This window comes from Lithobates pipiens, unplaced genomic scaffold (assembly GCF_037356315.1).
Source record: "Lithobates pipiens isolate NorthernLeopardFrog02 unplaced genomic scaffold, aLitPip1_a1.2 Scaffold_16, whole genome shotgun sequence".
Lineage (NCBI taxonomy): Eukaryota > Metazoa > Chordata > Amphibia > Anura > Ranidae > Lithobates > Lithobates pipiens.
In genome coordinates, this window is record NW_027507748.1 from 30,920,499 (window position 1) to 30,992,587 (window position 72,089).

The window sequence follows — 72,089 nt, forward strand, 5'->3', positions numbered from 1 at the left end:
GGTGCACTACTGCTGACCGCTGCCCTATACTGCAGCAGTCCTTCATTGGTATAGGGACTGACGTACAGTCTGCTAATCAGTCACACACAGCCTACTTGGTCCACAAAGGTCCTTATAAGGACTGGTAACTTGGTGTAGGGTGCTACAGTACATAGGGTTGAGTAAGGAACAGTCTGCTATTCTGTAAGGACTGGTATCGGTCCACAATACATAGGGTTGAGGTGCACTACTGCTGACCGCTGCCCTATACTGCAGCAGTCCTTCATCAGTATAGGGACTGACGTACAGTCTGCTAATCAGTCACACACAACCTACTTGTTCCACAAAGGTCCTTATAAGGACTGGTAACTTGGTGTAGGGTGCTACAGTACATAGGGTTGAGTGAGGTACAGTCTGCTATTCTATAAGGACTGGTATAGGTCCACAATACATAGGGTTGAGGTGCACTACTGCTGACCGCTGCCCTATACTGCAGTAGTCCTTCATCGGTATAGGGACTGACGTACAGTCTGCTAATCAGTCACACACAACCTACTTGGTCCACAAAAGTCCTTATAAGGACTGGTAAGGTATATAGGGTGCTACAGTACATAGGGTTGAGTGAGGTACAGTCTGCTATTCTATAAGGACTGGTATAGGTCCACAATACATAGGGTTGAGGTGCACTACTGCTGACCGCTGCCCTATACTGCAGCAGTCCTTCATCGGTATAGGGACTGACGTACAGTCTGCTAATCAGTCACACACAACCTACTTGGTCCACAACAGTCCTTATAAGGACTGGTAAGGTATATAGGGTGCTACAGTACATAGGGTTGAGTGAGGTACAGTCTGCTATTCTATAAGGACTGGTATCGGTCCACAATACATAGGGTTGAGGTGCACTACTGCTGACCGCTGCCCTATACTGCAGCAGTCCTTCATCAGTATAGGGACTGACGTACAGTCTGCTAATCAGTCACACACAACCTACTTGTTCCACAAAGGTCCTTATAAGGACTGGTAACTTGGTGTAGGGTGCTACAGTACATAGGGTTGAGTGAGGTACAGTCTGCTATTCTATAAGGACTGGTATAGGTCCACAATACATAGGGTTGAGGTGCACTACTGCTGACCGCTGCCCTATACTGCAGCAGTCCTTCATCGGTATAGGGACTGACGTACAGTCTGCTAATCAGTCACACACAACCTACTTGGTCCACAAAAGTCCTTATAAGGACTGGTAAGGTATATAGGGTGCTACAGTACATAGGGTTGAGTGAGGTACAGTCTGCTATTCTATAAGGACTGGTATCGGTCCACAATACATAGGGTTGAGGTGCACTACTGCTGACCGCTGCCCTATACTGCAGCAGTCCTTCATTGGTATAGGGACTGACGTACAGTCTGCTAATCAGTCACACACAGCCTACTTGGTCCACAAATGTCCTTATAAGGACTGGTAACTTGGTGTAAGGTGCTACAGTACATAGGGTTGAGTGAGGAACAGTCTGCTATTCTGTAAGGACTGGTATCGGTGTACAATACATAGGGTTGAGGTGCACTACTGCTGACCGCTGCCCTATACTGCAGCAGTCCTTCATCAGTATAGGGACTGACGTACAGTCTGCTAATCAGTCACACACAACCTACTTGTTCCACAAAGGTCCTTATAAGGACTGGTAACTTGGTGTAGGGTGCTACAGTACATAGGGTTGAGTGAGGTACAGTCTGCTATTCTATAAGGACTGGTATAGGTCCACAATACATAGGGTTGAGGTGCACTACTGCTGACCGCTGCCCTATACTGCAGCAGTCCTTCATCGGTATAGGGACTGACGTACAGTCTGCTAATCAGTCACACACAACCTACTTGGTCCACAACAGTCCTTATAAGGACTGGTAAGGTATATAGGGTGCTACAGTACATAGGGTTGAGTGAGGTACAGTCTGCTATTCTATAAGGACTGGTATCGGTCCACAATACATAGGGTTGAGGTGCACTACTGCTGACCGCTGCCCTATACTGCAGCAGTCCTTCATCAGTATAGGGACTGACGTACAGTCTGCTAATCAGTCACACACAACCTACTTGTTCCACAAAGGTCCTTATAAGGACTGGTAACTTGGTGTAGGGTGCTACAGTACATAGGGTTGAGTGAGGTACAGTCTGCTATTCTATAAGGACTGGTATCGGTCCACAATACATAGGGTTGAGGTGCACTACTGCTGACCGCTGCCCTATACTGCAGCAGTCCTTCATTGGTATAGGGACTGACGTACAGTCTGCTAATCAGTCACACACAGCCTACTTGGTCCACAAAGGTCCTTATAAGGACTGGTAACTTGGTGTAGGGTGCTACAGTACATAGGGTTGAGTGAGGAACAGTCTGCTATTCTGTAAGGACTGGTATCGGTGTACAATACATAGGGTTGAGGTGCACTACTGATGACCGCTGCCCTATACTGCAGCAGTCCTTCATCAGTATAGGGACTGACGTACAGTCTGCTAATCAGTCACACACAACCTACTTGTTCCACAAAGGTGCTTATAAGGACTGGTAACTTGGTGTAGGGTGCTACAGTACATAGGGTTGAGTGAGGTACAGTCTGCTATTCTATAAGGACTGGTATAGGTCCACAATACATAGGGTTGAGGTGCACTACTGCTGACCGCTGCCCTATATTGCAGCAGTCCTTCATCGGTATAGGGACTGACGTACAGTCTGCTAATCAGTCACACACAACCTACTTGGTCCACAAAAGTCCTAATAAGGACTGGTAAGGTATATAGGGTGCTACAGTACATAGGATTGAGTGAGGTACAGTCTGCTATTCTATAAGGACTGGTATCGGTCCACAATACATAGGGTTGAGGTGCACTACTGCTGACCGCTGCCCTATACTGCAGCAGTCCTTCATCGGTATAGGGACTGACGTACAGTCTGCTAATCAGTCACACACAGCCTACTTGGTCCACAAAGGTCCTTATAAGGACTGGTAACTTGGTGTAGGGTGCTACAGTACATAGGGTTGAGTGAGGAACAGTCTGCTATTCTGTAAGGACTGGTATCGGTGTACAATACATAGGGTTGAGGTGCACTACTGCAGACCGCTGCCCTATACTGCAGCAGTCCTTCATCAGTACAGGGACTGACGTACAGTCTGCTAATCAGTCACACACAACCTACTTGTTCCACAAAGGTCCTTATAAGGACTGGTAACTTGGTGTAGGGTGCTACAGTACATAGGGTTGAGTGAGGTACAGTCTGCTATTCTATAAGGACTGGTATAGGTCCACAATACATAGGGTTGAGGTGCACTACTGCTGACCGCTGCCCTATACTGCAGCAGTCCTTCATCGGTATAGGGACTGACGTACAGTCTGCTAATCAGTCACACACAACCTACTTGGTCCACAAAGGTCCTTATAAGGACTGGTAACTTGGTGTAGGGTGCTACAGTACATAGGGTTGAGTGAGGTACAGTCTGCTATTCTGTAAGGACTGGTATCGGTCCACAATACATAGGGTTGAGGTGCACTACTGCTGACCGCTGCCCTATACTGCAGCAGTCCTTTATCAGTATAGGGACTGACGTACAGTCTGCTAATCAGTCACACACAACCTACTTGTTCCACAAAGGTCCTTATAAGGACTGGTAACTTGGTGTAGGGTGCTACAGTACATAGGGTTGAGTGAGGTACAGTCTGCTATTCTATAAGGACTGGTATAGGTCCACAATACATAGGGTTGAGGTGCACTACTGCTGACCGCTGCCCTATACTGCAGCAGTCCTTCATCGGTATAGGGACTGACGTACAGTCTTCTAATCAGTCACACACAACCTACTTGGTCCACAAAAGTCCTTATAAGGACTGGTAAGGTATATAGGGTGCTACAGTACATAGGGTTGAGTGAGGTACAGTCTGCTATTCTATAAGGACTGGTATCGGTCCACAATACATAGGGTTGAGGTGCACTACTGCTGACCGCTGCCCTATACTGCAGCAGTCCTTCATCAGTATAGGGACTGACGTACAGTCTGCTAATCAGTCACACACAACCTACTTGTTCCACAAAGGTCCTTATAAGGACTGGTAACTTGGTGTAGGGTGCTACAGTACATAGGGTTGAGTGAGGTACAGTCTGCTATTCTATAAGGACTGGTATAGGTCCACAATACATAGGGTTGAGGTGCACTACTGCTGACCGCTGCCCTATACTGCAGTAGTCCTTCATCGGTATAGGGACTGACGTACAGTCTGCTAATCAGTCACACACAACCTACTTGGTCCACAAAAGTCCTTATAAGGACTGGTAAGGTATATAGGGTGCTACAGTACATAGGGTTGAGTGAGGTACAGTCTGCTATTCTATAAGGACTGGTATCGGTCCACAATACATAGGGTTGAGGTGCACTACTGCTGACCGCTGCCCTATACTGCAGCAGTCCTTCATTGGTATAGGGACTGACGTACAGTCTGCTAATCAGTCACACACAGCCTACTTGGTCCACAAAGGTCCTTATAAGGACTGGTAACTTGGTGTAGGGTGCTACAGTACATAGGGTTGAGTGAGGAACAGTCTGCTATTCTGTAAGGACTGGTATCGGTGTACAATACATAGGGTTGAGGTGCACTACTGCTGACCGCTGCCCTATACTGCAGCAGTCCTTCATCAGTATAGGGACTGACGAATAAGTCTGCTAATCAGTCACACACAGCCTACTTGTTCCACAAAGGTCCTTATAAGGACTGGTAACTTGGTGTAGGGTGCTACAGTACATAGGGTTGAGTGAGGTACAGTCTGCTATTCTATAAGGACTGGAATAGGTCCACAATACATAGGGTTGAGGTGCACTACTGCTGACCGCTGCCCTATACTGCAGCAGTCCTTCATCGGTATAGGGACTGACGTACAGTCTGCTAATCAGTCACACACAACCTACTTGGTCCACAACAGTCCTTATAAGGACTGGTAAGGTATATAGGGTGCTACAGTACATAGGGTTGAGTGAGGTACAGTCTGCTATTCTATAAGGACTGGTATCGGTCCACAATACATAGGGTTGAGGTGCACTACTGCTGACCGCTGCCCTATACTGCAGCAGTCCTTCATCAGTATAGGGACTGACGTACAGTCTGCTAATCAGTCACACACAGCCTACTTGTTCCACAAAGGTCCTTATAAGGACTGGTAACTTGGTGTAGGGTGCTACAGTACATAGGGTTGAGTGAGGTACAGTCTGCTATTCTATAAGGACTGGTATAGGTCCACAATACATAGGGTTGAGGTGCACTACTGCTGACCGCTGCCCTATACTGCAGCAGTCCTTCATCGGTATAGGGACTGACGTACAGTCTGCTAATCAGTCACACACAACCTACTTGGTCCACAAAAGTCCTTATAAGGACTGGTAAGGTATATAGGGTGCTACAGTACATAGGGTTGAGTGAGGTACAGTCTGCTATTCTATAAGGACTGGTATCGGTCCACAATACATAGGGTTGAGGTGCACTACTGCTGACCGCTGCCCTATACTGCAGCAGTCCTTCATTGGTATAGGGACTGACGTACAGTCTGCTAATCAGTCACACACAGCCTACTTGGTCCACAAATGTCCTTATAAGGACTGGTAACTTGGTGTAAGGTGCTACAGTACATAGGGTTGAGTGAGGAACAGTCTGCTATTCTGTAAGGACTGGTATCGGTGTACAATACATAGGGTTGAGGTGCACTACTGCTGACCGCTGCCCTATACTGCAGCAGTCCTTCATCAGTATAGGGACTGACGTACAGTCTGCTAATCAGTCACACACAACCTACTTGTTCCACAAAGGTCCTTATAAGGACTGGTAACTTGGTGTAGGGTGCTACAGTACATAGGGTTGAGTGAGGTACAGTCTGCTATTCTATAAGGACTGGTATAGGTCCACAATACATAGGGTTGAGGTGCACTACTGCTGACCGCTGCCCTATACTGCAGCAGTCCTTCATCGGTATAGGGACTGACGTACAGTCTGCTAATCAGTCACACACAACCTACTTGGTCCACAACAGTCCTTATAAGGACTGGTAAGGTATATAGGGTGCTACAGTACATAGGGTTGAGTGAGGTACAGTCTGCTATTCTATAAGGACTGGTATCGGTCCACAATACATAGGGTTGAGGTGCACTACTGCTGACCGCTGCCCTATACTGCAGCAGTCCTTCATCAGTATAGGGACTGACGTACAGTCTGCTAATCAGTCACACACAACCTACTTGTTCCACAAAGGTCCTTATAAGGACTGGTAACTTGGTGTAGGGTGCTACAGTACATAGGGTTGAGTAAGGTACAGTCTGCTATTCTATAAGGACTGGTATCGGTCCACAATACATAGGGTTGAGGTGCACTACTGCTGACCGCTGCCCTATACTGCAGCAGTCCTTCATTGGTATAGGGACTGACGTACAGTCTGCTAATCAGTCACACACAGCCTACTTGGTCCACAAAGGTCCTTATAAGGACTGGTAACTTGGTGTAGGGTGCTACAGTACATAGGGTTGAGTGAGGTACAGTCTGCTATTCTGTAAGGACTGGTATCGGTGTACAATACATAGGGTTGAGGTGCACTACTGATGACCGCTGCCCTATACTGCAGCAGTCCTTCATCAGTATAGGGACTGACGTACAGTCTGCTAATCAGTCACACACAACCTACTTGTTCCACAAAGGTGCTTATAAGGACTGGTAACTTGGTGTAGGGTGCTACAGTACATAGGGTTGAGTGAGGTACAGTCTGCTATTCTATAAGGACTGGTATAGGTCCACAATACATAGGGTTGAGGTGCACTACTGCTGACCGCTGCCCTATATTGCAGCAGTCCTTCATCGGTATAGGGACTGACGTACAGTCTGCTAATCAGTCACACACAACCTACTTGGTCCACAAAAGTCCTAATAAGGACTGGTAAGGTATATAGGGTGCTACAGTACATAGGATTGAGTGAGGTACAGTCTGCTATTCTATAAGGACTGGTATCGGTCCACAATACATAGGGTTGAGGTGCACTACTGCTGACCGCTGCCCTATACTGCAGCAGTCCTTCATCGGTATAGGGACTGACGTACAGTCTGCTAATCAGTCACACACAGCCTACTTGGTCCACAAAGGTCCTTATAAGGACTGGTAACTTGGTGTAGGGTGCTACAGTACATAGGGTTGAGTGAGGAACAGTCTGCTATTCTGTAAGGACTGGTATCGGTGTACAATACATAGGGTTGAGGTGCACTACTGCAGACCGCTGCCCTATACTGCAGCAGTCCTTCATCAGTACAGGGACTGACGTACAGTCTGCTAATCAGTCACACACAACCTACTTGTTCCACAAAGGTCCTTATAAGGACTGGTAACTTGGTGTAGGGTGCTACAGTACATAGGGTTGAGTGAGGTACAGTCTGCTATTCTATAAGGACTGGTATAGGTCCACAATACATAGGGTTGAGGTGCACTACTGCTGACCGCTGCCCTATACTGCAGCAGTCCTTCATCGGTATAGGGACTGACGTACAGTCTGCTAATCAGTCACACACAACCTACTTGGTCCACAAAGGTCCTTATAAGGACTGGTAACTTGGTGTAGGGTGCTACAGTACATAGGGTTGAGTGAGGTACAGTCTGCTATTCTGTAAGGACTGGTATCGGTCCACAATACATAGGGTTGAGGTGCACTACTGCTGACCGCTGCCCTATACTGCAGCAGTCCTTCATCAGTATAGGGACTGACGTACAGTCTGCTAATCAGTCAAACACAACCTACTTGTCCCACAAAGGTCCTTATAAGGACTGGTAACTTGGTGTAGGGTGCTACAATACATAGGGTTGAGTGAGGTACAGTCTGCTATTCTATAAGGACTGGTATAGGTCCACAATACATAGGGTTGAGGTGCACTACTGCTGACCGCTGCCCTATACTGCAGCAGTCCTTCATCGGTATAGGGACTGACGTACAGTCTTCTAATCAGTCACACACAACCTACTTGGTCCACAAAAGTCCTTATAAGGACTGGTAAGGTATATAGGGTGCTACAGTACATAGGGTTGAGTGAGGTACAGTCTGCTATTCTATAAGGACTGGTATCGGTCCACAATACATAGGGTTGAGGTGCACTACTGCTGACCGCTGCCCTATACTGCAGCAGTCCTTCATCAGTATAGGGACTGACGTACAGTCTGCTAATCAGTCACACACAACCTACTTGTTCCACAAAGGTCCTTATAAGGACTGGTAACTTGGTGTAGGGCGCTACAGTACATAGGGTTGAGTGAGGTACAGTCTGCTATTCTATAAGGACTGGTATAGGTCCACAATACATAGGGTTGAGGTGCACTACTGCTGACCGCTGCCCTATACTGCAGCAGTCCTTCATCGGTATAGGGACTGACGTACAGTCTTCTAATCAGTCACACACAACCTACTTGGTCCACAAAAGTCCTTATAAGGACTGGTAAGGTATATAGGGTGCTACAGTACATAGGGTTGAGTGAGGTACAGTCTGCTATTCTATAAGGACTGGTATCGGTCCACAATACATAGGGTTGAGGTGCACTACTGTTGACCACTGCCCTATACTGCAGCAGTCCTTCATCAGTATAGGGACTGACGTACAGTCTGCTAATCAGTCACACACAACCTACTTGTTCCACAAAGGTCCTTATAAGGACTGGTAACTTGGTGTAGGGTGCTACAGTACATAGGGTTGAGTGAGGTACAGTCTGCTATTCTATAAGGACTGGTATAGGTCCACAATACATAGGGTTGAGGTGCACTACTGCTGACCGCTGCCCTATACTGCAGTAGTCCTTCATCGGTATAGGGACTGACGTACAGTCTGCTAATCAGTCACACACAACCTACTTGGTCCACAAAAGTCCTTATAAGGACTGGTAAGGTATATAGGGTGCTACAGTACATAGGGTTGAGTGAGGTACAGTCTGCTATTCTATAAGGACTGGTATCGGTCCACAATACATAGGGTTGAGGTGCACTACTGCTGACCGCTGCCCTATACTGCAGCAGTCCTTCATTGGTATAGGGACTGACGTACAGTCTGCTAATCAGTCACACACAGCCTACTTGGTCCACAAAGGTCCTTATAAGGACTGGTAACTTGGTGTAGGGTGCTACAGTACATAGGGTTGAGTGAGGAACAGTCTGCTATTCTGTAAGGACTGGTATCGGTGTACAATACATAGGGTTGAGGTGCACTACTGCTGACCGCTGCCCTATACTGCAGCAGTCCTTCATCAGTATAGGGACTGACGTACAGTCTGCTAATCAGTCACACACAACCTACTTGTTCCACAAAGGTCCTTATAAGGACTGGTAACTTGGTGTAGGGTGCTACAGTACATAGGGTTGAGTGAGGTACAGTCTGCTATTCTATAAGGACTGGTATAGGTCCACAATACATAGGGTTGAGGTGCACTACTGCTGACCGCTGCCCTATACTGCAGCAGTCCTTCATCGGTATAGGGACTGACGTACAGTCTGCTAATCAGTCACACACAACCTACTTGGTCCACAACAGTCCTTATAAGGACTGGTAAGGTATATAGGGTGCTACAGTACATAGGGTTGAGTGAGGTACAGTCTGCTATTCTATAAGGACTGGTATCGGTCCACAATACATAGGGTTGAGGTGCACTACTGCTGACCGCTGCCCTATACTGCAGCAGTCCTTCATCAGTATAGGGACTGACGTACAGTCTGCTAATCAGTCACACACAACCTACTTGTTCCACAAAGGTCCTTATAAGGACTGGTAACTTGGTGTAGGGTGCTACAGTACATAGGGTTGAGTGAGGTACAGTCTGCTATTCTATAAGGACTGGTATAGGTCCACAATACTTAGGGTTGAGGTGCACTACTGCTGACCGCTGCCCTATACTGCAGCAGTCCTTCATCGGTATAGGGACTGACGTACAGTCTGCTAATCAGTCACACACAACCTACTTGGTCCACAAAAGTCCTTATAAGGACTGGTAAGGTATATAGGGTGCTACAGTACATAGGGTTGAGTGAGGTACAGTCTGCTATTCTATAAGGACTGGTATCGGTCCACAATACATAGGGTTGAGGTGCACTACTGCTGACCGCTGCCCTATACTGCAGCAGTCCTTCATTGGTATAGGGACTGACGTACAGTCTGCTAATCAGTCACACACAGCCTACTTGGTCCACAAATGTCCTTATAAGGACTGGTAACTTGGTGTAAGGTGCTACAGTACATAGGGTTGAGTGAGGAACAGTCTGCTATTCTGTAAGGACTGGTATCGGTGTACAATACATAGGGTTGAGGTGCACTACTGCTGACCGCTGCCCTATACTGCAGCAGTCCTTCATCAGTATAGGGACTGACGTACAGTCTGCTAATCAGTCACACACAACCTACTTGTTCCACAAAGGTACTTATAAGGACTGGTAACTTGGTGTAGGGTGCTACAGTACATAGGGTTGAGTGAGGTACAGTCTGCTATTCTATAAGGACTGGTATAGGTCCACAATACATAGGGTTGAGGTGCACTACTGCTGACCGCTGCCCTATACTGCAGCAGTCCTTCATCGGTATAGGGACTGACGTACAGTCTGCTAATCAGTCACACACAACCTACTTGGTTCACAAAAGTCCTTATAAAGACTGGTAAGGTATATAGGGTGCTACAGTACATAGGGTTGAGTGAGGTACAGTCTGCTATTCTATAAGGACTGGTATCGGTCCACAATACATAGGGTTGAGGTGCACTACTGCTGACCGCTGCCCTATACTGTAGCAGTCCTTCATCAGTATAGGGACTGACGTACAGTCTGCTAATCAGTCACACACAACCTACTTGTTCCACAAAGGTCCTTATAAGGACTGGTAACTTGGTGTAGGGTGCTACAGTACATAGGGTTGAGTGAGGTACAGTCTGCTATTCTATAAGGACTGGTATAGGTCCACAATACATAGGGTTGAGGTGCACTACTGCTGACCGCTGCCCTATACTGCAGCAGTCCTTCATCGGTATAGGGACTGACGTACAGTCTGCTAATCAGTCACACACAACCTATTTGGTCCACAACAGTCCTTATAAGGACTGGTAAGGTATATAGGGTGCTACAGTACATAGGGTTGAGTGAGGTACAGTCTGCTATTCTATAAGGACTGGTATCGGTCCACAATACATAGGGTTGAGGTGCACTACTGCTGACCGCTGCCCTATTCTGCAGCAGTCCTTCATCAGTATAGGGACTGACGTGCAGTCTGCTAATCAGTCACACACAACCTACTTGTTCCACAAAGGTCCTTATAAGGACTGGTAATTTGGTGTAGGGTGCTACAGTACATAGGGTTGAGTGAGGTACAGTCTGCTATTCTATAAGGACTGGTATAGGTCCACAATACATAGGGTTGAGGTGCACTACTGCTGACCGCTGCCCTATACTGCAGCAGTCCTTCATCGGTATAGGGACTGACGTACAGTCTGCTAATCAGTCACACACAACCTATTTGGTCCACAACAGTCCTTATAAGGACTGGTAAGGTATATAGGGTGCTACAGTACATAGGGTTGAGTGAGGTACAGTCTGCTATTCTATAAGGACTGGTATTGGTCCACAATACATAGGGTTGAGGTGCACTACTGCTGACCGCTGCCCTATACTGCAGCAGTCCTTCATTGGTATAGGGACTGACGTACAGTCTGCTAATCAGTCACACACAACCTACTTGGTCCACAAAGGTCCTTATAAGGACTGGTAAGGTATATAGGGTGCTACAGTACATAGGGTTGAGTGAGGTACAGTCTGCTATTCTATAAGGACTGGTATCGGTCCACAATACATAGGGTTGAGGTACACTACTGCTGACCGCTGCCCTATACTGCAGCAGTCCTTCATCGGTATAGGGACTGACGTACAGTCTGCTAATCAGTCACACACAACCTACTTGGTTCACAAAAGTCCTTATAAGGATTGGTAAGGTATATAGGGTGCTACAGTACATAGGGTTGAGTGAGGTACAGTCTGCTATTCTATAAGGACTGGTATAGGTGCACAATACATAGGGTTGAGGTCCACTACTGCTGACCGCTGCCCTATACTGCAGCAGTCCTTCATCGGTATAGGGACTGAGAGTTTTGTCACAGGGTCATTTAAAAAATGACAGGCAGAGGAAGAGGCAGGCCCTTCCGCAGGGGTGGTAGGGGTAGGGCAGGAGCAACAGCCTTGAGCCAAAGTGGGAAGTTGCAGAAGGTGCGTTCAATTACTTTAAAGGACGCACCAGACTTGGTTGAGTGGCTCCCTCAGCCTTACTCTTCTGCACCCTCTTCTTCACTCTCTGCTATGTGCACCCCCAAAGACACTACCACCAACAACACCACCACCACCACATACCTTCCGCTTGAGTAACAGGAATTATTTTCCGATCCATATCAAGACATTTCTGATGCGCAGCCACTCTTGGTATTAGATCAGGAAGAGAAGGTAGCAACAACCGCTACTCAGCAGTCTGACGACAGTACCCACATCAGCCCAAGGAGGAGGTTGGTCCCCGGTGTTGCTGCCTACTCCGAGATCTCTACTTATAGCGGTGGGGAAGGTGACGTTGATGATGACGTGTCTAGTGATGTCACGTGGGTGCCCACAAGAGAGGAAGAGGAGGGGAGTTCAGAGGGAGATATGGACCAGCAGATAGGGAGGAGAAGCAGGAATAACTTACATTGCACAGGAGGGACAAAGCAGACTGCAAATGTATCAGGAGCGAGTCATCGACCATGTACGGTCACATCTGGCGCTCCCAGGACACCGGCACATGGCTCCGCAGTGTGGGCTTTTTTTAACGTGTCCGCTGCTGACAATAGCGTTGCCATCTGCAATCTTTGCAGTCAACGCATTAGTCGCGGTAAGCCCAACACTCACCTAGGGACGACCGCCTTAAGAAGGCACATGGGCAGCCATCACCGAGCCGAGTGGGAGCAACGGAACACACAAAGCCACACTGCAGGCTCTCACCGTCCAGCCTCGTCTTCTACTTCTCCTTCTCCTCACAATTGTCCTCTACTCCACCTTCCATCACGCCAAGCTCACGTTTTTCTGCAAAAAGGCAGGCTTCTGTGGGCCTAATGTTCGAGCGTAAAAAAATGATGATGCCGGATAACCCTCTTGCCCAACGGTTGACTTGTCAGAACTCATAGCCCGCCAACTACTGCCATATAAACTGGTGGACTCGGAGGCCTTTCGCAAATTTGTGGACATTGGAACACCACAATGGAAGGTCCCAGGAAGGAAGTATTTCTCAGAGAAGGGCATCCTAGAGCTATATGGCCATGTTCAGCGGCAAGTGAATGTATCTCTGGCACACAGTGTCGGTGCCAAGATACATCTGACCACAGACACGTGGTCTAGCAAACACGGGCAGGGAAGGTATATCACTTTTACTGCCCACTGGGTGAACCTTCTGACGGCCGTCAAGCATGTAACCCGTGGCACCCGTGTAGATTTGGTTTTACCGCCACGGATTGCATGCAGGCCTGACTCTTCTTCTCCTCCTCCTCCTACTCCATCCTCCTCCCTCTCCTCCTCAGCTGACTCCTCCTTTTCCGCTGCTAGCGTCTCTTCCGCTGCGCCGCCCAAGCTCCCCAGAACCTATTCCACATGCCAGGTGAGACGTTGCCATGCCGTGCTGCGTCTGTTGTGCCTGGAAGCCAAGAGCCACACTGGCCCGGCACTCCTTTCAGCTTTGCATTCACAGGCAGATCAGTGGCTAACACTGCTCAATTTGACAGTTGGTAAAGTGGTGTGTGACAACGGTGCCAATCTGCTTAGCGCATTGAAACAGGGCAAAATCACGCACGTGCCATGCGTGGCACACGTCTTAAACTTGGTCGTGCAGTGATTCCTTGTCAAATACCCTGGGGTCCAGGACATCTTGCGGCAGGCAAGGAAAATCTCGGCCCATTTCAGAAGATCTTACACGGCCTTGCTGACATTCAGCGGCGACACAATCTGCCGGTCAGACGTCTTATTTGCGATTGCCCGACGCAATGGAACTCAACCTTCTATATGCTTGATAGGCTGCTCCAGCAGAAACATGCAGTTAACGTCTACCTGTATTAACTCTGCGGCAGAACAGGTTCTGGGGAGCTGGGGTTTTTTTTCACCGCGCCAGTGGCTGCTCATGCGCGACGCATGCAGACTTCTGCGGCCATTTGAGGAGATCACCAAACTGGTCAGTCGCAGCCATGGCGCCATCAGTGACATGGTACCTTATGCCTTCTTTATGGAGCATGCATTGCGTCGTGTCATTGATCAAGCTGTGGAGGAGCAGGAGCGGGAAGATGAGGAAGTCGCAATGCTGGATGAATTCCCATTGGGGGCTACTCTATCTGAGACAAGTCAACAACAGGAGTCTGAAGAGGAGTCAGAGGAGGATGGTGCTGGGGCGGATGAGGAGGAGCAAGAAGAGCATGCTTTAAACCTTTCTGGGATCCCTGTTGTTGTGCGTGGATGGGGAGAGGAGAATGAAGAGGACGACATTATCCTGGATGATGAGCAGGAGCCAGGCCACCACACTGCTTCCACTTTAGTGCAAATGGGGGCCTTCATGCTCCAGTGTTTTAATAGGGACCCCCGTATAAAAAGCATAAGGGTCAAGGACCAGTACTGGGTGGCAACATACTTAGACCCCCAGTACAAACACAAAATGGCGGAAATGTTACCGCCGTCACAGAGGGCTGGCAGAATGGAGCACTTCCAGGCCTTGCTTCGAGAAATGCTGCATTCTGCCTTTGCGTGCGCTGGCAGAGGAGCAATTCCCACTCCCAGAGAAGGAGTTGCGGGTACCAATCCAACAGCGCCTGCAAGAAGAGGCCGGTTTGAAGATGTGTTGGTGACTTCGGATATGAGGTCATTCTTTCAGCCGACCCATCGACAGGTGTCATCCGGATCCAGCATCATGGAACGCCTAGACCGTCAGGTGTCTGACTACATCGGGTTAACGGCCGATGTGGACGCTCTGAGGAGTGATGAACCCCTGGACTATTGGGTGGGCAGGCTTGACCTCTGGCCAGAGCTTGCCCAATTTTCAATCGAACTGTTGGCTTGCCCCTCGTCCAGTGTCCTGTCCGAAAGGACGTTCAGCGCAGCAGGGGGGATCGTGACCGATAAGCGTACTCGCCTAGCTCACGACAGTGTTAACTACCTCACATTTCTAAAAATGAATGAGGCATGGATCTCGGAGGAATTCAACACATGTGACCAGTAGACCATGTATATGTCTATAAACAATTTTTTTAAACAAGCACAGAGACCTTCTTTCTTCATTTGGCTCACTTCCTTGTCCAAAAAAAGCACACCGTACTATATGCCCTTACCCTCCTCTTTGAAGAGGTTGAGCGGTGTCATATTTCTACTGGGGCTGCTTATTATGAGGGGCTCCCACCATCCCTGTGCTGTGCTGACATCCTCCTGGGGCTGTACCTCTGCTGTGCATATTATGAGGGGCTCCCACCATCCCTGTGCTGTGCTGACTTCCTCCTGGGGCTGTACCTCTGCTGTGCATATTTTGAGGTGCTCCCACCATCCCTGTGCTATGCTCATTATGAGGGGCTCCCACCATCCCTGTGCTGTGCTGACTTCCTCCTGGGGCTGCTTATTATGAGGGGCTCCCACCATCCCTGTGCTATGCTGACATCCTCCTGGGGCTGCTTATTATGAGGGGCTCCCACCATCCCTGTGCTATGCTAACATCCTCCTGGGGCTGCTTATTATGAGGGGCTCCCACCATCCCTGTGCTATGCTCATTATGAGGAGCTCCCACCATCCCTGTGCTATGCTCATTATGAGGAGCTCCCACCATCCCTGTGCTATGCTCATTATGAGGGGCTCCCACCATCCCTGTGCTATGCTGACTTCCTCCTGGGGCTGCTTACGGTGCAGGTGTCAGTGCTGTATATCACGGTGCTGATGTCAGTACTCTCTATCACGGTGCTGCTGTCAGTGCTGTATATCACGGTGCTGGTGTTAGTGCTTTATGTCACGCTGCTGATGTCAGTGCTCTCTATCACGGTGCTGTTGTCAGATGACTCTATCACGGTGCAGGTGTCTTTGCTGTATGTTACGCTGCTAATGTGAGTGCTCTCTATTACGATGCTGCTGTCAGATCACTCTATCACGGTGCAGGTGTCATTGCTGTATGTCACGCTGCTGATGTCAGTGCTCTCTATCACGGTGCTGTTGTCAGATGACTCTATCACGGTGCAGGTGTCATTGCTGTATGTCACGCTGCTGGTGATCATCTCCTGCACCCTCTTCTTTGCCTACCCTGGTCCCTGATCTTCCCTCTCCTCCATTGCCTTCATGCGCTCCACAGTCCTGAATTGTCACAACAATTTCCCATATAAAAAAAGAATGCTTGTAGTTGTCGATCCCAGATTCACCTCATACATGTGTTATGTCATTGGCCATGTGGTGGGACTATGTTTGCACAGCTATTAATTATTTTGTGGCTGCAAATTTGACCTGTAGGTTTGCAAAGTTCGCCACCCATTAAAGTCAATGGGGCCCGCCGCGAACGTTCCGATTTGCGAACTATCGGCCGCGTTCGCGGTCCGCGTTCGCGAAACGTCCCATCGGAAGTTCGTCCATCACTAATAGCAACCAAGAACTCTAACTTCCTTGTTAGAAGGACTAAGGGAGTATGCTGTATCAGTTCAAATGGCTGCTTTTGTAACACTGACAAAACTAAGTTCAAGACCCACGGGTTCAAAGGAGGTCGGACTGGTGGATTAAGCCGCATTACCCCTTGCATAAAAAGCTTGACCAAAGAATGTTTCTAATTGTAGAAAGGCAAGAATTCTGCCTAAGTTATACTTACGTGGGTGCCAACCCTTGGACTCACACCAGGAAACATAAACCTTCCAGACTCTATAATATATAGTTCTGGAAGCTGGCTTCCTTGCATTAATCAAGGTAGAGGTAAATGACCTCGTTTCTTCAGAATGTGGGTTTCAATAGCCAAGCCGTTAAATTTAGCGTTTGTAAGGTAGGATGGAATATCGGCCCCTGTGAGAGTAAATCTGGACATAGTGGAAGGATCCATGGATCCCCCACTGCCATCTTTACGATTTCTGCATACCATGGCCTTCTGGGCCATGCTGGGGCTACAAGAATTGCCAGCTTTCTTTCCAGCTTGATTCTGCAAAGAAGTCGTGGCAGCAACTGAATAGGGGGAAATGCATAGATCAAGAGAACTGATCCCATGGGTCACCAACACATCTGTTCCACATGCGAGTGGATCCCTTGTCCTGGACACAAAGCTGACCAACTTTATGTTGAACCTGGACACCAGAAGATCTACGTCCGGAGTCCCCCATTTCTGGCAAACAGCCCAAAAAAGCACAAAGAGACAATTCCCCTGGGAGCAACTGCTGGCAGCTCAAGAAGTCCACCTGCCAATTCTCTAATTCCAGAATGAAAACTGCTGATAGACACGGAACATTCCTTTCTGCCCAAGCTAGGATATGGTTCACCTCCCTCTGTGCTGCGAGACTCTTGGTACCCCCTTGGTGATTGATGTAAGCCACAGCTGTGGCATTGTCGGATTGGATCCTGACAGGACAACCCCATAACCTGAATGTCCAGGCCTTCAGAGCCAGACCCACTGCCCAAATCTCTAGAATGTTGATGGGCAAGGTCCTTTCGGTTCCTGACCACTGTCCCTGGACAGTTGTCTTTTCTGGTACTGCTCCCCAACCTGAAAGGCTGGCATCCGTCTTTACCACCTTCCAGATAACCAGGCTGAAAATGTTTCCTTTCAGCAGATTCTGGGTTACCAACCACCAACTGAGGCTATGGGACACCCTTGGGGACAGCTGCATTGGTAAGTCTAAAGCTTGAACAATTTTGTTCCAAGCAGACAGGATACTGCTTTGCAACAGTCTCAAATGGAACTGGGCATAGGGAACCTTTCTATATGAGGCCCGGGTACCATCCACTTTGGCCTCATTGGCACTTTGGATGGATCCGGTCTGTGGAGGCTGTTTAAATCCAGCAAGAATCACTCCAGCGGAGCACTTCAGAGGACATCTTCACTCTTGACCAACACCTTAGACACTGGTAAAAAAACGGAGGTACTCCTGGTAGGAGGTGGGTTTATATAGTGCATGAACTTGTATTGGGTGTGCCAGTGTCCATCACCTGAAGGTGCCTATATACCCTAAGCCCTTGTACACACGGTCGGAGATTCCGATGGACTGTGTCCGATCGGACCGTTTTGTCGGATAATCCGACTGTGTGTGGTCTCCATCTGACTGTTTCAACTTGTCGGTAAAATTTTCCGACAAGATGATCCAATCGGACTTTGTCCGATCATGTGTAGAGAATTCCGATCGGAAAAAGTGCCACGCATGATCAGATCAAATTCCTACACCAAAGCTATTGGCTACTAGCGTGAACGTAGTCCCGTCATAACAAAATAACGTCATCACGTTCTGAATGATCGGATTTTCTGACAACTTTGTCCGACCGTGTGTATGCAACAGTTTCGGACAAAATCCGTCGGACAAAATCCGTCTGAAAAAATCCGACGGATTTGGTTGTCGGAATGTCCGACCGTGTGTACAAGGGCATATAATTAATACTATGTCTCTGTGTCCCGTGATGTACGATAAAGAGAATTTTTTTACTTGGTGGTGAAAGTTTGTCCGCTATTTCTTGATGACCAGTGACATTTTCTGTCTCAATCCCTATGAAAAATAAAAAAGTGATTTTGTCAGACAATTTGGGTATTACTTCCTAAAAGAGGAGAGTGCAAAATCTGTTGTTTTATTGAATCTTCTTTAACTACTTGCCACCCACGCTATAGCCAAAAGACGGCTGCAGCACGGGCCTTAATTGCACGGTGGGCGTCCACGGATGTCCTCCCAAGCAAGCGCAGTCTACACGACCCTAAAGGTCGCATGTGCGGCAAGCTCTGGGATCGCCAAGTCTATGAGGCTCGGCTGATCACTGATCTGAGTAAGGGGTTGATCCCGGTCCCTTACCACATGATCAGCTGTCAGCCAACTAATCACGTGATGTAAACAGAAGCTTAGTAATCAGTATTTTTTTTTCTCACACTGTCAGTGCGACAGGGAAAAAAAGCTGATCGCCGGCTTCTGTCAGAGTGACATCAGTCCTTCACTTAGAAAGCTGCGGCTGTGCCCACCAGTGTTAGCTGCCAGTGCCCACTGGGCCACCTACCATTGCCACCTATCAGTACCCGCCAGTGCCCACAGTGCCACCTACCAGTGCCCACAGTGCGACCCATCAATGCCCACCAGGGCTGCCAGTCAATGCCCATCAGTGTCTAATAATCAGTTCCACAGATCAGTGCTGCCTATCAGTGTCACCTACCAGCGCCTACCAGTGCCCATCGGTGCCACCTATCAGTGCCCATCAGTACCACCTATCAGTGCCACTTATCAGTGCCACCTATCAGTGCCCTTCAGAGCCACATATCAGTGCCCTTCAGTGCCACCCCATCAGTGCCAGCCACCAGTGCCCATCAGTGCCAACCATCAGTGCCACCCATCAGTGCCACCTCTCAGTGGCCATTAGTGCCGCCTTATCAGTGTCTATTAGTGACCATCAGTGCCGCCTATCAGTGCTCATCAGTGCAGCCTGTCAGTACCCATCAGTGTCACCTATCAGTGCTCATCAGTGCCGCCTATCAGTGCCCATCAGTGTCACCTATCAGTGTTTATCAGTGCAGCCTGTCAGTGCCCATCAGTGCAGCCTCAGTGCCCATCAGTGCACATCAGTGAAGGAGAAAAATTAACTGTTTTCAAAATTTTATAACAAACTTTTTGTTTTATTTAGCAAACAACCCGGCAGCAATTAAATAACATCAAAAGAAAGCGCTATCTGTGTGAAAAAAATTATAAAAATTAAATATGGGTAAACTGTAGCATGACCGCGCAATTGTAATTCAGCCATGCCCCTTTATCAGAAGCTGGCCATTCAGCCGGTTTCTATACACAGGGGTCATATGTTGGCTGGCTTCTACTGAACCGGACAATATCTTTTCGGACCATGTGTCCGGGGCTTAAGAAAGGTGCAATTGGACAAAAACATCTTTATATTTACCAGTGCAAGATGGTCCTGCTTGAGGCTCCTCATTCACTGGAGATTGAACAGGAACTTAAAAGATTATGAGATATTATACACCTAAAGGGGTTGTAAACCTTTCTGTTTTCTCACCTTAATGCATCTTATGCATTAAGGTGAAAAAACACCTGGCAGTGACCGGCCCCCCAGCCGCTCTCTTTTACTTACCCGAGCCCTGGAACTTAACCCGGTGAGGACGCGCTGTCTCTCTGACTGGGGTTCTTGGCTCTTCATTGGATAGATTGATAGCAGCGCAGCCATTGGCTCCCACTGCTGTCAATCAAATCCAATGAGGCGGGCGCCAGGGGGCGGGGCCGAGTCATACAATCAGCCGCTATGGTTGGGGAATGCTGGACTTGGGAGCGTGCCCGCAACGTAACCCCCTCCTGGGAGAGCGCTTTCCTAGGGGGTTATCTGATGTGGGAAGGAGCCTCGAGAGCCGCCAAGGGACACCAAAAGACGAGGATCGGGGCCACTCTGTGCAAAACGAGTTGCACAGTGGAGGTAAGTATGACATGTTTGTTATTTAAAAAAAAAAACCCTTACAATGACTTTAACATCTTCATACATGCTCATATTGAAACAGATCACTAATTACACATGAAATATTTTTTCAATGAATTGGCATATGTGTATCCTCTACTTACCACGTATATTTTCCCAGTCTGGATCAGCGACCACATTATATGCCAAGACAAATTGACTGTTGCCTAGAAACAAAATAAAATGATTGTTATTATTTTGTTTGGCCATTACACAGAATAGAAACCGTTCTGCTGGAAAAATGTTGATATAAATTATAATAGTTTTATTTATTGGAAAATATTATTTACTCCACAATGCAACGTCAAGGCACCGCTAATAATTGAGGCAAAGTAAATGAATAACAAATACGTCTAGTTATAAAATTGCGTTTGATGGCAAAATACTACGGTATTTAAAAATCTCCATAGTCACTGCTTTTAAAGCATTTGCCAGCTAAAAAAAAAAAAGAAGCTGAGTCACGTAGCAGGTCTGACAAGAGAATTTTTGCTCTTGTTCTGACGTTCACCTTGCTAATTCGCTGAGAAGATCAACGAGTGGGCTTCCAGATTCCGATAAGAACCCCCCGATCACCGGCCATGGTTGTGTGGATAAGGCCCTTGTCCTCCACAGCATGGGGACAAGGTTCTTTGGGATGACCCACAGCAGCCACCCCCCCAACTTGAGAGCATGTGGTCTGGTATGGTTAAAGAAGGGGGGGCTTGCTTGCCCCCCACCCCCCTTCCTGGGTAGATAAGGGTCAACTCCGTTTTTTTTTCTTTTATCATTTTGGCATATTTTCCATTATTTTTTCAATAACCGCGTGCGAGTCATTTTAAATGTAATTTGCCTTTTTTTGGGGGTGTGGGGGGGGGATGTCAGTTTTGCAGCATGTTCTATACATGGTACAGATGCGCCACTGTACAGGCAGACTAAGGGGACCCCACCAGGCACTATATTTAAAGGAATTTTTCATTTTTATATTTGCACGTTAAGTATCAATAAATCACTGCTCCAGAAAATAATATTATTTGTCAAAAAGTTTGGGGCATTGATACATGTCCCGCCAGGGCAGTACCCAGACCACCATACCCCTTTTTTTATGGTCAAATAGTTGCATCTAAGACTTTAATGAGCAGTTTTGATTTTTCATGTTCAGCTCCCATAGACTTCAATGGGGTCGCCATTCAGGTTGAAACATTTCCCCTGTTTGGGAGTTCTGCTGCCTACTGAACAGGGGGTCACGATAGGAAATTCTGCCAGCAAAAGTCCAATGAGAGCTTTTGGTCGGAAAATGTGATCGGGTGTATGCTCCAGACTTTTGCTGGCGGAAATTTCGGGCAGCAAAAGATTGAGAGCAGGTTCTCAATTTTTCGGCCGGGAAAAATGTTGATTGGAAATTCCGATCATCTGTATCAATTCCGACGTGCAAAATTCCTACACATGCTCGAAAACAATTTGACGAATGCTCGCAAGCATTGCACTTCATTTTCTCGGCTCATCGTAGTGTTGTACGTCACCGCGTTCTTGACGGTCGAAAGTTCAGAGAACTTTTGTGTGACCTTGTGTATGCAAGCCAAGCTTGAGTGGAATTCCATTGGAAAGTTTGCTCGTGTATACACGGCATTACTTACTGTCTACTCTACAATAAGAGGTCAATTGTGGGGCGAGATCACTTTTATCGGCCTCCCCTCTTGCCGCTCTCCGGTGCCCTCTGCCAATTACTGGAGCCATTGGTGTGGCTTGGAGGCAATCGGATCCTTCTCCTTCCTGGGTATGGAGACAAGTGAGGAGAAGATGGCCCCCACCCGTCTCCATGCCATTGCAGGGTGGAAGCGATGTCCGTTGCTGGTGCTCCAGGCCCCTACTCTTCGGAGAGTGCCCCTTCCCTGGGGCCACCCATGCGGGCTCTCTGCCGAGGCACCCAGTCTGCATCTATTGACTCAGCCACGCCCCACCCCCCACTCCCTCATCCCAGCATGTGATCGACAGCAGCGGCAGCCAATTTGCAAAATGAGGAAGGAGACAGCGAAGAGAGCCGCTGCTCTCTCTGGTGCACATCACTGGATCAGATCTGGCTCAGGTAAAAATTAAAGGGGGTTTATTTGAAAAAAACATTACATAAAAAATTGTATGAATTTCATTTGGTTACGGCGTTGCATAAATTCACAATTGTCAATGAACGACTTTAGCCGCCCTTTTACCCCCCTTTGACCATGCCCTTTTTTGTGATATGGCACGTTGTTACTTTCACTGACAATTGCACGGTCTTGTTTGTTTTGTGCTAAAAATTAAAAGACTGCCAATTTTGAAAAAAAAGATATATATATTTTTTTTTACTTTCTGCTATAATACATATCCACAAAAAAATGTGAAAAAATCAAATTTATTTATCAATTTTGGCCAATATGTATTCCACTACATATTTGTTATGCCAAAAATCCCAATAGGCATATATTGATTTGTTAGCTTAAAAGCTATAGCATCTACAAACTACAGGATAGATTTAGGGACCTTTATTCTTTTGTTTACTACTGTTTACTAGTAATGGTGGTGATCAGTGAGTTTTAGCGGGACTGCGACATTGCGGCAGACAAATCTGACACTAAGGGGGTTATTTACTAATAGGTTCGGTTCACAGCAGAACATGTGAACAGGCAAAAAATGTGTTCAAACACGCAAACACTGTTAAAGTCTATGGGACACGAACATGAATAATCAAAAGTGCTATTTTTAAAGGCTTATATGTAAGTTATTGTCATAAAAAGTGTTTGGAGACCCGGGTCCTGCCCCAGGGTACATGTATCAATGCAAAAAAAATGCTGTGAGGCTGCAAATGGGCACAGTGAAGCTGAAAATGGGCACAGTGAGGCTGCAAATGGGTAACAGTTTGGTTTGGGTCTATTTGTCTAAATTTGACTTCTGTGTCTGTCTGACTGGGCTGCGAGATGTTCAGCCTGGCCACAGGGGGCACTGTCTCTTGTGGCAGGTCTGGTCAGGCGCGTTAAGTTACTCTTTTTTCGGAGCAAGGTCAGTGGGAGTTGCCCTCTCGCTGTGCCCTCTGGGAGAGGGTATTTAAGATACGGACGCCACATGGTTCGGGGTTTTGGTCCAGTACGATGTGCTGACTACTTGGTCCTGGTCCTCCTGACCAGCCCCCAGGAAAGCTATGGTCTGGGGTGCGGATCCACCCGACTTTAATGCATTGGGGCTGGATAGTCCGAGGCAGGGAAACTAAAAGAGAATTCTGGGGTGGTTGGGTGCCGTCTCTGGTTCGGGAGAGACCCATTGTACTTCAAGCATTCCAGGGGAGGACTCTTTAGAAGAACACCACGTGTGCGTCTGGTTTTCTTAACAAGAGCCTGGAAGGGCTGAAGTACCTGAGAGAATCCGGTCTTGTGGATATCGCCAAGCTGGCTGAAAGATCCAGGTATCCTACCAGTGTTCTTAAGCTTAGTTTCCTACGTGTTCTGCAACAACGTCTGTGACAAAGACTTTGTTCCTGAGTAAGCACCTTGTTGGTAGCTAGGCCTTGTGAGAGAGGGACTGTCCAACCTGAGTGATCATCCAGCTGCGAATGGCTATTCTCTGGATGCAGTCAAAGTAAGCAAGTTCTTTAACGTTTATAGACTTTGACATTGAGAGTACCCGAACCTCCTTCCCAACCCTCTGATCCCAAGTTGAAAGACTGTTCAATGGTTCGAGTTTTTGCAAATAAAATCCATTCAAGTGGATCTATTGTCAGTCTCAAGTTACTGGGTCATCTACCTTGGGACATCCCCTAGACATGTCGCAAGGAAAACGGAAGGTAACGGTAAGCCCAAAAATAACCAGCAACTCCTTAGGGGGTTAGTGCTACATATGTATATATATATATATATATATATATATATATATATATATATATATATATATATATATATACCACAACCTTTGCTGTGCGGCCTTGACTTGTTGGGCTTACCAGTTACCTTCTCTCAGCCTGCTCTTCCACGTCTAGGGGTTCCCAGGGTTGATACCCAACGACTTGAACGCTGACGCAGATGAAGTCTTCTTTAAAAGGTTTTATTTTGCAATAATAACTTCCAAACAACACATTCTTTTAGGGAACAGAGGGCACAGGTGAAGAACACAGGCACCTTGAACTGCAAGTCTAGTAAAGTCTCTAATTCCACCCAAAGAGTAGCCACTCGCAGCTGGGTACTTCAAGGCTGAACAGATCTCTATCCAGAGACCATGGCAGTCAGTCAGCACAGACTCAAAAACTTGAAACAGTCCCGTGAACGTGGACAAGTTGTAACTAAAGGTGAACAGGAACCTTTTCCTCAGTACCTGGAACGTTTCCCGTCTCCTCAATGGTACTAGAAAAGCGTCAATGTCCTTCCCAACTCAGTAACCAGGCACTTCCCAGGATGCCACTTGCTGGCCCTCCTCCGTTCACTTCCACGAGCTGTGGTGCCTCTCCAAGCCAAGAGCACACCCGGACACCTTGTATCCTCCCTTAGTTACTGCGCCTCAGACCAGCCGAGTCCGAGACTCGGGAATAGATGGATCCCTACCCCAGACCAAATGGGTCTATCAGGGGCCTTCCACAGGAACATGTTACGGGGTATTGAACACCCCGTGACCGGGACCCCTCACTGGTCTACCCCGGTCCTGGAACCAGACCAGATCCCACGGGTCTCACGAATTCCTCTCTCCTCACACGTGACCCACACACCTTAAGTACCCCTTTCCAGACTCCTCAGCAGGCCCCGACACTCCCACCGATTGGTTCAGAGAAGGCTGATACCCAAACATCCAACCAGACCTGGTTCTGGCCTGTCATGTGCACCTCACCGTTCCCATGAGCAGGCAGAACTTCCAAACACAGCCTGGCCAGACTGGTGTTAAGGCCTACTTAATTAACCCTCAGAACCCCTACTGTTCTGAGGCAAAAACTAAATTTACATGCGTATGACATTTTATCCAAAATGTCATCCGCTACACACATGACATAAGTATTTGATCACCTACCAACCAGTAAGAATTCTGGCTCTCACAGACCTGTTATTTTTTCTTTAAGAAGCCCTCCTGTTCTCTACTCATTACCTGTATTAACTGCACCTGTGTGAACTCATTACCTGTATAAAAGACACCTGTCCACACACTCAGTCAGACTCCAACCTCTCCACAATGGCCAAGACCCGAGAACTGTGTAAGGACATCAGGGATAAAATTGTAGACCTGCACAAGGCTGGGATGGGCTACAGGACAATAGGCAAGCAGCTTGGTGAAAAGGCAACAACTGTTGGCGTAATTATTAGAAAATGGAAGAAGTTCAAGATGACGGTCAATCTCCCTCGGTCTGGGGCTCCATGCAAGATCTCACCTCATGGGACATCAATGATCATGAGGAAGGTGAGGGATCAGCCCAGAACTACACAACAGGACATGGTCAATGACCTGAAGGAGCTGGGACCACAGTCTCAAAGAAAACCATTAGTAACACACTGCGCCATCATGGATTAAAATCCTGCAGCACAAGCAAGGCCCCCCTGGTCAAGCCAGTGCATGTCAACGCCCACTGAAGTTCGCCAATGACCATCTGGATGATCCAGAGGAGGAATGGGAGAAGGTCATGTGGTCTGATGAGACAAACATAGAGCTTTTTGGTCTAAACTTCACTCGCTGTGTTTGGAGGAAAAAGAAGGATGAGTACAACCCCAAGAACACCATCCCAACCGTGAAGCATGGAGGTAACATCATTCTTTGGGGCTTCTTTTCTGCAAAGAAGACAGGATGACTGCACCATATTGAGGGAAGGGTGGATGGGGCCATGTATTGTGAGATCTTGGCCTACAACTTCCTTCCCTCAGTAAGAGAGAGTAATTGAAGATGGGTCGTGGCTGGGCCTTCCAGCATGACAACGACCCGAAACACACAGCCAGGCCAACTAAGGTGTGGCTCCGTAAGAAGCATCTCAAGGTCCCGGAGTAGCCTAGCCAGTCTCCAGACCTGAACTCAAATCTTAAGTTCTGCTTTTCTGATGTATCAAATACTTATGTCATGCAATAAAATGCTAATTAATTACTTAAAAATCATACAATGTGATTTTCTGGATTTTTGTTTTAGATTCCGTCTCTCACAGTTGACGAATACCTATGATAAAAATGACAGACCTCTACATGCTTTGTAAGTAGGAAAGCCTTCAAAACCGGCAGTGTAACAAATACTTGTTCTCCCCACTGTATGTATATATATATTTTTTCTTATACTTCAAGTCTTCTTTTGCTATGATAATCCCATCAAGGCCGACTTGAATTAACTTCCATGTTCTAAGCCTAATTACCCTCCAATCACAAAGGTGACAGACGCGCTGCAAGGACACAAAAGCACAAAGACGAGCCTCGCGATCTAATGTGGTTTTTTTTTTTTCCCTTAGATCACATTAGGAACAGAAACATAGCAAGAGCCTACATTACCACTCCTATGATTACGTTCAGTGTGCCATTATCATCACCAGGTAATAGCAGACTAAGAAGCCCGGCTGATTCTGTTTTCATGTCGGGTTTAACTCACGCGGCTCCGCTCCATGCTGGCCTTGTATAATGTGTCCGCAGGAGAATCTTTCTTTGCCTTAATATGGTATACAAAGCTTTTAGAACCTTATTTTCTTTCTTTTCTGCTACACATGTTTTTTTTTTTCTGCCCCCCTTCTCTATGGGTCTAAATATGGCCGTTAATTTAACGGAAAACCCACAGAGAACAGTACATCTTTGTCCTAAAAAAAAAAAAAAAAGAAAGAAGTGAAATGCTCAATAAAAGCAAGTCTTCTTGTTATGTCGGCAGTATATCAATTTAACAAGCTTTCAAACTTTTCTCTTTGGTGGTTCTGCTAACTTTATTTTTATTTTTTTTAATCCATTTTGCACACTCATTTTTAAGTATTTTTGTTTTTTTTTCACCGTTTATAGCGGGGAGTGTTTTTACTTATTTATTTATTTTTAGTTTGTTGGTTGGAGATTTTGGGGGGAGGGAGGGGTATTGATGGATAGAGCCGGAGGGGTTTTCATAAAAGACTGAGAAAATCTAGGCATTATATTTATTTTATGGAGGATTTACAATGTTTTGTTGTTTGCACATTCTAGCAATGATTCACATATATGTTTTAGAATGTTACGTAATGTCTTGTGTTTATTTAAAAAAATAAAATAAAAAGAGGTTAAAAGGGAAGGAGAAAGGGGAAAAAAAAATCTAATTTGCATTGTTTTTTTGTTTTTTTTGTTTTATACCTATTGTATATCAAACAAATGTCTAGATATTGCACAATTATCACCATAAAGCTCTTGATAATTAAAGGCCTCCTTTTATCTCTTCCTTGACCCCTTCATGCCTAAGGATAAAAAAAATCTAAATGCCTAAGCACAATTTTGCAACTTTCACAGGTGTTTGTAAAACTGTACATACATACCATCACTACTACTTAGTGTATCCAGGTGTGTTATAACATATTTTTTCAGGACAAATTGGGCTTTCATTTGGAGGTATGGTAATGGATATGTCCTGATTTTTTTTTCTAACTATCAATGGAAAACTGGCCCACAATAGTAAAAAAAAAAAAAAAAAAAATATATATATATATATATATATATATATATATATAATATATATATATACATATATCCAGTTCCCGACCAGCGCACGCCGATGTACGTCGGCAGAATGGCACGGGCAGGCATATTGGCGTACAGGTACGTCCAATCTTCAATGCCGCCCTGCCATCGCGAACGCGCCGCCAGCGGAGCGCTCGCGTGCAGGTCGGGACCCCCGTGAGTCCGGTCGCGGGTCCCACGGACTCGATCGCCGCGGGCATACTAGCGATCGTCTCACGGGACGGCTGAATGGAGGAAATGCCGCGTAAACAGCATTTCCCCATTCTGCCTAGCAACTAGTGATGCTGATCTCTGCTCCATGTGATTGGAGCAGAGATCAGTGTTCACTAAATGAAAACCCAGCCCCCCCCCCCCCACAGTTAGTAACACACCCCTAGGAACACTTAACCCCTACACTGCCACCCACTGGTTAACCCCTTCACTGCCAGTGTCATTTGCACAGGAATCCCTGCATTTATATAGCAGTGATTATTGTATAAATGACAATGGTCCCAAAAATGTGTCAAAAATGTCCGATTTGTCCGCCACAATGTCGCAGTCACAATAAAAATCGCTGATCGCCGCCATTACTAGTAAAAAAAATAATAATAAAAAAATATTAATAAAAATGCCATAAAACTATCCCTATTTTGTAAACGCTATAACTTTTGCGCAAACCAATCAATAATCGCTTATTGCGATTTTTTTTACCAAAAATATGTAGAAGAATACATATCGGCCTAAACTGAGGGAAAAAAAAAATTTTTAGATATTTTTGGGGGATATTTATTATAACAAAAAGTAAAAAATAATGCATTTCTTTTTTAAATTGTCGCTCTATTTTTGTTTATAGCGCAAAAAATTTAAACCGCAGAGGTGATCAAATACCACCAAAAGAAAGCTCTATTTGTGGGAAAAAAAGGACGTCAATTTTGTTTGGGAGCCATGTTGCACGACCGCGCAATTGTCAGTTAAAATGACACAGTGCCGAATCGCAAAAAGTGGTCTGGACTTTGACCAGCAAAATGGTCTGGTCTGTAAGTGTGTGTATATATATATATATATATATATATATATATATATATATATATATATATATATATATATATATATATATATATATGTTTTTTTTTTAATGTAGCTGTCTATTTCTTGCTACTACCATAAACTTCCACCAAGGAACAACACCAAATAAATTGTCCTGCTCCTGGCGATCACAGGGATACCACATATGTGTATGTTAGTGTAGCACTAACCCGAAGGAGCGCTGAATTTTTCTGGGCTTACCGATTACCTCCGCCAGCTCGTACTCGTTGTCTTTGTCTAGGGGTTCCCAGGGTTGATAACCCAGTAACTGTAGAGACTGAAACTTAAATTCCTTGTTAGGATTTTTATTTTGCATAAAATGATTGAACAAACTCAGTCTCTAAGGCCGCGTACACACGGGCGGATTGTCTGCCCAACTAAGTTCGGCAGACAATCCGACAGACAGTCCGTTCAAAATTAGCATTAGCAGACAGTCCGCTGAAAGCGTGCGTGATGACGTGTACAGCACGTACGACGGGACTAGAAAAACGATGTCCTATACACTGCAATGCAACCTTCGGCCGTGTAAACCCTTTCTGAACATGCGCCATACTTAGTCCGTCCAACTTGCCTACACACGAGCGGACTGTCCGCTGAAACCAAGTTTGGATGGACAAAACCAAGTTTGAACGGACTGTCTTACGGAAATTCCGTAAGACTTTGTTCGTCAGATTGTCCGCTGAAAAAGTCCGCTGAAGCCCACACACGAGCGGATTGTCCGCTGAAACACGGTTCAGCGGACTAAGTTGGACAGACAATCCGCCCGTGTGTACGCGGCCTAAGTTGGGAATAGAGCGTATCAAGGTAAAGTTTAGGTCAGGTACTTATAACTGCTGTACTTATAACTGTTGACTTCAATAAAAGTCTCTCTCTCTCTGTACACAATCCAGGGAACAGCCGCTCACAACTGGATTCTTTAACTGTTGGATAAATCCTTAAGTTTTGGGTTTAGCAGCCAACAGGTAATTCTAGCTTTTCAAAGTCTCTCACACAGACTTGGTTGGAAACTTAGTTACAACTGGAAGGGTAGAAGTAGGAACCTTTCTTACTGTACCAGAATCTTTCAGCCGGTCCGTAAGACTGTAAGAATTGTGGATTCAGTCAATGTCCATGGCAGCTCAGTTTCCAGGCTCTTACCGAGCAGACAGCCTTGTGCGTGGCTCTCTTACTGAAGAGTCCTCCCCTGGTCGCGTGTAGAGTTGCTGGGCCTCTCCAAACCCGAGACGGCACCGGAACACCTTAGAATCCTCCTTCCAGTTACTGCGCCTTGAACTAGCCAGTAACCGAGGCTCGGAAACGGATGGATCCACACCCCAGGGCATGAGGGCCCCCGGGGGCTGGTCAGGAGGACAAGGACCACGGAGTCAGCAATAGCTTCTGGACCGGAACCCAGAACCATGTGACTTCGGCACCTTAAGTACCCTTTCCCAGATTACGCAGTGAGACAAACGCGCCCACTGATTGGCTCCGAGATAGAGATTGGCACCCAATGCGTCCAACCAGACTGCCTTCTAAAGCCTCCCACAGGTGTACAACCCCATCTCTGTCCAGCGATGTCCACGAGTCCCTCACCTATCTAAAGGCTCTACCTCCTGATTGGCCAATGGGGCTCTCGCAGCTGTCAATCTAAGTTAGTTAACCAATCAGGAGAGAGAGGGAGCGGCAGCTATGTGTCTGAATAGACACACGGAGCTGCAGCTTGGCTCGAGTTCCCCCATAGAAAGCAAGGGAGGGGCCAGGGGCAGAGAAGAGGGACCCGAGAAGAGGAGGATCGGGGCTGCCCTGTGCAAAACAAACGTGCAGAGGAGGTAGGTAAAGCATGTTTGTTATAAAAAAAAAAGAGAGACTTTAAAATCACTTTAAGGTCTCATTCACACGGGTTCTCTGACCCATACAGTGTGAAATGAGCAGTTTGTGTGGCTGAAGCAGTCTATTACTCTATAAGGATGCAACAGCTGTACGAACACAGCAGCAGGTCCTAATTTTGTTACGTGTGAGGTGTGGATGAGTGGCCCTGAATGCAGGTGTCTGAAACTGCAAATCAATGGCCTCTTGACATCCAATGCCTGGGTGAAGTCTGGTGCCTTGCAGGGATCTATGGTTCTTTCCTCCAACCTCTACAACAGTGATATCAAGGAATAAGTGCAGCGCATTGTATAAGTCCATACACATATATAAAAAAGAGCAATAGTAAACGATTAAAGTTCTTCAATGATGGAAAACATCTCGTGAGGAAAAGTACATACAATCCTGTTGTCAATATTCAAGGTGACTAATCCTCCACCAGCCAATTCAAACTCTTACCAAACATACGGAGAACACTTATGCCGTGTACACACAGTCGGACTTTCCGACAGAAAAAATCAGCCGGAATCATTTCACCGGATATTCCGATTGTGTGGTCTTCAGCAGATTTTTTTTTTCCCGAAAATTCTGATGGACCTAGAAATAGAACATGTTTTAAATCTTTCCAACGGAATCAACTCCTATTGGGGAAACCGTTCGTCTGCATGCTGTTCTGACGGACCGAAAATGACGCAAAGGCAGCTACAGTAGGTGCCGCCGATATTGTGTTTCCAGTGCGATCCTGTCGCTCTGGTTCCCAGCGACAGGCTTCTCTAACCAGCGCGATCCCGCCACGCTGGTTCTCGCGCTGGCTGCAATAGGAGAATGTCATTTTCCTATAGTAGCGAGCGAGAGAGATCGGCGATAATGCCGCCTAACTAATGAAACCTGCATGCCTTCGGGGGCATACCAGGCCCTTAGGTCTGGTAGGGATTTTAAGGGGAATCCCCTACGCCGAAAAAAACGCCATGGAAGTCCCCCCAAAATCCATACCAGACCCCTATCCGAGCACGCAGCCCGGCCGGTCAGGAAAGGGGGTGAGGACGGGCGAGCGCCCCCCCCCCCCCCCCCCGAGCCGTACCAGGCTGAGTGCCCTTAACATGGGGGGTGGGTGCTTTGGGGGAAGGGGGCGCCCTGTGGCCCCACCCCACCCCACCCCAAAGCACCTTGTCCCCATGTTGATGAGGACCCCAGATACTGGCCCCCCACCCTATGTGAATGAGTATTGGGGTACCATGTACCCCTACCAATTCACCAGGTGAAAAAAAAAGTTAATAAAGCACAACACAAGGTTTCAAAATAATTTATTGCACAGCTCCGGTGGTCTTCCGTCTTGGGGGGTCTTCTCGCCACCACCCGGGGGTCTTCTTCTGACTTCGGGGGTCTTGTCCCCCTCTTCGGTTCTTCTTGCCGGGCCTCCACTTTCTACCTTTAGCTCTTTTACTAGCGGAGGCCCGCCCAGGCTGGGTGCTCGGATAGGGGTCTGGTATGGATTTTGGGGGGACACCCACGCCGTTTTTTCGAGCGTAGGGGAATCACCCTTAAAATCCCTACCGGACCTAAGGGCCTGGTATGCCTCTGGAGGGGGAACCCATGCCGTTTTTTTTTTTAAATTTGGCGTAGAGTTCTCTCTTAGGATTCATACCAAATACAGTGCCTCGTATTGGCGGGAATCCAATTCGGATCCCCGCACCGGTGTTAACCAGGCCTCAATGTCAGCGATGCTTGTCGCTTATCGGGAAAGGAAAAGAAACATTTTTACTTTCCCGATGCGAGCCGGCTTGGCGCTGGCTCCAGCGACGGGGCTCGCAGGGTGTCAATCTCGCCGATAAAAGTGGCGAGATTGACACAATATCGCGGTCACCTACTGTATTAGCTACTGGCTATTGAACTTCCTTTTTCCAGTCCCGTCGTACGTGTTGTACATTACTGCATTCTATACGATTGGACTTTGGTGTGATCGTGTGTAGGCAAGAGCGTTTCAACGGAACTCCGTCGGAACTCCATCAGAGTTTATTCTGACAAAAAAACGGTGTGTAGGCGGCATTAGAGTGTGTTTGTTTCCAATTTATATGGGTCATCTGACATTACCGGTCTCACTCATCAATTACATCTATCCCTTCTGTGGATACAAGCTCATGGGACCTTCTGTTAGCTCAGAGGTCCATCAGATCTGGTAAGAGTTTGAATTGGCTGGTGGAGGATTAGTCACCTTGAACATTGACAACAGGGTTGTTTGTACTTTCCTTCAAAAGGTGTTTTCCATCATCAAAGAACTTTAATTGTTTATTAATGCTCTGTTTTATATATGTGTATGGACTTATAAAGTGCACTGCGCTTATTTCTTTTTCTTACATTGATTTGATGTGTTGTGATTTGCCTTCAAGTGTTCAGCTTGCATCTTTTGCTATTTAATAATTTTAGTCATGTGTGCACTGATTGTTTTATATTAAACAGTGATACCAAAACTGCAGCCCTTTGCATGCCCTTTATCAGTCCCTTGGGGTACTATTCCTCCCACTGATATAAGACACTATTCTGCCAACTGACACCAACAATGGGGCACCATTTCTCCCACTGACACCAACAATGGGGCACCATTTCCCCCACTGATACCAACAATGGGGCATCATTTTTTTCCACTGACACCAATGGAGCACTATTCCGCATCCTAATACAAAATGTCTTGATACTTACTTTCAATGATGCCAACAAAAACATCCACTCCCGGTGGGGGCGTGGCGACCGCCGAACGAGATGGCCGCAAGCGAATAGAGCTCCGCTCGGCCGAAGGGGAACTATCGATATACCGCCTTTAGGTCGCACCTCTGAATCGCCGCCGCGGCTCGACTAAACGCCGCAGAAGCGAGGAGTCCCGGGGACATGAAGAAAAAGCTCCGCGCGGCGGAGAATATGCAAAAATTACCGGCCTTTTTTCCGGCCATATCCCGCGGACTACAAGAAAATGGCGGCGAGAGACAAAACTTCGGGCAAGCCTCTAGTGCTCTAGGGACACCGTCCGGACCGGAAGCGCAGCGGAAGGAGAAGGAGAGGAACGCAGCCACCGCACATAACATGTTCGCTGCACGGCACAGTGAAAACAAATCGCCCTGTGACTCACCCACAACTAGGAGCCCGGCGAAATCCAAGCCCAGGCTGGATCCGGGTATCCCTGAACACCCTAACAAATTCTCAGCCCTGGATATGGAGGTGAGTGGTACTACTGACAAAGACTCAGGAACACATGCCCCAGCAGACCCAATAGCAATGTTTCCAACTACAGGGCAGTCAATTTCGGATATTACACTTAAAGAGATGCTGATGTCGCTTAGATCATCGCTACAATCAGATATAATGTCGTGTCTCCAGCAATGCAGAGTGGATATCACTGAACTGGGGGGCAGGGTGCATCAAGTTGAAACGCAGATGAGTGATGTTACCATTTCATTTAACGCACTTGTGGACTCCCATATGTCCCAGCAAGACTCTATATCTAAAATACAATCGAAATTGGCAGACCTCGAGGACCGTTCCCGCCGGAACAATTTGAAAATAAGGGGCATACCGGAAAGTGTCACATCGCAACAGCTCCAGTCCTATGCCACAGATCTTTTTCATGCTGTTGCGCCATCATTGTCCCCATTGGATCTGAAGATAGACAGGATACATAGAGTACCTAAACCTTCCTTCTTACCACAAGAAGTCCCGAGAGACGTGCTCCTTCGAGTCCATTTTTTCCAAACAAAGGAATTACTTTTAGATGCCTTCCGTAAAGCGGAGAACATCCCAGAACAGGCTGCAGGATTACAAGTGCTCCCGGACCTTTCGCAACACACGTTGCAATTGCGACGCAACATGGCGACAGTCACTAAAGCGCTCCGAAACCACAAGATAATGTATAAATGGAAATACCCGGCGAAACTCGTCGTTTCACATCAGGGTGCCACTCACTTAATTACATCATTGGAAGATGGTCTGAGTCTCATCCGTCAATGGCAAATCCTACCGCCTGATGCCAGTGCTGATCCTCCTCCACTGCAGGTGGCCCCTCCTGGCAAAGTTCAACCAGAGTGGCAGCTACAACAGCGCAGAAGATCCAATTCGAGGCGTACCTGAACCGACCAGTACTACTTGACCTGCTAAACACAGTTGGGTTCCCCGACGGCCTATGGTACCATACACCGTACCGTAGCTTCCTCCAGTTGGACGGCCAGCTTGCCTGGTCCGTCTGGACTTGTTCGTATGTTTTTGAGTGTTTTCTTTTTGTTTTCCTTTTGTTTTCCCATTCCTTTTGATCTTTGGAGATTTTGCACGACTATTATGCTCGCAGCTGCAATTTTTAGATCATCTCCACATGCAGTTCCGGACATTACCGCTTCTTTGATTGTTTGCCTCCATTACCACTACTATTGGCAGTCATCCTGGATATTGACTGTTGCAAACCTCCACCTATGCTTTAACTCTGTTACATATCTAAATACAAACCTATCGGAGATCCTATTGAAAGTTGCTTCTACATCATTTCCACTTCAGAGAATACTGTGCCATTTCTCCCATGATCAAAGATATTACCGACTGCAGTATCGTCCCATATCTGTGAATGTCAGTTAAGATCCTATCGATCAACGCGAGAGGCCTTAACCACCCGGCTAAAAGAAGATCCCTATGGAGAGAGACCATCCAGCACAATGCAGACATTCTAGCAGTCCAAGAGACACATTTTCTTAGCTCAGCCACACCTAAATGTTCCCACCCGAATTTCCCGCATGTGTTCTTATCATCTGCTATGACGAAGAAGAGAGGAGTGATGATTGCGGTGAGAGACACAGTGGTATTTGATCTAAAAGACTCCTTTTGTGACCCAGAAGGTCGATTCATCATTTTGGTTTGTACCATAAATAAGCTTCCTGTTACTTTATCATGCATATATGCTCCCAACTCGCATCAACTCCAATTTGTAAAGCGTATCACTAAAAAGATCTCAGAGTTGCGAGAGGGGAGTGTATTCATTTGTGGTGATTTCAACATGGTGGTAGACGTAAACTTAGATTCTTCCTCCCGCACTAGAAATAGTAACCCGAATTTTCGGGACCTCCTTATCAGGGAAGATTTGTATGACGCGTGGCGTTGTCTAAATGCTAATGACAGATCGTACACTTATTACTCCCCCAGACACAATACATACTCTAGATTAGATATGTTTCTAGTAGATAAGATGCTGTTGCAGAGAATCTCCCACTCTGCTATATACGATATAACGTGGTCAGACCACGCACCTGTTCTTATTCAGATAGAGGGTGGGAGTGCATTTGCCGCAGCTCGCTTATGGCGTTGCAATGACTACATTATTCAGGATCCTAACTTTCAAAAAGAGATCGCCAACCACTTAACAGAATTCTTTCATATTAATACCCCTGCTGACACAAACCCTTTTATAAATTGGAATGCCCACAAAGCTTATATCCGGGGTATCCTAATCAAACTAAATGCAGTAGCCCACAAGGCCCGCTCGGCTAAAATTACGGAAATCACATCTGCACTTCGTAAGCTGGAAAAAGAAAACCAGCTTACACCTACAGCTGCCACTGCCTCGAAACTAGCCAACACACGTTCACAACTCAGGGAACTGTTCTGTACTCAACACGACCAACATATGAATAGACTAAAATTAAACTACTACGCTAATAACAACAAGGCAGGTAAACTCCTAGCAAACAGATTAAAACAAAGAAGATCCAAAACGGTAATTCCCCATCTGCACTACCCCGACGCATCCAAAAAAATAGAAAATCCACAGGGTATTGCTGACGCATTCGCGGACTACTACTCGTCACTATATAACTTAAAAGATGACCCCAATACTACTCAACCAAATAGGACGGATATAGTCAAATTTTTATCCACAATCAATCTACCTTCAATATCAGAATCCCAGCTTCAAGCATTGAACGACCCTTTTATAATCCCAGAAATAGAAAAAGCCATAGAATCCCTCCCACTCAATAAGGCCCCCGGCCCAGACGGATTATCCAATGGATACTACAAAATATTTACCAAAATACTGACTCCAAACCTTATATCACTATTCAACGAGGCTAGGTCAAATGGTTTCTTCCCACCAGAAATGCTAAAGGCTTATGTAATCACACTACCAAAACCGGGGAAAACTCCCGATACGCCGGCTAATTTCCGCCCCATTTCTCTTCTCAATGGAGACGTAAAAATCTATGCAAAATTACTCGCCAACCGATTATATGATATTATCCCAGACCTGGTGAAATCAGACCAGACAGGCTTCACCAAAGGCCGTCAGGCTTCAGATGCCACAAGACGCCTTTTGAACATTATTAACCAAGCAGAGACCCGGAGAACGCCTTCTCTGCTCTTATCAGTGGACGCAGAGAAGGCGTTCGATAGGGTCCACTGGGGCTATATGGAGGCAGTCCTGCAAAAATTTGGTTTCCAAGGTGAATCACTATCAGCCATTATGGCCCTATATTCAAATCCAGTAGCACAGGTCTATACCTCAGGACTGTTATCGAAAGAATTCCAAATTACGAATGGAACCCGCCAGGGGTGCCCATTATCGCCATCAATTTTTAACCTAATGATGGAGCCCCTGGCGGAAACCATTCGTACTCATCCCCACATCTCAGGCTTTAAATTCCGTAAAGTCAACCACGTCATAAGCCTCTTTGCGGATGACGTTATTCTTCTACTTACCAACCCCTCTCTTTCACTCCAGTTCACCCACAACGTTCTCAGTGAGTTCGGTAACTTATCGTATTATAAAGTAAACTTTAGCAAGTCCCTAATATTAGACTTAGGCGTTCACCATCTTACTAAAACTCATTTAAAAAATACCTTCCCATATAAGTGGGCGGAAAAATCCATAACATACCTGGGAGTTCAACTTGCGGCAAGGATTTCAAAGATAGCCGAGATTAATATTAAATTATTACTCTCGGACATCCGAGGAACTTTAGATAAGATGACCAAAATTGAACTCTCCTGGGCAGGCAGGATTGCATCCTACAAAATGATCATCCTCCCTAAAATACTGTACATGTTCAGAACCCTCCCCATTCCGTTTAAAGCCTCCTACATCAACGAACTAAACAGATCCCTTAAGTTGTATATCTGGCAAGGGAAAAGGGCCCGTTGTCCATTTAATGTTCTTACTCGACATAGGAAGGGAGGGGGGATGGGACTCCCGGACCTAAAAGACTATTACTGGGCTTCTCTTCTTACCCAGTCCAAAAGCTGGTTTCAAGAATCTTCACCTCCGTTATGGGTAGACATAGAAGCATCGGTCAACAAGGCGTACCCTTTAAGTCTTCTACTGATAGCAGACTCCTGGAAACAACTATCGCTTACATCCCTGTCCCCAACCACCAAGGCCACTCTCCTTGCGTGGAGATATCTTCTATCACAACCCAAAACTGAACAGAATCTCACCACCTTAAAAATACCATTGCAGACACTCGGTATAATCCTCCCCTATAGCCACATTCAAAAATGGATAGATTTGGGGATAGATACAATAGAAGAACTTCTAGACGACGGCACGCTAAAACCATTTAAAACTTTACAAAGTAAATACAATCTACCTACCTCACATTTTATGTTATATAAACAAATCTCATCATTCTTAAGTAAACATCCCCTTCCGATTATACAGATAAACAAGCAGGTATGGCAGTTCCTTACATCACAATACAGCAAACGCAGAGGCATATCCCTTATCTACAATCTCTTACAATCCAAACTCGAGTTCCTCAAAACGCCAAATATTCTGTCCTGGGAAAAAGATCTGGATGAAACGTTTGATCCTGACCACTGGCGAGTAGCACTGCGTTACAACTACAAGGCCACGCATTGTATTAATCACTGGGAACTGTCCCAAAAAATTCTCACTAAATGGTATAGGACACCCTTTCAATTAGCTAGAATGTTCCCTATGCATTCCCAGTTATGCTGGAGAAACTGTGACTCAACCGGAACAATACTACATATTTTCTGGCATTGCAAAAATCTAACCAGCTTTTGGAGAAAAATATTCACAATACTTGCAGAAATCACAGGTATATTAAAGAATCCTAACCCAGCTCTAGCAATTCTCCATTTAGGCATACATAACTACCCTTATCAACTCCGGTTAGTCGTAACGCATATTTTAACCACAGCAAAACTGATTATTGCCAGACACTGGAAAAATACTCTCTCTCCTAACCCCTCTGAAGTAACGGCACAAGTAAATCTTAACTATCGCTATGAAAGGTTATTAGCGATTAGAAGTAACTCTTGCTTGACTTTTGACAAAAACTGGAAATGCTGGAAAGATTGGTATGGCCGTTGATAATATATTATCTTTCACTTCCACTATTTGCCCTACCTATACTCCTCCTGTCATCCCTAGAACTCTATCGTTCACGTACCTTACCAAGCAGTTGAAGCAAGTTATTGGTTAGGCATTCAATTCATCGTTTTGTACTTTTATAGCAGTCCTCCACCTGGAGTATGCGTCATATTCGAATCCAAGCAACAAACCTCCTCTGGCGCAGTGTGATCCCAATTGGGGCACCGGAGAGGTTCGGACAAGTCTCACTAGACGCGTTTTCCAGTTGGTTGACAACAACAGTAGTTTTCACATGCAACCTTATTTATGTTCCAATGGTAATGTTCTCACTCAACCTATTGTATTTTATTTGATGTTACAACGTATTACTCTTATGACCTTGCTTGACAATTCAATTGTAACTGTGAAATTTAATAAAAATTATATTTAAAAAAAAAAAAAAAACATCCACTCCCGCTGGCCACAGTCCAACTCCCTTAAAGTCTGAAGGACAATAAACTGGCCCTTTGTTTAGAAAGTTCGGAGATCCCCGCTCTACACCATTACAGAAAACGTAAGGGTCAACAGAAAGAAACACAGCCCATGGCAGGGCTAAACTCATGGAAGCAGGACCGCTGATAGGCCAGTTCAACTGGCCCTGCTGTCCTGGACCAGACCAGCAGGGGGGCCCGGGCAACCTGAACTGCAAAGTAAATTTTTATGTATATATAAAAAAAAAGTTCCTCCTCCACCGATCAGTGTCCGCCACAGACCGACGGAAGAATACGTCTTCTGCACCCGCTCCTAATGCTCCGCACACAGCACAAGTCCAGGCCAGCATATCATGTTATGGTGTTGCGGAGTGATATTCCCAATCCTCTCTCTCTCTCTGCGTGACAAGAACTTAGTAGCAGAGTGAGAGGCGACTCAGGCGAGCAGAGAGAGCAGGGGCCGGGCGATTGAGATCTTGTGGACAATTACAGGTGAGGTGTATGCTTGCTTGGGGGGGGCGGGGGGGGGGCTTGAAGTTCAACATTGTGTGCGGCCAGCATTAGGAGCGGGTGCAGAAGACGTATTCTTCCGTCGAGTCTGTGGCGGACACTGATCGGTGGAGGAGGAATATACATACCCTGCCAATACCCTCCCTGCTGGCTGTCCAAGACAGCGCCAGTTGACGGCCTACCTCCTGCTTCCATGAGTTTAGCCCTGCCAATACTCTGCAATACATACCCCGCCAATATTCTGCAATACTTACCCTGCCAATACCCTGCCAATACTCTGCAATACTTACCCTGCCAATACTCTGCAATACTTACCTCGCCAATACTCTGCAATACATACCCCGCCAATACTCTGCAATACATACCCCGTCAATACTCTGCAATACATACCCCGCCAATACTCTGCAATACATACCCCGCCAATACTCTGCAATACTTACCCTGCCAATACCCTGCCAATACCCTGTTGTTTTTTTTCAACCTTTGTCATTTGTTTAATCTCCCTAATTTTTTCAAAATACCATTTTATTTATTCATTAACGGTTTGTATTACATATAGATATTAACAAGGTCTGTTCTCATCTGAAAACAGTATTTCTTTTGGATAATCAAACCTATAACTGGCTGGAGAAAAACAAATATCACTTGTAGACAAACCTACACTTTGTTTCAAGGCGGGGTCTGGGGAGGGGCAATGAGTGGGGCCAGGGGTGGGGCTGAAGGAGGGACCAGGGACGGGGCCAAGGTGGAGCTGCAGGGGGCCCCATCAGGTAGGCTGTACGGGGCCCCATGATTTCTATCAGCGGCCCTGCATGGAAGTGCTGAATGTTCAAGCAGAAGCTCTTGAGCGGGGTGAAGATCAAACAAAGGATGACTGGATAGATAGGTATAAATACTCTTCTTTTGCAGGTCTTGCTTATTTACATTTTTTAAATGTAAAACTGAGTGACTCATACCAGAGCAAGTCAGACAGAGTATTCACAAACTGTATAATCAGAAGTTGCTTTTATTCAAAACCACGAGTCAATGCTCATAAGATCCAGAAAATTGTACATAAATTCAAAAGCTTACATTTCTGTATCCACAATAGAAACAGCTTGGACTGAAGTGCTACTTTAATGGAAACACTGCACTTTTCTCTTTTTAACAATCTGAATGTTTTTTTTTTTTTTTTTTTTATGGCACAAGCAAGCTGAGTATATATAAAACACCCTGTAAGAGATCTACTATGTCCTACTTTGGGTTCTAACATTTTCATATAAAGTACATGTATTAAATATAGAAGATTTATAACTATATCTGCTCACATAGGAAGATTAATTTATAGAAAAATTAGTAATGCATGAATCCATATATATGAAAATGGCCTTACAATGATTTTTTTTTTTTTTTTCTTGAGGAACCAGCTTAGGATGTTCAGTAGAAGAATTAAAAAGGCATATAAAGTATGATACAGTAAGAGAGGAAGAAGGCCAAGAGAGGTGCATGTCTACTAAGTGGTAGGGGGCAGCATGGTGGTTAATAGGTTGGCATTATCCCTGGGATCTCTATCTGTATGGGGTTAGTCTATTCTCCTTGTGTACGGGTGTGTTTCAGTACATGTATAGCTTACAACACATAGGGCCACCAGTCACAAGCAGTGTGCCACAAGACTAGGCTGTTTTCAGTTTTGGTTGTTTAAAAGTGATATACTGTAACTAAAGGTTTGGACTATGGACTAGGCTGTTTTCGGTTTTAAAGCGGAGGTCCACCCTAAAGTGGACCTTCCGCTCATTGGAATCCTCCCCCTCTCCGGCGCCACAATTGGCACCTTTCAGGGGGGAGGTGGGTGCAGGTACCTGTACAGTACAGGTATCTGCACCCACTTCCGGCGTAGATTCTGCAGAAGGTACGCCCCTTTCCGAAAGTCCCCCGCTGCCTGCTGGGAAACACACGGATCCCAGAGACAGCGGGGACCAACCTTATTGCGCAGCGCGACTCGCGCATGCGCAGTAGGGAACCGGGAAATGAAGCCGAAAGGCTCCACTTCCTGATTCCCTTACCCAAGATGGCGGCGGCAGCACCCGAGAGACGATCGAGAGATCGGCTTCGGGTGCCGACATTGCGAGCACGCTGGGCGGGTGTCACTATTTTAAAAGTCAGCAGCTGCAGTATTTGTAGCTGCTGGCTTTTTATAAAAAAAAAAATGGCGGACTCCCGGCGGACTCCCGCTTTAACTGTTTGTAAGTCATATACTGTAACTAAAAGTTTAATGGGTAAGATTCATCTTTTTTTGCTGAGGATATGAAGGTTTTTAATATGGCTGATGTTCCCTGGGGCTTTGTTTAATAGAATATTGTTAGATATTCTGTATATAGCCCTACGGAACAGACAGATAGTGCACAGTCCACGTTGGCTTTGCTGCTTAACTGCAGACAGGAATCAGGAATGTTATTTACGAAAAACAGACAAATGCAGCGTACAACAAATGTTGGATGTGAGCTTGTTGACAGAAAGTCCGACTGTGTGTATGCTCCATCGAAAATTTGTTGGCGGACTTTCCGCCAGCAAATGTTGGCTAGCAGGTTCTCTCAGTCTTAAAACTAGCATTCGTAATGGAGATATCACGTACGTCTTGTACGTCACTATGTTCGTAATTGTTGGCCAACATTTTTGTGACCATGTAAGACAAATTGGAGCCAACATCCTTCGAACAAAAATCCACGTTTATTTTGTAGGAAAGTCCGGTCGTATGTACCAGGCAATAGAGTTTAACCATAGATGCAGCTACAAACTTATAAACACTACCATCTACTGGTTGAAAAATATATCTCTGCTGAATACTAATGTACAGTTGTTGCACACAATGCAATTCTGCATTCCAACAAGCATGATTCACAATTGTTGGAAATCAATCAAAGCATTGGACACTCCAACACAGTGTTTCTTAAAATAAACCTATTCATTTGGGGTGGGTGAGGCTTTAAAAAAATACAATATTGGAGTAAAGTGTTGTCCAGAGCTAGAGATGTTAATTATATAAGTGTGGTTGACCCTATTTAGAATACTGTGTCCACTTCTGTAGACCACGCTTACAAAAAGTTAGAGCTAAGATTGTGCAGCGATGGACAACAAAAATGGTGAAAGGCCTGAGGGATAAAACATAAAAGTGAATGGAGGAACAGCCTGAGAGGAGGAAAGATCACACTTATAAAACGTTAAAGAGAGTTCAGAGAGGGGCAACACAAATGGTTGAAAGCCTGAAGGATAAGACATAGAAATGAGGATGAACAATGAAAGATATCGAGAGTCCTGAAGCCAACATAAAAGTCCTCACTAGATGGTATCTGGCTCCTTATCGCCTCTCAAAACACTATCTGAATTCATCACACCTTTTTTTTAGGGGATGCCATCTGCAAGGCACTATGTATTATATATGGTGGGAATGTCCTAGAATCAGTGAATTCTGGAACAGAGTCTTTGCCTTACTGAGATGGGTTACTGGATTCTCGATACCACAATCTCCACGTTTTGCTCTTTTGAATGAGCCACTTGAGAAGGTCTCCCATGCTGTCCAATGACAAATATTTTTTATCTCTTGGTGGCTAAATTAACCATATTCCAGAGCATGGAAAAATACTTCAGTTTCCATAGCTCACATGAGGCGAAAAGTATCTAGAATTATAACCCATAAAAAACTTAAATTAGCCTCCTAAATGATACAGGCAACTGTTTTTAAAAGGCTTGAAGCCCAATGTATATTGACCTTTAACCCTCCTGGGGGGCCCTATCTGTCTGTCTTTACAGTCCACTGGGATTCATCTTTTTCCTTTTCTTTTTTATTCTTTTCTGATTTTCTACTCTACCTCTTTTTCCTTTCTTTCTTATATTATCTTGTGTATAACCTGGCGATTGCGACACAGATTTTTGCTGTTGATAAATGCCTTGAAGAGACTACTACATTATTTCATCGTAAGTAAGTGGTATTCTGTAGACTTGCTTCTATTTTTTTAGTGAGACACTTTAGCTATTACTCTTGTTTCAACAGCGGACCATTGTTAGATTAATACTGGCATTGATTGTCACAACATTTTTCTTATTCTGGATAATATTTTGAATCCTTGATAAAAATATTGAAAGCAAAAAAAAATATATAGTGTTCAGAGATGGCCAATAAAATGGTGAAAGGTACGAGGGATAAAATGTAGAAGAGTCTAGAGCAGCCTTTCTCAACCTTTTCAACACAGAGGAACCCTTGAAATAGTTCCCCGGTCTCAGGGAACCCCTGCTAAAAATTAGAATCTAGAACTCATGATACAATAGTGTGATGGTCAATTGGAAGAATGAACCTTACACTTGTGGTCATTGGGAAGAATTATCTCCTTACAGATAGCTAAAAAGATCAATGGTGTCAGTGGGAACTTATCTGAGAGGAGAGATTGCCCAATGCTGAAGAAACCCCTAGCAACCTTTGGAGGAACCCTAGGATTCCACGGAACTCAGGTTGAGAATCACTGGTCTAGAGGAACAGCCAGAGGAAAGGAGGCTAAGAGGGGAAGAATTGACTCAAAGTGGACCTGTGCCCAGACTATGAACATTAAATTTTTTAAAGTGGTTGTAAACCTTAATTAAAAAAATAAAAAAATAACAAAAATGTTATACTTACCTACTGTGTGGGGTTTATTTACTAAAGACAAATCCACTTTGCACTTGGAAGTGCACTTGGAAGTGCAGGTGCTGTAGATCTGAGGGAGACAGGATTTCTGCTTGCACATGATTGAGTGATAAAATCAACAGAGCTTCCCCTCATTTCAGATCTTCTCCTCAGATCTTGTAGTGCAAAGTGGATTTGCCTTTAGTAAATCAACCCCTGTTTAATGCTTTTGCACAGAGCAGCCCTGATCCTTTTCTTCTCGGGTCCCCGCCGGTGCTCCTCCCCCTCCCGAGTGCCCCTGTTCTGTCAGATTAGGCGTCTCGTCAAAACTTGTAATGGAAGTGACGTTCCGTCATGGCCATCTTGGTACACCCCACACTCAGCCACACTAGGCCTACAGTCTGAAGTCGCCAAGCAGACATCTTTTTACACCCACCCAAGTCTTGCATTTCACACTTCTTTTTACCACTAAACTGAGTTTATATAGTGATATACGGGATTTAGAAGTCTGTGACACTGTTTTGGCAAGAAAGTCCTCTATGTCTCTTAGTGAAGGTTGTGGGGTGGCAGGGTCGTTTGCTATATCATATAGTGATGAGTAGTAATCTGCGAAAGCATCAGCTATTTCCTGGGGGTTTATTATTTTAGTGGATGTTATAGGGTATAAGATGTGCGGCATTTTAGTTTTGGTCCTCTGTACTTTGAGGCGGTTAGCTAGTAGTAGTAGTTTTCTCATGTAATTTTCTTGCTGGATACACATTGTCTCTCTTAATGCATACCGAAGGTCTGATAACTTGGATGCTAGATGTGGGGATTTGTTCATCTGGCTTTGGGATTCTAATACTTGAATTTTATTTAGGAGTTCTGTTATTTTTGCTGAACATGAACATTTTAATCTGGCGTTTATCTTAATTAGAATACCCCTTACAAAAGTTTTGTGGGCATTCCAATTAGTGAATATACTGGTGTCGCTGGGTACATTCAATTTAAAATATTCCTATAATTTATGGGAAATCTCTTTATATGAGTCAGGGTCTTGTATCACCATCTCATTGCACCTCCAAATGCGGCTTGCAGCAAAGGAGTTCCCCCCCTCAATTTGGATCAAGATTGGGGCGTGGTCCGAACGCGTAATTCCTTTTATGTCTGAGTGGGAAGTCCTCTGCAGCAACATCTTATCTGCTATGAATAAATCTATCCTAGAATATGAATTGTGTCTAGGGGAATAGAATGTATAGGATTTCTCGTTAGCATTCTGGCACCTCCAAACAGCGAATAGTTCCTCTTTGACAAGGCGGTCCTGAAAGTGGGGAGGATGGCTCCTTACCGAAGAGATGGTGTCTAGTTTATCATCTACTATAGTATTAAAATCTCCACACAGTAATATGCTCCCCTCTGACACTTGGGATATTTTTTTGATGATCTTTCTGATAAATTTTAATTGGTGCGTGTTGGGAGCATAAACATTGGTAAAGGTTATAGGCAGATTATCAATGATACAAACCAGAATTATGTAATGCCCATCTGGGTCAATTACTGAGTTTTTAAGTTCAAAAGAGACCGTATCCCTTATGGCTAACATCACTCCTATTTTCTTCGTTGTGATAGACGACTGAAAGATATGAGGATAGTTCGGGTGTGAACATTTCGGAGGGGCCAGTTTATGGAAGTGAGTTTCCTGTACTGTTAATATGTCCGCTTTAGGTTAGCTTCTTTCCATAAGGATCTCCGTTTGGCCGGGTGATTTAGTCCTCTTGCATTTATGGATAAGAGTTTAATGCCTGTAATTGACTTTCCATATGTTGTCGATATCCGTGCTGGAGGCTTGATTGAATTCCTGCCATGGAGGTGGAGAGTTGATACAACTGGTGGGGATAAAGGGGGTGAGAAGCGGGTTTCCTGGAGAGAGTGGAGTAGAAAGAGAAGGGATTTGCGGGTGTCTCCCCTGTATCCTATCTTCCACGCTTTTTTATTGACATTTTGTGCTTTTGTACCCTTCTTCAACGATGGTGTGTACTGGCATGTATTCTGATTTTTAATTTATTTTTTAATAAATATTTTTATATTGGAGTAATCTGCTCTATGAGGAGGCTCTCAGTTTTTTTCCCCTTTTATCTTTTTATTTGGTCTACATTTTTTCATGCACCCATTGGGGTGTGAATACTTTTTCCACTTCCTCGGATCCGAAAAACATCCCGGATTGGGTATCTTGAGATCTGATGACGTCTGAGCACAGCTGAGGTTTACATCATCCATCTGATTGGAGGATTGCTGGTCATTGCAATTCGATGTCTGAACGACTCACCACCTAGGTGTGTGGGTCCACACCTTCTGGTAAGCGTACCTATTATCTCCTCTGCTTACATTCAGTGTGTTGTCGTGCTTATACGAAGAAACTCGCAGTGGCATCAAGCTGGTGTTTTTCTTATGGTCCAGATATTTTGGGCGCCAGATGTGTGTCATTGTGATGAGCCTTGGTCACTTTTCATAGTGAAGAGACTATCTAGGACCTTAAAGACTATTGCTATAGTCGTTGCTTGGGTTTGACTCCAGGCTATTTTTTCATTACATCCAACTTTATATTTATTGATTGCAAAATTTTCTGTCACGGTATATATGATATACATATTTTTTTCACATTTGTTCACTTTTATTGCTCACACTTGTTTACCATTTGGCATGTTCTATTCACGCCATCTATTTACTATGTGGTAATAACACTTCACTCCATTGGGTGTTTTCCTTTTTAGCACTGCATTTGTTTGTTCAGTATATCTGAAAGATCAACATGTACCACGAGTGGTACTGCAATAATTGTCCATAGTTATAAACAAGAACTTCCGTGTTTCCAATGGGGAACTTGGAGAACATGGTAACTGAAAACACAACTTAAGAAATAAAGGTCCAAAGGACAGGCAACGAGTCGCCTATATCAGTGGGGTTTTGATACGGTGACAGGTACCTCGGTTAGTCACTGGGGGAATTCTATTAATCTCTGAAGTGAACATGGTAAGACTTGGGTCGTCTCAATTACATTTTGTAGGGACCTAGTTGAGGCTTGATTGTCCAGTCCTGTTGGATTTTACCACTGGGAGGGGGGTGTTGTGGATGTGAGGGCAGCCCATGGTCCTGCTCCGGTATCAAGATCTGCCAGTTTTGCAGCCGGAGGATTCCTTACTCAAGGGAGTTGATGAGGTGATTTGAGCCTTTATAGGTGATGTTAAGTTTGGCTGGGTATTTCCAACGATAAATTATCTTGTGGCTTCTCAATGCTTTGGTGAGTGTCGCCATATTACAGTGCTGCTGGAGTGTGTATTACAACAGGTCTGGTAAGACTTGTATGTTATTTGCTTGTTCAGGTAAGTTCTCCGATTTACGGAATGTTTCTAGGAGTTTTTCTTTTATCTGAAAGAAATTAATTCTCAGCAGTACGTCTCTAGGTATTTCTTGGGGTAGGAAAGATGGTTTAGGTACCCTGTGGATCCTGTCTATGGTAAGTTCTGTTTGGGACAGTGATGGGATGACTGCATGAAACAGATCGTGAAAAAAATGTGGAAGCTGCTGTGCGGGGATGGATTCAGGTATCCCCCTGATTTTTAAATTGTTTCTGTGAGAGCGATCTTCGAGATCTGCTAATTTCATTTGGATTTTTAAGATAGATTGTTGTTGTGCTGCATGAGAATCCACAAGTGCATTAAAGGATGACATGACATCACACATCCGAGTTTCCACTTGGTGTACTCTATCACCTATGTCACATATTTCTTCTCTGCATTGTATACATGCAACCATGTCTGATTGTATGGATGTACATAGAGACATTAACATTTCTTTCATTGTAACATCGAAAAGTGGCTGTCCCGTGGTGGGGAATAGGGCCATAGGATCAGTATATGACATGTTGGATGTCGCATAATTCTGGGGGTCACTCACCTCCATGATCTGTGTGGACTCTGTGTTGCCTGTTGTGCTCTCTAGATCCAGCCTCGGCTTGGACTTAACAGGGCTTCTCGCTGATGGGGAGCCACATGGGAGGTGGATCCACTGGAGCCTGCTTCTTCCACAGCTCCTTTTGCATTCTCCTGCCGCTGTGCTATTCCGTTCTGCTCTGGCGGAATGAGCTGCTGAGGGCTGCAGTGCGGCGGTGGTGTGTGTCTCCCGCCGCCATTTTGTTGTGGTCTGTGGTTTACCGCCGGGTAAAAGTCCAGTAGTTTTAATGCTTGGGGCTGTTCTGGCTGCCTCCTTCTCATGTCTGGAGATGTTCTGAAGCTCCCAGCGGTGTTGTGAGATCGCGGCTGTACTCGTGCGCTTCCTCTGCTAGCTGTAGTGCGGTTAATTCTCCCTGTGAAGAGCGGAGCTCTTCTTTATGCGGCCATCACGATCAGCGGCCGCCACGCCCCCCTGTGACACTGTTTTGATGTTGAATTGTAAAAGCAGCGGTCTTCTGTCAGATCAGAAAACCTGTGAGATCAGCAGGCTTGCGGCTGCTTTTAAAATTCAACATCAAAACAGTGTCATGGACTTCTAAATGCTGCATATCAGGATATAAGTGTGAAATTCAAGATTGGTCTGGTGGGTGTAAAAAAGATGTCCACTTCAGACTGGCGACATCAGACTGTAGGCTTAGTGTGGCCGAGTGCGGGGTGTACCAAGATGGCCGTGACAGAACGTCACTTCCATTACAAAATCTGACGGGTCACCTAATCTGATGGAACACCCCCATAGCAAGTCGCTTGCTCACTCATGCATACTAACTCCCGAGCTGACTCTGTGTCTCCATAAGACACAAAGAGCATGGCTTGGCCCAAGCCTCCATTTCCTCCTCAATTGCTGTGATTGACAGCAGCCAATAGCTCCCATTGCTGTGTCTGAACCAATGAGAATGAAGAAAGCTTTAAAACAAGCCATCACTGACCTCTCCAGCTCTTTGTAGTTAACGTTATTTTTTTTCTCAAAGATCACAACAAAGACTTTGAAGTCAGTTTCAGTCAGTGTCTAACTGCTTCACCCCTTCCTAACTACTCCCGGTGGAGGTGGTGTCCTCAATGCCTCATCACATTAGCTCTCACGGCACTTACATGATCAGAAGTCCAACTCGCTGGCTTCCGATCATAAACAGAGACTAAAGCTGTCAGTGTGCTGGGAGTGCGCAGTGGGTGCAATATCAGCCCATGGTCTTGGACCTCATGCACACATAGAAGCAATGGTTTAGGGCTAAGGCCCACCAGCCCTGCCATCATTGATATGCATTATGGCAGAAGGGGGGAAGGCAGAGGTTAAAAAATCCTGCTGTGTGTTTACAATAGGGGTCTGGCAGCCTGCCACAATTATGTTATAATACAGAACGAGCTTCGTAGATTTAATTTGATTTTGAAGACTAATTTCTCCCCATCACTTATAGATAACGCAGTGAATGAGGGTGTAGATAACAGGCAATAAGCACAATGCCAATCAAGTATAAATACAAAATGCAAACAAAGCCTTCACTTCCACCTCTGCCACCAGGCTGTCCACAGCACCACCTACAACCACAAAGAGGATACCAGGGAAAGACCCTATGTTGGAAAGAGGGAGGGCCCAGCAGCCATGGTGATGAGAATGCTGGCTTGTTTTTTGGTATATGTGTTAATATAGACTTGACAGTTTTGGATGCATTACTTTATGTACCATATATCCAGTTTTGATTTTAAATGCATGGTATCTTTTTCTCGAAATTGTTCATTTTGCATGCTGTTTGTTCTTTGTGGGTTGACTGGAGGGATATCCTATTGCTGTTAGGGATGTGATTGGTGGCAGAGTACTGGAGGGGGGAAATTTCAGTGAGAATTCCAGGGCCAGCATTAAAGCCTAATGTTTTTTTCCCCCATGCAGTGGGGCCGTGCCTGCACTGCTTTGGTTAACTGCTCATTTTCTCTAGGGGTGAACACAGAGCCTATACTCACTCGATCCTTCGATCTTATGGAAAATGGCGCTCCCCCACATCCAGTGGTGGACTGTTCCTGATGTTTTCACATCCAGAGCAGTCAGGAACAGTTCATGGCACATGACCACTGGACCACGGAGGAGCTAGATTGGAGGGGACCAGTCTTGCACCGAGAGGATTGGAGGATTAGGTGAGTATATCTTGGTTCTCCGAACCCCTAGACAAAAACAAGCAGTAAACCAGCAGGCACAGCCCCACTGCATGGGGGAAAAAAAATAATTGCCCTGAGCTGGGCTTTAACAGGCCACTGGTTCCTTTCTCTTTGAGTAAATTTTTCCAGCATACAACTACATTCCATGGCGTAGCCGCTTTTCATGTATGGAAGCAATTAATTGAAATCACTCAGCGGTCTTCTTATAACTTATATCATTTGGGTCGGGCTAATTAATTTCTTTGCCTCATTTCATCCCAGCATTAATCAATTAATATTCATTAGCAAATATATATGTTTGCCGCTTCAAGAGCTAAGCAAACTATGAGTTTTAAAGAAGCTTGTCATCAATCATTATGTTCAAATGTTGGCAATATCTATTTATGTCATCTATAGTTGGCCATACGTTCCAATCCGGTTGTACAATTTTATAATTACCTTTTAAGAGATTTTATTCTGTGATCACTACTTTTTTATTTTTATTTTTTTTTATTGATCATATTTTATAAATTTTAGAAGATGCATAAACAAAGATCATTAATACATTTTTGCAACAAATAAGTATAAACATAGATTTCAAAGAGTAATAATGCAAGGAAGGTGTCCAATCTTATGCATACATTATACTGCAACATTTGGACAGGAATTATGGATAATGTTCCATACATAGGGTGTTAGATGTTATAGTGTGTGACGTGGTCAGTCATTAGACTCAAGCTACATCCGTGGGTGGGTCTGATGTGAACTCTATAAGGCTGTTCAGGTATAAGAAGAATTATGTTGTAAAAAGCATTCAAGTTATATAGATATACAGTGCCTTGAAACAGTATTCATATCCCTTGAAAATTTTCACATAAACGTATTGTATTGGGATTTTATGTGATAGACCAACGCAAAGTGGCACATAATTGTGAACTGGAAGGAAAATGATAAATGGTTTTCAAAATGTTGTACAGATAAATATGTGAAACGTGTGGTATGAATTTGTATTCAGCCCCCTTTAATCTGATACCCCTAACTAAAAGTGGAGCCAATTGCCTTCAGAAGTCACCTAATTAGTAGATAGAGTCTACCTGTGTGCAATTTAATCTTAGCATAAATACAGCTGTTCTGTGAAGCCATTAGATGTTTGTTAGAGAACCTTAGTGAACAAACAGCATCATGAAGTCCAAGGAACACACCAGACAGGTCAGGGATAAAGTTGTGGGGATATTTAAAGCAGGGATAGGTTATAAAAAATATCCCAAGCTTTGAACATCTCACAGAGCACTGTTCAATCCATCATCCAAAAATGGAAAGAGTATGGTACAACTGCAAACCTACCAAGACATGGCCGTCCACCTAAACTGACAAACTGTGCAAGGAGAGCATTAATCAGAGAAGCAGCCAAGAGGCCCATGGTATCTCTGGAGGAGCTGCAGCTCAGGTGGGAGAATCTGTCCACAAGACAACTATTAGTCGTGTACTCCATAAATCTGGTCTTTATGGAAGTGTGGCAAGAAGAAAGCCATTGTTGAAAGAAAGCCATAAGAAGTCCCATTTGCAGTTTGAGAGAAGCCATGTGGGGGATACAGCAAACATGTGGAAGAAGGTTCAAAATTTAGAGCAAGTGGCGGGACTTTGTATTTATTGTTTGTTCCATCAATACTATATGACTGTATAAAGGATTGTGGATTACTATGGAATTTATGTTGTAAATGATCAAATGCTTTTGGAGGTTATATACCTATTAAGTATTATATGTAGATTACACAACATGAATAAACTGTATTTCCCAGTCATTTGACTTCCTCTTCTGCTAATGCATGCTTCATTTAAAGTCCCGCCACTTGCTCTGCATTTTTAATCAAAAATAGGGATGGACCTTTGGTTCCCGCCTCATTTAAAGTCCCAAAACTTCTTATTTATGTGGAAGAAGGTGCTTTGGTCAGATGTGACCGAAAGTGAACTTTTTGGCCTAAAAGCATTGCACAGGGATCTAAAAGTAAAACGCTAGGTGTGGCAGAAAACTAACACTGCACATCACCCTGGTCACACCATTCCCACATGAAACATGGTGGTGGCAGCATCATGTTGTGGGTAATCTTTTCTTCAGCAGGGACAGGGAAGCTGGTCAGTGTAGATGGGAAGATGGATGGAGCCAAACACAGGGCAATCTTTAAAGAAAACCTGTTATGCGGCGTACACACCACCAGACTTTTCGACGGACTAGGTCCGACGGTCTTTCCGACGGACTTTCCGAATGAATGGATTTGGCCACACACAAGCACACCAAAGTCCGATGGATTCGAACGTGATGACATAAGACCGGACTAGAATAAGGAAGTTCATGGCCAGTAGCCAATAGCTGCCCTAACGTTGGTTTTCGCCCATCGGACTAGCATACAGACGAACGGATTTTTCGACCGGACTCAAGTCCGTCAGAAAGATTTGAAACATGTTTTATTTCTAGGTCTGTTGGACTTTTGGGAAAAAAAAGTCTGTTGGAGCCCATAAAAGACAGTAATATCTGACAGATTAATTCCGTGGGACCTAGTCCGTCGAAAAGTCTGGTTGTGTGTACGCGGCATTAGAGTCTGCAAAAGACTTGAGACTGGGGCAGATGTTTCCACTCCAGTAGGACAATGACCCTAAACATACAGCCAGAGCTACAATGGAATGGTTTAGATCAAAGCATATTCATGTGTTAGAATGGCCCAGTCAAAGTCCAGAACTCAATCCAATTGAGAATCTGTGGCAAGATTTGAAAATTGCTGTTCACAGACGCTCTCCATTCAATCTGACAGACTTGCTAATTTGCGAAGAAGAATGGGCAAAAATGTCACTCTCTAAATGTGCAAAGCTGGTAGAGACATCCTCAAAAAGACTTGCAGCTGTAATTGCAGTCAAAGGTGGTTCTACAAAGTATTGACTCTGGGGGGCTGAATACAAATGCATGCCACACTTATTTATTTGTAAAAAAAATTGAAAACCATTTAATATTTGTCTTCCACTCACAATAATATGCCACTTTGTGTTGGTCTATGACATAAAATCCCAATAAAATACAATTACCTTTTTGGTTATAACATGACAAAATGTGGAAAATTTCAAGGAGTATGATTACTTTTTCAAGGCACTGTAGAAATGCAATCAATGTTACCAATATTAACAACTCCGGGGAGAAAAACCCAGCCGGGTACTCCTAAAAGAGAAGAAAAAGCAAAATATAGTCCTGTGAAACACGAAAGATGGCTTCTCAGTGAAGATAATGGGTGCCATTGCGCCATCATAACAGACGTGCTGTGCAGGACGGATGTTGTAACCAAGGTAACCAATGAGACCAGAAAGATTGGCCAATGCCATTTTTGATGAAGAACATAAGTTCACATTGAGTCTGAGTGTTGAGGCTAACTGTGAATGATTAGAATTTGGGAGATTCTGCTCTGCTATCACTACTTTATCTGCATTTAACTTTGTTATTGTCAGAAACCATGAAATCCGGCTGAGCCAGAAGTACATTTAAGTCACACTTGTTTAATAATAAAAGTAAAAAGAACAAACGTAGTCAAAACATAGCCAAAGTTCAGTAACCTGAACGGATTGTCAGCCAAGCCAGAAGTCAGGGATCAATGTAGTGGAACAGCAAGCAGGATCTGGAGCCAGAAAGGATGTCAGCAAAGCAAGTCTTTAAAGAAGAACGCAGGAGATAGTTTCTTGTGATGTTACCAAGGCGAAGGCAGAGACTCTCTGGACTGGATGGCTTAAGTAGGCAGGACTGATGAGCAGGATATGAAGAACAGCTGAGTAACTGTGGAGAGAGATGGGAGCTGGCAATTAGCTGGCAGCTGAGCGGCCAGCTTAGAGAAGGAAGGACTGAGCCCAGCCCTGACAGTTATTTATACATTTACTTTATCACCCAGGCATTTTACCCCTGCAATTTGTTGAGCACACTTGCCAGGAATGGGAGTTAGCTTTGAGCTGCATTCCTAGCTTTTGGCTCTGATCCCCACTAGTTACAAGGAACTGATCAGCGTGTTTCCCAACCCTTTGACATTGTGAACACAGGAGTTTTTTTTTTTTTAGCAAATAAACCAATTCTTTTTCAAACTGGCTGTGCCCACAGAAAGAAATTCAGTTATTAAAGAAGACAGTCTGTGAAGGCTCTCATTTATCTAGGTCATGGTATATCTAGTAGTAGTTGGCCACATTAAAATAGATTTGTTCTGATATGTGGAAGACGTTTTGAAGCTTCTCCAAGTCACTTCTTCAATTCTAATGAGTTTCAAGCTGTGAAGGTTCTCATTTATCCATGTCATGGCATATCTAGCAGTAGTTAGTCACATTCATCTGGATTGGTTCTGCAGTGTTGAATATGTTGAAGACGTTTCGTAGCTTCTCCAAGACACGTCCTCAGTTCTAATGAATGTCAGACTGTAAAGGTTATCTTTTATCCAGGCCATGCCATATTTTGTAGTAGTTAGTTACATTCAGCTGGACTTGTTCTGACATATTGAAGCTGTTTCTAAGCTTATCCAAGCCACTCCTTCAGTTCAGGCTGTGAAGGTTCATATTTATCCTACAGGGTTTTGGACGAAAATATGGAAACACTACATGATTTGCAGGTGTGAACGTGACCACATGTTTCATGTTGAAAGCTGAAGTGATGTAACATTATTTTGCTTCTGCTTTGTGATGAGACACCTAGCTAACAGGTGACAAACCTCATGTCAGAGCTTACTAATTTTCTAAATATGGGTAAATTGTTGGTGCCCACTAAGCTGGTGCCTCTGTGACTCAAGTTGCCAATTTATTTGCAGTATTGCAAGGTACAGTATAAAAAGTTATGACCACATATGCGGTTTTCGGGGAGAACGTCATCTGATAAGAATAAGCGCAGTTGACATGGTCAACTGAACAGCAATTGGGAAGAGGAGATTTAGCCCTTGTACACACGGTCGGAGATTCCGACAACCAAATCCGTCGGATTTTGTCCGACGGATTTTGTCCGAAACTGTTGCATACACACGGTCGGACGAAGTTGTCGGAAAATCAGATCGTTCAGAACGTGATGATGTTATTTGGTTACGACGAGACTACGTTCAGGCTAGTAGCCAATAGCTTTGATGTAGGAATTTGATCTGAGCATGCGTGGCACTTTGTCCGATCGGAATTCTCTACACATGATCGGAGTATGTCCGATCGGAGAATTTTGTCGGAAAATATTTCCGGCAAGTTGGAAAATTTGGTCCGACGGATATTCAGACAGAAACAGTCTGATGGAGACCACACACAGTCGGAATATCCGACAAAACGCTCCGATCGGACACATTCCGTCGGAATCTCCGATCGTGTGTACAAGGGCTAAGGGAGGATATAATCAACATGTAAATACATAAGGGGTCCATATTGTGATCTTGGTGTTGAGTTATTCACTTTAAGGTCATCTCAGAAGACAAGGGGGCACTCTTTAATTCTGGAGGAAAAGAGATTTCATCTCCAAATATGAAAAGGTTTCTCCACAGTAAGTGCTGTGAAAATGTGGAATAGACTCCCTCAAGAGCTGGTTCTGTCCAGCTCAATAGATTACTTTTAAAAAGGCCTGGATAATTTCCTAATTATGAATTATGTATTCCTAAGTATGTATTATGTACATGATATAACTAGATACTAATATTTATAGGTAACGTTGATCCAGGGAATAACAGATTGCCTCTTGATACAGGAGGGATTTTTTTCCCCCGTTGGAGAAAATTGGATCATGATTTGCTAGGGTTTTTTTGCCTTCCTCCAGATCAACTGGTGGTATGGGATTGTGTATATACAGTATATCACAAAAGTGAGTACACCCTCACATTTTTGTAAATATTATTATATCTTTTCATGTGACGACACTGAAGAAATTACACTTTGCAACAATGTAAAGTAGTGAGTGTACAGCTTGTATAACAGTGTACATTTGCTGTCCCCTCACAATAACTCAACACACAGCCATTAATGTCTAAACCACTGGCAACAAAAGTGAGTACACCCCTAAGTGAAAATGTCCAAATTGGGCCCAAAGTGTCAATATATTGTGTGGCCACCGTTTTTTCCCAGCACTGCCTTAACCCTCTTGGGCAGGAAGTTCACCAGAGCTTCACAGCTTGCCATTGGAGTCCTCTTCCACTCCTCTGTGACATCACTGAGCTGGTGGATGTTAGAGAACTTGCGCTCCTCCATCTTCCATTTGAGGATGCCCCACAGATGGTCAATAGGGTTTAGGTCTGGAGACATGCTTGGCCAGCCCATCATCTTGGCCCTCAGCTTCTTTAGCAAGGCGTTGGTTGTCTTGGAGGTGTTTTGGGTTGTTATAATTTTGGAATACTGTCCTGCAGCCCAGTCTCTGAAGGGAGGGAATCATGTTCTGCTTCAGGCTTATGTCACAGTACATGTTGACATTCATGGTTCCCTCAATGAACTGTAGCTCCCCAGTGCCGGCAGCACTCATACAGCCTCAAATCATGACACTCCCACCACCATGCTTGACTGTAGGGAAGACACACTTGTCTTTGTACTCCTCATCTGGTTCCTGCCACACACGCTTGACACCATCTGAACCAAATAAGTTTATCTTGGTCTCATCAGACCACAGGACATGGTTCCAGTAATCCATGTCCTTAGTCTGTTTGTCTTTAGCAAACTGAAGACTTTCTTGTGCATCATCTTTAGAAGAGGCTTCCTTCTGGGATGACAGCCATGCAGACTAATTTGATGCAGTGTGCGGTGTATGGTCTGAGCACTGACAGGCTGACCCTCCACCCCTTCAAACTCTGCAGCAACGCTGGCAGAACTCATATGTCTATTTCCCATAGACAACCCTTGGCTATGATGCTGAGCATGTGCATTCAACTTCTTTAGTTGACCATGGCGAGACCTGTTCTGAGTGGAACCTGTCCTGTAAACTGCTGTATGCTCTTGGCCACTGTGCTGCATCTCAGTTTCAGGGTCTTGGCAATCTTCTTACAGCCTAGGCCATCTTTATGTAGAGCAACAATTATGTTTTTCAGATCCTCAGAGAGTTCTTTGCCATGAGATGCCATGTTGAACTTCCAGTGACCAGTATGAGAGAGTGAGAGCGATAACACCAAATTTAACACACCTGCTCCCCATTCACACTCGAGACCATGTAACACTAACGAGTCACATGACACGGCAAGGGAAAATGGCTAATTGGGCCAATTTGGACATTTACACTTAGGGATGTACTCACTTTTGTTGCCAGCATTTTAGACATTAATGGCTGTGTGTTGAGTTATTTTGAGGGGACAGCAAATTTACACCGTTATACTATATATGTATTAACCTGTTATTGGTTGAGCTAGATGGATGTGTGTTGTTTTTCAACTAGACCAACTACGTAACTATATAACAAAAGGACATTGCGCAGGATTGTGATCCGGATTTTTGCATGAAGAGTGGTATCAGATTCCATTATTCACCATCCGAGACTTATATTTGTCAATTCCCAGGAGAATTCAGGCCATCTGTCACGTACCTTACAGTGGAGTCAGACTGTTGAGGGTGGCCTCTTGCACGGTTCCGGTCTCCACACCCCTGGAGGTGGTAACAGGGAGCGTGAAGACAGCAAAAGGGTGCAGGTGCCTGCAGGTGGAAGTTGAAGACCTGGAGACGCTGGGTCCTCACGGGGGAAGAGGTGTAGGTTGATCACGGAGGTAGACAGCGGAGGCTCAACAGGTATACAGGAAACACTGCGTGCCTGGGACATGCAAGGTCGGCAACTGGCAGGCAATGCAGTACAGGAACGAGAGGCAGGTGCGTAGTCAAGGATGAGCAAGGGTCTGGTAACGTGCTAGCAATGAGGTACAAAATCAGGAAGCAAGCCAAAGTCGTAAGTCCAAGCCGAGGTCAGCGCTTGTCCAGGAGATCGAAACAAGGAGTATTCAAAGGAATGGGTATCAGGAACAAGGTCGCAGGAACAAGATCACAGAAACAATGGTCAGGTGTCTCAGGAGTAGCTGAAGACGATCCAGCACTGGTACCAAGTCAGGATCCTGTTTATAAAAATAAAACGAATTCCCCCACCAACGGGATTTTTAGGCAGCAATAAACAGTAAGCGTAGCATACTATATAAAAAAGATTACTTTATTGTGTGGTAAAAACATGAGCTTCACCCAGGTATTTAAAATAAAAAGGTATAAATAGAACCAAACTTGTACATACAAAAATTACAATGACAATTGGGCATACACTAAGCAGACCTAACTATAAATATACTGTATAAGATTAGTAACAGCAAAAATAAATTTATAGTTCTAACGCGTTTCAACCACTAGGGTCTTCTTCAGAGAAAGTCTGTTGATAGAGAGACAAGATACAACTTAATAAATCTATCGAATAGGATTAGTATTAAACATATTCTAGATTTGTCAGTGTAATTACCCAGTATGGCATTGCCGAGAGGTTCATACAAATTATAGTGCTTAATGGTGGAGTTTACCCAGGTTCATGCTTGGACGTCCTTCACAAGTTAAAAAAGATATATGGTCCATGCATCTCGCCACAGGATCCAGCAGTGGGGTGAGGGTCGGAAGCCCAGAGGCGCGGCTCACGAGCGGTCACACGACAAAACCCTATGCCCCACAAAGGTTGTAGGGAATAGGTGCAAGCGTAGGCAGCCTGCCTGTATGGTAAGTCACGCCTGTGATGAAAATCCCAACATAGTCGCAATTAGACATATATATTTATATATTTGTTTTTTATATTCTATATTATATATATATAGACCCACATATGGGGTATGGAGATATCTTATATGTGATTTGTGTGCATATAAAGGGAATATCCCCAGATATCTGTATTCACATCCAAAAAAAGAAAAAAAAAAAAAAAAAAAAAAAAAAAAAAAAAAGGGGGGGGGGGGGGGGAAAGGAAAACAAAACTCAAAAGGCAAACACGTATTAAAAAGAAGGAACAGAAACAACAAACGTGGTTGAAATAAAAAGAAAACAAACGTGAGATGACATATGGTAGGAATAGTGTGTGTGATAACAACCCAGATATTGGGTGACTGGAGTGAGTAAGTGAGTGAATGATGTGCAGGTGAAGTGAATAATGAGGTGAGAAGTGTGGGTGTTGGTGTGATGAAAAGAATTGGAGGGATAACATATTAGGAAATCAGAGTGACAAAGGGAGGAGTGCATAGGGGTGCTAGTGACGGATAGAGGTAAAAATGAAAATGCATGGAAATGCTAATGTTGGGAAAAAAAAAAAAAAAAAAAAAAAAAAAAAAAAACCCTTCAGATGTGATAAACCATGTTTATACTGAAAGTGATAACAGTTACCTGGATAGCTGGGCTGAACAAAAGATTCCCAAAATGGAAAAGGGGAGACAGCAGCTGGGAAACTATCCCGGGAAGAGTGCCAGATACGGTCAATAACTCCTAGTCCATAGGGGCACCCCCATCTAAGAATAAATAGAATGATAAAGCGAGCTAGCTGTTAGAAAAGCTAGTTTTTCAGAAGTTTATTTAAGTAAAATGGGGGCATGTCAGCCAGGTTAGCAGATAATCAAACTTACCAACCAGGGATTCAAAGGTACGAGAGTCTTTGTTTGTGTACAGGAGCTGATGTTTGCTGCCAAGTGTACTGTGTTATATAGTGCCCCGGGATTGCATCACAGGCATGGCCGCCCACCCATTGGCTGGTACCGCCTATTATTGCTTGGCCGCCTAAACAGGTCGACCTCGTGTGAACGCCCCGGCGTCCCGGAAGGTCGTAAAGCGACCCCGAAACGACGTCACTTCCGACGCAAATGCACGACGTGATTGCGTCACGTCCGTCCGTACGAAGGGTCAGACGAACGTGAGGCACGTCCGGAAGTGTTCAGGGACGCCACCGACAAGGAAATACGTGTCTCCAATGGCTGGGCGGGACCAGCCCGCACCAGTCATATAGGGAGACATCTGTGGAGAGAGCCCTGCATGTGCACAGACAGGGGTCCCTCCTACCCTTGTCGGGGAGTCGCGCAAAAGAGGCAAACAGCCCCCCACACACCACCTCCTCCACATAAAAGCGGAAGGGCATTGGAAGCAATGTGCGGAGGGACCATAAAAGTGGGGGACAAGCATAAACCCGGGTCAGGTCAATGTGGGGATATGTCGCTACTGTCCTATACCTCCCCTGGCCCCCAGAACAGGGATGGGATAAAGGTGTGTGGGTAGAAGGCGGGGAGGAGAAAAAAAAAAAAAAAAAAAAAAAAAAAGGGGGGGGGGGGGGGGAAAGGGACAGGCGACCGATCCCAACACACCATTAGCTAAAAGAAGCCATTTGCTTAACCAAAGACAAGAATAAAATAACATCTTTTTCAGATTATTACATATACACATATAGCATGCATGTCCCGACGTGAGAACGCACGTCTTTATTCAAGGACAGACAGAGTAAATATATAGCTAAGAGAATATATACAAACAGCAAAAATGAAGTGATAACGTAATTATACAATGAATCACAGAAAAATATGGTGTTCAATTGCGAACACCATACCATGGTACCCTGTTAGGTTGTAATCATAATAATTAGAGATTATCAACAATTTATAAGAGGGGCATGGTCAGGGGGTGTTCCTAGACACTTACTAAAGAGTTAGAGAGGAGAAAAAGAGGGAACATAAAGGAGAACGGGCTCACAAAGAAAGGGGGCAGGTACACCCGGTTTCTACTGTGTCCTCCCTGAGGAGAACCCCTTTAGGAAGGGAGCAAAAGAGACCGATTCGTTCAGGCCTGGGAAAGAGGTGAGCATTCCTAGTGTGCAGGCTCTTTAACAACAGCCTGCGTGCAAAGAGTTGTATGTCTGTGATAGTCCCAAAGGGATCACAGTTTTCTTGTGGGCAAAATGTTAAACCACGCGCCAGAACCGCAGTTTCCACTGGTGATAGCGCGTAGGACGAAAGGTAGATCACACTGAAGGATTCGCTTGGATCCGTGTGACAAATGCGTCCAAGTTTCCTACTCCCTTGTTTAGTCGGGGTGAGGGAAATCCCCGCTTCGGGTTTAAAGAGTTCTGACCAGTTTCCAAATCGGATACATGGTTTTCCCTATTCTTGCCACTGCTTGTCCCACTAGCATTGGCGACGTCAGCCCTCTGGCTAACCTCCATAGATGATAGCATGATTTCCCTTCCTCTCTCACCACACGTCCCACCGCCGCAGACGGGGTCGGCCATCTCATCAAAATATGTGTATGGGGGGTCTAATGGTACCAACACGGCATGTGATATAGCTTGCAATTCCTTATATGTACTTGAACTTTCTGTTGGAATGTTGTCAGTGATACGTTTTTTACTATTTCCTTCCGGGGAATCCTTATTGCTTCTATTTCTTTTGAATTTACCCCGAGGTTTCTGCATAGATTTAGCTCCTTCATTGGAGTTGGGCATGGCTTTAGATTTAGTGGTATTTCTTGTAGCGGGATGCACTTTCCCACTAGTATTATTATGAGATGGTATATTCGTATTCCATTTGTATGCCCGTCCTTCTGAGAAGGCAAACTTGTCCCTCCAATATTTGGCCTCCTTCTTGCCCAAAATGCTCTTATTGTGGAAAGATAAATCAGCACGGAGTTTAGTCCGGGATTCCACAAATAGAGCATGAGAGGCAAACGGTTGTAGGGCCTTTTCTAGGATACAAATCTCCTTGTCTAGGAGTGCAATTTGCCTGGTATACTCATTGGTGAGAATAACCATCATTTGCTGTGAGCAAGCATTCAAGTTTGCCTCCCATTCAGTTAACTCCTATGGACTAGGAGTTATTGACCGTATCTGGCACTCTTCCCGGGATAGTTTCCCAGCTGCTGTCTCCCCTTTTCCATTTTGGGAATCTTTTGTTCAGCCCAGCTATCCAGGTAACTGTTATCACTTTCAGTATAAACATGGTTTATCACATCTGAAGGGTTTTTTTTTTTTTTTTTTTTTCCCAACATTAGCATTTCCATGCATTTTCATTTTTACCTCTATCCGTCACTAGCACCCCTATGCACTCCTCCCTTTGTCACTCTGATTTCCTAATATGTTATCCCTCCAATTCTTTTCATCACACCAACACCCACACTTCTCACCTCATTATTCACTTCACCTGCACATCATTCACTCACTTACTCACTCCAGTCACCCAATATCTGGGTTGTTATCACACACACTATTCCTACCATATGTCATCTCACGTTTGTTTTCTTTTTATTTCAACCACGTTTGTTGTTTCTGTTCCTTCTTTTTAATACGTGTTTGCCTTTTGAGTTTTGTTTTCCTTTCCCCCCCCCCCCCCTTTTTTTTTTTTTTTTTTTTTTTTTTTCTTTTTTTGGATGTGAATACAGATATCTGGGGATATTCCCTTTATATGCACACAAATCACATATAAGATATCTCCATACCCCATATGTGGGTCTATATATATATAATATAGAATATAAAAAACAAATATATAAATATATATGTCTAATTGCGACTATGTTGGGATTTTCATCACAGGCGTGACTTACCATACAGGCAGGCTGCCTACGCTTGCACCTATTCCCTACAACCTTTGTGGGGCATAGGGTTTTGTCGTGTGACCGCTCGTGAGCCGCGCCTCTGGGCTTCCGACCCTCACCCCACTGCTGGATCCTGTGGCGAGATGCATGGACCATATATCTTTTTTAACTTGTGAAGGACGTCCAAGCATGAACCTGGGTAAACTCCACCATTAAGCACTATAATTTGTATGAACCTCTCGGCAATGCCATACTGGGTAATTACACTGACAAATCTAGAATATGTTTAATACTAATCCTATTCGATAGATTTATTAAGTTGTATCTTGTCTCTCTATCAACAGACTTTCTCTGAAGAAGACCCTAGTGGTTGAAACGCGTTAGAACTATAAATTTATTTTTGCTGTTACTAATCTTATACAGTATATTTATAGTTAGGTCTGCTTAGTGTATGCCCAATTGTCATTGTAATTTTTGTATGTACAAGTTTGGTTCTATTTATACCTTTTTATTTTAAATACCTGGGTGAAGCTCATGTTTTTACCACACAATAAAGTAATCTTTTTTATATAGTATGCTACGCTTACTGTTTATTGCTGCCTAAAAATCCCGTTGGTGGGGGAATTCGTTTTATTTTTCTGATTTATAGGGGTGAGCAGCACCCTTTTTGCTCTTGTTAGCAGTGTGTTCCTTCCAATACTGGATCCTGTTTATATAGGGCGAGATGTGCCCGGATTGGTGGACGTGGCCGTGCGTGCGTAATTACGTACACACGTTCGGTTGGCGCGAGTGCGTCCATGTGTTCGTATTGGCGTGCGTCCGTTCGTACCGGAACTCGCACGCCTTCGACGGGGACACCGCGCATGATCCTTGGGACGAAAGTGAACTGCTGCTACACGGGGACGGATCTTCGCATGGTGAGTTCTCTGACACCATCTTTGATGCCAAAGGGGGCCCAACCCCATATTAGGCAACAATTTATTTTCTTTTGCCAAAATTGTTTCCCTAATTTTGTCCATCCTCTGTATATCTAGTAGTAGTTTGTCACATTCAACTGGACTAACTCTGTAATGTTGAAGCCATTTTTTAATTTGTCCAAGACACTTCTTCATTTCTAATGAGTGTCAGGCTGAGTGGGAAGGTTCTCATGTATTCAGGTCATGGTATAACTAGTAGTGGTTGGTCACATTCAACTAGATGTGTTCTGTAATGTTGAAGACATGTCAAAGGTTCTCCAAGCAACTCCTTCAGGTCTAATGAATATATTATTATTATTATTATTATTATTATTATTCAGGATTTATATAGCGCCAGCAATTTACGCAGCGCTTTACAATATAAAAGGGAGACAATACAGTTACAATACAATTAAATACAAGAGGATTAAGAGGACCCTGCTCAGAAGAGCTTACAATCTAAAAGGGTGGGGCAGGTGGTACAGAAGGTTATAATTGTTGGGAATGAGTTTATGGAAGTGGTAGGAGATTCGTTTGAGACGTGATAGGCTTCCCTGAATAGATGAGTTTTCAGGGATCGTCTGAAGGTAGTAAGAGTAGGGGATAGCCGGACCGGTGGAGGTAGCGAGTTCCAGAGGATTGGAGAGGCTCTGGAGAAATCCTGGAGACGAGTGTGGGAGGAGGAGACGAGAGAGCTTGAGAGTAGGAGGTCTTGAGAAGAACGGAGGGGACGGTTTGGGTGATATTTGGAGACAAGATTGGTGATGTAGCTCGGGGCAGAGTTGTGAATGGCTTTGTATGTGGTGGTTAGTATTTTGAATTTAATTCGCTGGGTGATTGGGAGCCAGTGTAGGGATTGGAGGAGATGGTTGGCAGACACTGAGCGGTTGGTAAGGTGGATAAGTCTGGCAGCAGCATTCATGATAGACTGAAGAGGAGATAGCCTATGGAGAAGCAGGCCAATGAGAAGGGAGTTGCAATAGTCAAGGCGAGAGATAACAAGGGAGTGAATGAGGATCTTAGTAGTTTTAATTGTTAAAAAGGGGCGAATTTTAGAGATGTTACGGAGGTGAAATCTACAAACTTTTGACAACGATTGGACTTGGGGCTGAAATGACAAGTCAGAGTCTAGGGTTACACCGAGTACCCTGGCGTGAGGGGAGGGCCTGATAGTTGCATTGTTGATTTTGATGGAAAAGTCATGGAGGGGGGCATGTGCAGGGGTGATTATTAATAGCTCAGTTTTAGAGAGGTTTAGTTTAAGGAAATGGTGTGACATCCATGCTGATATGTCAGTTAGCAGGTTAGTAATGCGAGAGGAGACTGAAGGAGTGAGGTGAGGAGTAGACAGATAGATTTGGGTGTCATCGGCGTATAAGTGGTATTGGAAGCCGTGGGCGGTTATCAGGTGACCAAGGGAGGAGGTATAAATAGAGAAGAGAAGGGGTCCAAGAACAGAGCCTTGGGGGACCCCCACAGAAAGGGGCAATGGAGAGGAGGATACAGAGTTGTAGGTGACACTGAAGGAGCGCTGTGATAGATAGGCAGAGAACCAGGAAAGCGCAGAATCTCGGAGGCCAAGGGAATGTAGTTTATTGAGGAGGAGTGGGTGGTCAACAGTATCAAAGGCAGCAGAGAGGTCAAGTAGTAGGAGTATGGAGTACTGGCTGTTGGTTTTAGCAGTTAGTAGATCGTTAGTGAGTTTTAGTAAGGCAGTTTCTGTGGAGTGCTGAGAGCGAAAGCCAGACTGTAATGGGTCAAGAAGGTTATTTTCACTGAGGTAGGAGCTAAGGCGGTTGTAGACTAAGCGTTCTAGAAGTTTAGAGGTGAATGGGAGCAATGAGATAGGTCTTAAGTTGTTCAGGTTGGTGGGGTCCAGAGAGGGTTTTTTAAGTATGGGGGTGATCTGCGCATGTTTTAGAGGGGAGGGGAAGGTGCCACTTGAGAGGGAGAGATTGTAGATGTGAGTGAGGGAGCATAGGATAGAATTAGAGGGTGACCTTAATAGTTGTGAGGGAACAGGGTCCAAGGGACAATTGGTTAGGTGAGCATCTGAGAAAAGTTTTGCAACCTCTTCAGTAGTAGTCAATTCAAAAGAGGAGAGTGTTGAATGTGCTATTGGGCCAGGTATGTTGGGTGGGGAAGATGTACGCACAGCGGAGGTGTCCTCGCGAATTGCATCAATCTTGTCTTTGAAGTGATTGGCAATCTCTTGGGCAGTGAGTGAGTTGGTGGGTAGAGGGGGTGGGGGACGAAGCAGAGAGTTAAAAGTTGAGAAGAGCCGACGAGGATTGGATGACAAAGTATTAATAAGAGATACAAAGTAGGCTTGTTTGGCAGCATGGAGGCAGGAATTGTATTTTAGAAGGGCAGATTTATATATGATGAAGTCTTGGAGGCATTTGGTTTTACGCCACAGCCGTTCAAGAGCACGGCAATGTCTCTTGAGATTTCTAGTGTTGTCAGTTTGCCAGGGTTGTAATGGTCGGGGCCTGATTCTGCGTGTGGTTAGAGGAGCAAGTGCATCTAGTGATGAAGAGAGTGAACTGTTGTAGACAGAGATGGCAAGGTCAGGACAGGACAGGGGAGAGATTATATCATATAGGTGGTCAGTAGCAGAATAGAGAAGAGAAGGCTTAAGGTGGCGAAGGTTTCTACAAGTGATAGTTTGCTGCTTGGAAGGATGGGTGGTTGGAGACAAAGATACAGTGAAACTAATGAGGTTGTGATCAGAGAGAGGAAAGGGGGTGTTTGTGAGATTGCTAGGGTTGCAGAGATGAGAGAATACAAGGTCAAGGGTATTACCATTGGAGTGAGTGGAAGTATGTGTCCATTGGGTTAGGTCAAAAGATGATGTTAAGTCAAGAAGTTTAGCTGTAGTTGGGTTGTTAATGTTGATAGGAATGTTAAAGTCACCAAGAATGATGGTGGGTATTTCAGAGGAGAGAAAGTAGGGTAGCCAGGCAGCAAAGTCATCAAGAAAGCGTGACACCGGTCCAGGAGGCCGATAAATTGCTGCAATTCTCAGAGAAATAGGAGAAAACAGGCGAATACAGTGCATCTCGAAAGAAGAGAGGGAAAGAGAGGGAGGGATGGGAAGGACTTGGAAGGTGTATTGTGGGGATAGGAGCAATCCAACTCCACCTCCTTTCTGTCCATTGGGTCTGGGGGAGTGAGTCCAATGGAGACCACCATGGGAGAGGGCAGCAGGAGAAGCTGAGTCCAAATTTTGAAGCCAGGTTTCAGTTATGGCAAGTATGTTGAAGCTATGAGAGATGAAGAGGTCATGTACAGATGTTAGCTTGTTACAGATGGAGCGGGCATTCCAAAGGGCGCATGAGATAGGGGGGCTGCTTTGAGGAAGCAGGGGGATAGAAACTAAATTAAGTGGATTGCGGCTGTATACGTATATATAATATACGGCTGTGAAGGTTCTCATTTATTTAGATCATAGTATATCTGATAGTAGTTAGGTGCATTCAACTGGGCATGTTCTGTAATGTTGAAGCCATTTTGTAACTTATCCAAGAAACTTCTTCATTTCTAATGAGTGTCAGGCTGCGAAGGTTCTCATACATTCAGATCATGGTAAATCTAGTAGGAGTTAGACACATTTAACTAGACTTGTTTGGTAATGTTGAAGACATTTTGTAGCTTCTACAAACCACTTCTTTAGTTCTAATGAGTGTCAGATTATGATGTTTCACCTATCTGGGTCATAGTATATCTAGGACAAGGCAGTCACATGCAACTGTACTTGTTCTATAATGTTCTAATGAACGTCAGGCTGTTAAGGTTCTCATTTATCCAGGTCATGGTATATCTAGTAGTGGTTGGTCATATTAAACTAGACTTGTTCTGTAATGTTGAAGACATTTCAAAGCTTCTCCAAGCCTCTTCTTCAGTCCTAAAGGAGTAACACACTATGAAGTTTTATTTATCCAGGTCATGGTATATAGTATCTAGTAGTAGTTAGTCACATACAACTAGACTTGTTCTGTAATGTTGAAGTCATTTTATAACTTATCCAAGGCACTTCTTCATTTTTAATGAGTGTCAGGTTGTGAAGGTTCTCATGCAGTGAGCTTATGGTATATCTAATAGTGGTTGGTTCCATTCATCTGGACTTGTTTGGCAATGGTGTAGCTTCTTTAAGCCACTTCTGCAGTCCTAATGAGTGTCAGACTCTGAAGGTTCAAGCAAAGGCTTATCTGTGCCAGATATTTGTGAACACAACATGGACACCAGGATTTGCATGATTGTGCCATTTAAGGGCCCCTGCGACAATGGATCAAAATAATATTGATTTGATCTTGAAAGAAAGTTAAAATTAAGCTTTTATAAATGGTTTAAAAAAGATAGAAAAAATGAGTCAGCTCAAAGAAACAAAAATTTTACAATAAATACTCTATAGAGAAAAACCTGTATTAATGTAATGTACCCAATAACAACTTAACCACTTAAGTTGCCAGGCCTATAGCAAAATGATGGCCAGGAAGTGGTTCAGTTATCCTGATGGGTGTCATATGACGTCCAGCAGGACAACCAGCCAGCACAGTGGTGTGATGTGTCAGTCTGACATAACGCAACTCTGATCTAGGTAAAGAGCCTCTGACAGAGGCTCTTTACCACATGATCAGCTGTGAGCTGTGTATTGCTTTTTATAGCTTTTCCTCTATTGCATCTGACACATGTGAGTAGAGGAGAGCTGATCAGCTGCTCTCCCGACAGGATTAATTATCAGTGCAGCCTCCCCCTCCAAGGATGCCCACCCAGGACCACCAAGGATGCCACCCAGGACCCCCAGGGATTCTCACCCATAACCACCAGGTATGCCTACCCATGATCACCAGTGATGCCAATCCGTGTCCATAAATGATGCCAAATCAGTGCCAATAAATTATGCGAATATTTTCCCATCATAAATGCCTGCCAGTGCCTCCTCATCAGTGATGTCTATCAGTGCCATCTATCAGTGTCCATCAGTGCCATCTAAGAGTGCCCATCAGTGTCACCTATCTAAGCTCATCAGCGCCAATCAGTGCCACCCATAAGTACACATCAGTGCATACTTTTAGTGCCCATCAGTGCCCACTATCAATGCCCATCAGTGCTGCATACCAGTGCCACCTATCAGTGCCGCCTATCAGTGCCACCTATCAGTGTGAAGCAGTGCTGCATATTAGTGATCTACTCATCAGAGCCTTCCCAGGAGACACTTTACACAAGCTATCCCCTTATGCAAGTCTTATGGTGCAGAGTAGTGATGGACGAACTTCCGACGGGACGTTTCGCGAACGCGAAACGCGAACGGACACAAACGTTCGCGAAAACGACCGTTCGCCGCGGGCTCCATTGACTTCAATGGGAGGCGAATTTCGCAAACCTTTAGGTCGAATTTGCGGCCACGGGGTAATTATTAGGGGGTAGCACGTAGTCCCACCACCTGGACAATAGCATAATACATGTATGAGGTGAATTTGGGATCGATAACTACAAGCATTTTTTTTTTATTTGGGAAATTGTTCTGACAATTCAGGACTATGGAGCTAATGAAGGCAATGGAGGAGAGGGAAGGTCAGGGACCAGGGTAGGCAAACAAGAGGGTGCAGGAGATACAGAGCACTGACAGCAGCACCGTAATACAGAGCACTGACATCAGCACCGTGACATACAGCGCTGACAGCAGCTCCGTGACATACAGCGCTGACAGCAGCTCCGTGACATACAGCGCTGACAGCAGCTCCGTGACATACAGCGCTGACAGCAGCTCCGTGACATACAGCGCTGACAGCAGCTCCGTGACATACAGCGCTGACAGCAGCACCGTGACATACAGCGCTGACAGCAGCTCCGTGACATACAGCGCTGACAGCAGCTCCGTGACATACAGCGCTGACAGCAGCTCCGTGACATACAGCGCTGACAGCAGCTCCGTGACATACAGCGCTGACAGCAGCTCCGTGACATACAGCGCTGACAGCAGCACCGTGACATACAGCGCTGACAGCAGCTCCGTGACATACAGCGCTGACAGCAGCTCCGTGACATACAGCGCTGACAGCAGCTCCGTGACATACAGCGCTGACAGCAGCTCCGTGACATACAGCGCTGACAGCAGCTCCGTGACATACAGCGCTGACAGCAGCTCCGTGACATACAGCGCTGACAGCAGCTCCGTGACATACAGCGCTGACAGCAGCTCCGTGACATACAGCGCTGACAGCAGCTCCGTGACATACAGCGCTGACAGCAGCTCCGTGACATACAGCGCTGACAGCAGCACCGTAAGCAGCCCCAGGAGGAAGTCAGCACAGCACAGGGATGGTGTGATCCCCTCATAATAAGAACCCCCAGGAGGAAGTCAGCACAGCACAGGGATGGTGGGAGCCCCTCATAATAAGAACACCCAGGAGGAAGTCAGCACAGCACAGGGATGGTGGGAACCCCTCATAATAAGCAGCCCCAGTAGAAATATGACACCGCTCAACCTCTTCAAAGAGGAGGGTAGGGGCATATAGTACGGTGTGCTTTTTTGGGTCAGGGAAGTGAGCCAAATGAATTAAGAAGGTCTGTGTGCTTGATTCCAAAAATTGTTTATAGACATATACATGGTCTACTGATCACATGTGTTGAATTCCTCCGAGATCCATGCCTCATTCATTTTTAGAAATGTGAGGTAGTTAACACTGTGGTGAGCTAGGCGAGTACGCTTATCGGTCACAATCCCCCCTGCTGCGCTGAACGTCCTTTCGGACAGGACACTGGATGAGGGGCAAGCCAACAGTTCGATTGCAAATTGGGCAAGCTCTGGCCAGAGGTCAAGCCTGCCCACCCAGTAGTCTAGGGGTTCATCACTCCTCAGAGCGTCCACATCGGCCGTTAACCCAATGTAGTCGGACACCTGACGGTCTAGGCGTTCCCTGATGCTGGATCCGGATGACACCTGTCGATGGGTCGGCTGAAAGAATGACCTCATATCCGAAGTCACCAACACATCTTCAAACCGGCCTCTTCTTGCAGGCGCTGTTGGATTGGTACCCGCAAATCCTTCTCTGGGAGTGGGAATTGCTCCTCTGCCAGCGCACGCAAAAGCAGAATGCAGCATTTCTCGAAGCAAGGCCTGGAAGTGCTGCATTCTGACAGCCCTCTGCGACGGCGGTAACATTTCCGCCATTTTGTGTTTGTACCGGGGGTCTAAGTACGTTGCCACCCAGTACTGGTCCTTGACCCTCATGCTTTTTATACGGGGGTCCCTATTAAAACACTGGAGCATGAA